The following is a 72,089-nucleotide window of genomic DNA, read 5'->3' on the forward strand; positions in this document are numbered from 1 at the left end:
GCTCTAAACCAAAGGTTTGGTCTAGCATTTATTAGATGGAGTGAATCTCCTTTGAGTAAAGCTTAAGGAGAGCCTGAACTTTGATATATGTTCTGGTGAAATATATATTAAAAAAAAAAATCACATTACCGTCACTTAGAAGACCTTAATTAGCAAGGTATCTGCAGAAAATGACACTTATATCAGTATTAAGTCAACACCACTACTTACATATTAATGAGCTAGTTTGATTTTATAGTAAAGCAGTTTTTGGATCATCTTCTAGTATGATTAAAGATTTAACACTCCAAAGTGATTTAATCAAATTCTTATATAAAATAATGAGCTTTCACTTAAGTTTTTGGTATAAATATTTATTACATACTTAGTCTTGAATCTATAAAGAAAATGTCTGAGGGCTGCTGGTGTGATACAGACCCGAAATACAAAGTAACAGAAGCCTTTCAAAAAAGAAAAAAAGGTCTTCAGCAGTAGCTCTTTGGTACCTGAACTGTATTCAAGGGTAAATTACTCTTGGTCTTTATGCAGGAACAAGGGTACTAGAAAACTCTAACTATTTTGCATGACTATGACTGTCTGAATGACAGTGTCTTTAAAGAGGAAGAAGGGCTGTTGATAAACCGGAGTAACTAAAAAGTCTTTAAGGCATAATTCCAGGAACCAAATTTCACCTCAAAATAAGAACAAACTCTGCCCTTTTAACCTGGTCACTACAGGTGTGCACTTAAAATGCTTTTAAAAGTGGAACATCCCTCTGGGAGCTATAAAATACTGTACAAAAATAAGTGCTAGAATTTTATGGTGTTGTCTCCTCTTCTGCTGTATTCAGGCGACAAACACTGAAGATGACTTACTACAACTAATGCGTTTGCAGTTAATAAAAATGAGGGTCTCCCTAGGTTTTTGAGCTATGTGAGATAGCTCACACCAGCAGCGTGAGAAATCTGTTTCTCCTACATCAGCAAATCCCAAATTCCTTGAGGTATTGAGAAAAGTCTATGCTACCTATTCCGTACAAGTGAAGCAACGTAAATCCACACAGAGAGAACACTTTGGGGGTAAGGATGAATATACACGGCTAGAGCAAACTCAACATTGGAGACATCAATGGTGTGAACTCCGGTACTGTGTACGGCTTCTATTAAAGGTCTGACTTCAGAAAAGGGCATATGAATAGGAAATCCAGAGACCTGGGAAAAGAAGGAAAGAAAAAACACGTAAGGCAAGAAGGAAAGATAAAGGCACCTCAATAAATGCATCTTAAAATGTTTTATTGTGCCTGTAAGTTCATCTCCATTGATGACCTGAGGAGATGCAATGAAAAAGCCCTCTTTGTATTTAAATGCATCCCTCCCTTTCCCTTCAGGTAGGTTTCTGCCATTTTTTTTTTTGTTAGTTTGGGTTAAGTTCCAAGTGAGAATGTTTAGAAATCCGCTAGAAAAAAAATTTGCAACATTATGCTGTAAGTGTTCAATAATGTAGCTTTTCTACACTTCATACCTAGTTGCAGTTCATAGTGTTCTCCTCTCTGCATTATCTGGGGAGTTGAGGTGGGAGGTAGCCTGTCCATAAATACATTTCAGGTCCAAAAGGAACTGGAATCTCAACTCATTACGAAAATTGCCATATTTGGGTGTAGTATCATTGCTACGTATGTTTTACATGAAGGGCAGAAGGACCTAATTTTGAGAACAGCCTCGAGGAAGAGTGCCTGGGTGCACTGCTGGTCAGGCTTTTAATGACAAGACCTGAGAGCAAATGTACCAGTCAGCCCGTGAGCAGCTGGTGTTAAGTGTCAAGCTTTCTGCTGAAAGCTAAGGGGGCTGTGTTGTTCTTGTGTTACTGCTGTACCCCACCAGTCACCACCACAGGAGATAACACTTGTGTTTATATCCATCTCCAACACTTTCAAATGAAATATACCATCGCTACTTCACTCTGTAAACATTACAGTGGTTTAACGTTAGTATAAGAGTTACTGTGACTTTTGGGGGTAGAAGGAATGCAGTTCCATACCAGTGTAGGTGATCCTAAAACTATGAGTGACTTAGGTCCCTCCAGCTCTGTTTTCACCCACTAACATCACAGCACAAATCTTTTATGTTCACAACTTTACCCTGTAGTCTCCAAGCTGTTTTTGCAGCTCTGCCTGATGGTCATCTTCTACATCTTTGCCTTGGTTATGTTCCAGCAGGGGCAGGAAGTTACGCAGGGTAGAGGTACAGTATCGGTTCCAGCGAGTTAGGTGCCTCGGTCTCCATTCCATAATCTTTTCTTTTAGTATTTTTTCAATCCTGCAATATAGTACATCTATTACTATGATTGGGTATTTACTGGCCTTCTGACCTGATCTCCCTCAACCTACTTATCACAGATTACAGGGAACATAAATGACCTCAGTGAAACTCACCATACCTAAAAGCACAGAATCAATGTCAATATAGCAATATTGTCTGCGTGTTTAGTAACAATGGAAGGCCAGGGGTTTGCACGTGCTTTTTAAGTTTACATTCTCTCAGCCCCCTTCACCCCAACACTGTTTTGGCTTACTAGAAAACCATACAGCCATGCTTGATCAGTTAAGAGATTGTTTCTCTTTTAACAGTTCCTTGTGTGTGACAAAGATTCTTCAAAGTACCAGTTCTGGTTTAGGCCATTCTCAATTCCTAGCATTCAAGGCACATTTTTGGAACACAGGTAAGAATACACTGGAAAAACACAAGAAGGTGCTCCACCTGTAGTGACCAGTCGTTGACAGCATTTGTTCTAGTGGTAGAATTACCTGCCCTGTAGTTCCACTGCAGCAGCCTTGTCTGAATGCTGATACACTAATTCTTCAGGCTAGAATTAAGTAAGACATTTACATATTAAAAAGCACAATCTCTTCTAGCTATACAGCACTATAACTGCGGGCATTACTACCTTGGCAGTACACAAAAAAAAACATAAGCTAAAAACATTCGGTAGATCTTTGTGTGTAATGCTGCTGTTTTTTTGTAGGTTGGTTGGCTTTTTTTTTTTAGTAAGCTTCAACTGTTGTTTACAAATTTGATTAACTGTAGAGGATTCCCTACTTGTTTACTAAGAACATGTGCACAGCTTGAAACGCCACCTTTCTAGCTGTGAGACAAAAGTTGATGTTTTCTTTATAATGTCAAGCTGATTCTCTGCAGATGGCTGTGTTAAAGATCTGTCCCAGGTACTTCACCATTGTCCTAAGATCTTAAACAGATAGTCAGAGGACCGTGGATGTGCATCATTCTGTGTAAAAAACAAGTACGTTTCAGTATTCCTGCTTTATCTTTTTTAAGGTATGCCTAGGGAAGTTTTGTAAAACAAGGCCTATTATAGAAATATACTTAATCACAGTACTCCAAAGAACATAGTCTCTCTTCCTCTCTACTAGGTCAGTGATGTCTCAGCCCCTCAAATTAAGTTGATTATATATATGTGAGTACCTGAACACTGCAGAGACCAGGGTACGGCAAGCTTCTTGAAAAGAATGGCTTCCAAAGTTTTGGTTTGCTGATATCAAAACTTATCCTTACTGGGGAGTCATGCTCTTGGATATTAAACCAAATCTGTAAGAAAGCAAGTTCATTTTAATACATACCAAAATTATATTATAGAAAACATTTTACTTACATGGCAATAAAATGATGCAGAATCTGGACCTCCATCTATGCTGATAACCAGTACGCATTCCATGTGAGTCAAGGCAATCCTGTCTCATTACAGCTCATGTATGCAATGTTTGCATTCTTGCCCCAAAAGGGAGGTTGTTGGGCTATCGTGTTTTGTGCTTCTAAGTAAGAATGTACAGAGATCAGTGCCCAGAATTACTGTCTGCAGCTGGCACCTCTTCCTGCTGAACCTACTGTGCACCATGGCACTTTTTCTGCTTTCAGCAGCTTTTTGCCTTCGCCATCGCTCCAGCACCGCACACGATGCTGGGTTACAATACAGGCAGTTTCTCCTGCCCTGAGCTGCATTCCCGCTCCTTTGGATTACCACACCACGCCAGTCTGCTCAATTCTGATGAAGTTCTCCCACCAGCACCGTGCAGCTGTGGCTGGGGTTGCTGGTAGCCTCCTGCACCCCAGCACCAGGGGCACTTCACGTTTATGATGCAGAATGTAAGTAGATTGCGCAGCCACTTTACTACGAAATACTAACAAACCTACTTATGGTTTAGTACTAAATATTAACAAACCAACTTCACCAAGCCCCAAACCACTTTCAATGAGGGAATGATATGACACTTTTAAAATAAAATGAAGATAAAATTGTCTTCCAAATTCATGATTTGTATTTAGAATTAAACCCCAGAAGATAAAAAGACAACGCAACAGAACACACATACAATGTGTGACGCTTCAAAGAACTTCTTCAGGTATGTTTTTGATACAGAAATAAAAACAAGCATTTACTGTCTTTTAGTGTGCAATGGAAGCCTGACTCACTGTTTCCTTATAATGGTTCCAAAAACATGACAAGCAAACTTTTAAAATCTTCCAGTTTCAATTCAAATATTTTTTTTTTCTTTTTTAAGCCCATGTTATGTTTTTCAGTCTCACCTCCCTGCTGTCCCTGTTCATGCTCCCAGAAGCTGTGACTGTCAGCTTCCAGCCAAACCCAGGAGTGACACAGGCAGCAAAGTGCCCCAGGGTTTCTGTCCCTCCCAACACAGGCTGAGCCCTTTGTCGTTCTGCAGCCTTTGGTTCACCTTCCCTGAGCTGAGCAGTTCTTTCTGCTGTCTTCTTTCTCCCAGAGTGTTTCCAGTCACACAAGAAATACCACGAACATGCACTACTATTACTCGTAATTTATAGAAAAATAGACAGGAGGACTTGATGCCAGGCAGAAAATCAATAGTCATTACACCTTATACTGCCAGCTTTGTGTTAGGCGCGTTGGACCACTGAGGGCTGTACCCTCCCTTATGTACGCAATCCAAATGACTCTTCCCAGTGTGCTTTACTTTTTCATTTTTAAATTATATTTCACCTGGAAACTATTAGCTTTGCTGAGTTACTGCCCCTCAGCTAAGCAGTGGTAAACTGAACATAGGCAATCCAAGTTGGAAAGTAAAACCATGTTAGTTTCAACGCGCTTTTGGTAACTAAAACACAGTAATGAATTTTCTATGAACAGATGTCATCATCCACCTAAATCATGATTAAAAAAGGTAAAATTTTTCTTTATGTATTTAATTAAAATGGCTGAAAAAACTAATTAAGCTTGAATAAAATCATTAATAACACGACTGCATAAATGTAGTTAAACTGATGAACAAGTGATGCAAAAGGTCAAGAAAAATGCCAAATTATGAACTTTTAGGAGTACAGAAATATGAAAAGCCCAGGCACACTTACGTTATCACAGCTGATCAGGCAGTACACATTTTGTAGTGGGCAAAAAGTATCATACTGCCTGTAAAAACAGCCGGTGCTGGGATTCCAAATTACGTACTGACTTTGCTCCAAAGTTAATACATATGCAGTCTGTCCCTATAAAGAAAAAAATAGGAGAAAGATGTTTTAAAACAGGCTTCAATGACAGTAGACATTATATTGTTTGGATTTTTATATTTCTGGTACTGAGATTAATAGTACATTTTTGGAAAACTGGAAGAATTTACAGGTTCATTACAATTCAGTCACCTAACGCTTACATAATAATGTGTGCTCTGTCTCTTCTGTGGCAGAGAAATGTTAGACATACACAGCTTTGTGCCATTTTTAAATACAGACCCTGGAAGTCATCTTAGTTCAGCCAAGAGCTGAGATGAAATCCCATACACAGGAATGTTTAATGTTTGCCACCTCAATATCAGCGTGTGCTACCTGGTGACTGCCATCTAGGCAGCACACATTATGGCTCATCCATCACCTTCCCTCGGGCACACAATATAAAAAGATAGCTGGGACATCCCTTATAAGGAATCCCTAAACTTCTCTTCAATGTGTTATCCCCCGTATTTTCCAGGTACTTTAACAAATAATCTTTCTCCTCACAGCATGAAGAAGCTGAATGCATTGTTAAGGACCACCCCCCACCATCAGCTGTGGAGTGGAAGGCGTGTAACCGAGTGCCTGCTGCTGCTGCGGCTGCACTATCTGAGAACGCGTTAAGGAAATTGGTCTTGACAGGGGTTTTTACTAAAATTCTCTTCAGCAAAACTTTCCCATGTGCTTGGTAATTGGAGATGCTAATGGTGGAAATTTGCATTATAAACACTCTTACCCTCTCAAAACAGCAGTATTGATTACTGGAAATACGAGTGCTTTAATGAGGAAAAAATAAAAGCATCTCCTAATGGGCAAAAGAATCTCAAAGGTTTAGTTCTTAGCCAGACTGCTGCCACAGGGGGCTCACAGCGATGACCCAGTAGCCTACGGCAAAGCATTACTCTTGTTGTAGCTTTGCCATCAGCTGGACAGAGAATCAAGGGCTGTGTTCATACCAGCGAGAGCCTCCAGCAAGCCTCTAACCCTCCCCTGCCACCTCTCAGCCTGTGCCAATCCCACCCTAATGCTGCCACAGGCTGAGAATGGACTTTCCCCATGACCTTTTTCCAGGGCACACCATTTATACACGCCCAAGTCCAATCAAGGCTTACACATATTTCGTGAGTCCATAAAAAAACCACAAACGAAACACCAAAAAAACACCGAAAACAACACACATTAAATTGTGAGTATATCCGAGTATAAATATATATATATTTTTTCTCTCTGAAGAAAATCAGTTCCAGCAGCACCGATGTTTAGGTTACATCCTGGAAAAGTATGTCAGCAGGAGACGAGAAACAAGTCTATCCACTGATGGGAACCAAAGACTTCAGAGAATGAAAGTTGATATTCAGACCAGAAGAAAAAATCCTCTTACCTCAGGAATAGCATTTCCAATGATAAGCCAGGCTTTCTTCCCCATACCAAGAAAATAATTACACAAGAGCACGGCATGTTCTTCCTCATCTCCCGCCAGAAGATCGAGAAATTGCTAATTGAGGGACAAAAAAAAGTTTGCATTAGCGTTCTCCATTTATAACATTTAATAATATTTCCTAACACTTCTGAAGCAAAAGATTCCCCTTGGATCTTTGTAACTGACCTTCATTGTTTATTAGGCACTGCTTCAACGTGCAGAATGCACACAGCAAGAGTGAATGCTGTGAAAATCCATGAAGCAGATCTGAGATTTCACCGTAAGAACCAAGGTCTTTTGAGTTCTTCTGAATTTTCCGCTATGCTGGAATAGAGCTTATTTTCTTCTTAGTAGCTGGTATGGTGCTGTGTTTTGGATTTTGGGTGAGAATACTGCTGATAACACCGATGTTTTCGTTGTTGCAGAGCAGTGCTTACACTAAGCCAAGGACTTTCTCAGCTTCTCATGCTGCCCTGCCCGCAAGGAGGCTGGGGGTGCACCAGGAGCTGGGAGGGGACAGACGCAGGACAGCCGGCCCAGGCTGCCCAAAGGGATGTCCCATACCAAGTGGTGTCATGCAGAAACAAAAAGCTGGGGTGGAGGGTGAAGGGAGGGGGGCAGCTGCTGCTCAGGGGCAGACTGGGCATCAGTTGGCTGGTGGAAAGAAACTGCAGTCTACCTTCCCCCCGGCCCCCCTTCTTATTCTTTTCTTTCTTTTCCCCTCCTTATCAAGCTGTCTTTATCTCAACCCGCAAGTTCTCACATGTTTACCTTTTACGATTCTCTCCCCCATCCAGCTGAGGGGGAGTGAGCGAACGGCTGCGTGGTGCTGAGCTGCCTGCTGGTTACACCACAGCGTGCACAAAGGCTCCGAGATGGTCCAAACATCACCTGGGATTAACTTAATATCTGTTCCTACTCCACAGGTTCGCATGAGACAGAGAAAGCTCAGTCTCCCATTACTGCTGACAATTACAAGCAGTGTTTTTCTGTGGTTTCTTAGAACGATCAATGTTAAGTGTAGTTTTAAAGTCTCCATCAGTCAGCATTCTGCCACTTGTGCATGACTAGCTATTTTGGATTGTTTTGTAATTGAAAAAAAATGGGAAAAGCTTCAAACCCTAAGTATTCTTAGGGTCAACTGCAACCTATGAAAGATAAAAATTTTGGCTCATATTACTATCAACAACTTTTTTCAAGCACTGGCGGTCCTCCGATAAAGAAATTCTGCATTTTTGTAAATAAGTAACTTATAAGGAAAAAATAGTCCTCACAATAACAGAATCACAGAATAATTTAGGTTGGAGGGGACCTCAAGAGCTCAGATATCTACTCTGAACTCCCACCAAAAGCAGGGGACCCCTGGATATTGCATCACATACAAGAGGATAAAAAAAACCAACCCTCACATTTAATGCATTACTTACATCTGATGTACTCCACAAATCACAAATTCCAGCAAATGACACACTATCTGGCAAAAAAGGAATCAAAGCAACATATCGAGCCACCAGTTCCTGCAAGGAAACAAAACACAGCTAGTCATCCCTTCAGTTCTCTACATGGGCATATAATAAAGGCATTATTACACTAGACTTGAAGCACAGTGCTGTTTCCAAGACACCAGTGACAAAACACTGACTAACCCTGTTACAGCAGCAGCTAGCTCCTTTTAGAGCTTACACCAAAGACTGATAGGATTTACTCTCACGAGGTTTGGTATAATTTTATATTAATGAGTATTGGCTATCAAAAGACCCTTATTTTTCCAGAGAAGACAAACAGCCTTTTCCAGCGTCACTAAGGGTTCACTTATTGTGTATCACACATAGTCACTACCACTTTATTTCTCATCTCCTTAAATAAAAAAAGCATAGCTATATAGCAAACATGTAAAATGTTGTATGTCTATGTGCACGTGCATCCACACACATTCTGAAATTACATCCCTGAAACTTCACTATCTTTTCTGAATACTTACTGCTGTTGTCTGAGAGCTATCTGGGCAGGCATCAAGGAGCTCCTGCGGTGGATTCAGAGGTTTGACATATCTGGTAATAAAAACTGTTTTCCCATTGAGGTCAATGACAGTTGTCAGGCACTGGCGGCTTGGAAACTTTGACGTACATTCAGCTTCATACTTTTCTGCTGCCTGGAGCAATTTCTCATCTTCCTGGGTATCAAACTTCAAAAGACAGTAGAACTTATATAAAAATAGTTTTATATATAATTTAGGGTTAAGTCTTTATTATGTTTGGCCTTATTCCACCATTTGCAGAAGCATAAAAGGAGGGTAAAATTCCTTCCTAATAGCCTTGTGCACTTTCCTTGCATTATGTACTTTGGCTCAAGGTAATGAAAGCTCAGGGTAATGGAAAAGCAGGCAATTAGCATTTACTTATGAATGCACACGGTGACCTGTATCTATAGCTGGCTTTATTAAAGCACTAAAAATGTAGCGACAGCTATGCCAAACAAAGTGCAGGGATGACTGTGTAACATCACACATTAATTCAAAGGTGAACAATTATGGTTAGGTACCAAAAGAGTAATCCTACACGCTAGTCACACAACACTCACTCTATTAAAACCACAATCGAGGTTATGCACAAAATCCCAGCAATGTTCATATAAATATTACTGGGACAACCCTGTACAATGCCAAAATATTTGCAGAGAAGGTCCAAGACATTTTTTTCGGTGGGTTCTTATTCTTCAGACTTCTCTAAAATTGTAAAGCTTTTAGATGAGCTTTTCCAGATGCGAATCTCAGACTGAAAAGCATACATTATGTAAGAATGACAATTATTTGCTCCTCTGTCACCTAAGATGTCATCCTTTAAAGGTCTTAGGATCAAAGTAATTTGCATCTACTTGGAATCCCTTGTGTAATTCTAGTGGTGCTGAGAATTAAAGCTCATCCTTCATAAGATTTTAGTTCAAACTAAACCACTTCATCATTTGTTATCCTTCTTCTCAAAGTAACCAGAGGTAGAATGGCAGCACCTTGTAGCTAGACCTCCAAGTCAGAAGGGAACACTCATAACGGTGACTCTTCTTAACCACAATTAATGGCTGAAATATGAAACCTCTGGCACTTTTTAAGTTTTGTTGTAATAATTCACTGCAAATATTATGGAGAAATAAACAACTATGATGTTAGTCAAAAAGCATAAAGTGCAAAAAAGATTGATGAACCAAGCTAAATCTTAAAACATGGAACAACAAGAATCTCTCAGTTAGCTTTATTAATATTTTACCTTCTTAAGCATTTCATTCATCTATATAGAGATTCAGGAAGGACAGGATGAAAGAGAGGAAAAATAGATAAAGAAAAAAGGTATTGTAAAATTAAAATAAAATTACGCTTAGCATCCTGAAACAGTACACAAATATTTCAAATCACTTCACTACAGCAGGACTGGCTAGGAATAGGAAAAAAAGGACAGAAAAAATATTTAGTTATTTTTTTTGTCATTTTATGATGATTGATTTCCACAATAAGTATTTGTTACATTTGGGGAAGTGCAGCATAGAGTTATTACTTCTCAGCAACGGTTAGAACACAAGCACATGCCACTTCAGTACAGATCTCCTTAGAGATACCACCTAAAATAGGACAGTCTCTTAATTAACTTAGTTCTGCTTTACTGAACTTCTTCTAACGAGATTCTATTTTACTTTTCTTTCTATTTATATTGATTTGAAAAAGTGATTATTCAAAAATCCTGTACGGTGTTTGCTGAAGAAATAATTTGGTTTGTCTTAGGATCGAAGGTAAACAAATCATCTGCTATTAAGTACAATTTCTAGAAGACACAGAAAAATCTCTTACGTAAAGAGAACAAAAATCAGGCAAAACTCCTACTGATGAACTCACCCCAACTGTTTTCTCACTGTTCCTCAAATTTTATGAGGGATCATCTGTACCAATAGTTTTCTTACCTCGGTAAGATTTTCCTCATTTTTGGTTTTTTTTTTCAATGTACTTCTGTGACAATGCAAACTTTGTTCCAGTTTAGCTGTGGCATGCAGTATTTCATGCTACTTAGCAAAGGACTCATTTCCCATCTTGTGATTTACTGTACTATTGTTCTTTCCTGCACCTTCAGAATGGAAAACACTTCGGTCTGTTTCTAGTTCTTTATGTCTGAATTTTGGTAAGGGGCAGTTAGCTACTACCATTGTATTTCAAGTGAAATAGAACTTATGACAGATCTATGACTTTAATAAAATATACTGTTTTTTTTCTTCCCTACCAAACTGTTCAATTCTAAATATAGCTACCAAACTGCATAATTTTACTAAGCATTAATACAATACATAACATTTTGGTAACCAAGCATCAAATTGCATCTACAGAAACAAATTCTGAGTATTTGTTCATTGTTTAAAGAGGTCAGGTTTCGCAACATCCAGTCCATAATACTTTACAGGAATCTCCCCCTTGTTTGAATTTCTATGACTGGTCTTCCAAAGCAGTACTTGTCTGTTTCCTTTCAAGTTCAGTACATTTTTTTCCTAGCAACTAATTATTGTATAAGAAGGTCATGAAACTCTTGAATAAGGTCTTGTCTACTGAAGATGCTTCAAAGGCATATATATTTGCTGCTTAAAACCCTAGTGATAATCTTATCATTCAAATTAATTAACTTTAAAAGGTATCCATGAATCCACACTGTTCATTTCCTTTATTTTCAACAGTACTCAGTTGTAAAAACTCCCACAGTATTGCATAAGAGCAGAAAACCCCACCCATATGACTGGATAATTTCCAAATGACCCGTGTAGCGCTGAGTTGCAAAAACAACAACTGCTGCTGTTTGTGCATGAAAAACATCCTTACTGAATGGATCTCAAAATCACTGCAAAATGTGACATAAAATGGCAAGTGGCATATTTATTTTAACTACACATTACTGTTGTTAGTGCAAGGCGCTTCTGGTTTAGTAAAATAACTGGAAAAAATAACAGTTGCTGCTTAGGAGTAATTATCTTCAAGATCTGGAGGCATGCACAAAGCACTAAATAATGAATGCTATATTTGAACACTGTAAACACAGAAGCAAGAATACTGTGGATGCACCTGCCAGCTTCTTTTTTCCTCTGTTCACAAATACTCAAACACTTCATTGTTTACAGAAGTAAATGAGAAAATGATATGCTCATAGATATTAAATACAAATTTGCTTTGTATTAACCTTAGAACTAGATACCTGGCAGAAGTTATTTTTCATGCGTTAAGTGTCCATCTCACTTAATGGTGAATCCAGTTCAATTGAACTGAGCTAAAAAAAAATTGAAGTGGAACACTCAGGATGTTAGTAATGCCCTTCAGTACTTGTATTTGTGTCCTTCAGTGCAGTAAGCCTAAGTATTCGTATGCATCTCAGGAACTGCACCACGGGAAACAAACAGCAAGAACATGATTAATTACTGGTCGTTACCTTTTCTCTGACAGACTCTCCAGGAATGAGCTGCGGTTCAATGGTAATGAACAGTGTTATATAGGAGCCCTCGCTCAGATTGCGCACAGAATCGTAACCTCTCTCCATTCCCAGGTTCTTCTCTTTGCTGTAGCCAAGCAGCACTGGAGGAACATCCACCTTGAACGTACCATCAATCTACAACATACAGTAGCCCATACACATCAACTGTCCATGACAAAAAAAAAAACACCAATGAAACAATCCTCAGAAAAAGCAAAACTTCCTTCTCAGATACATTTGGTATTGGTATTCAGGTATTTTATTCCCTCGCTTTCTGTATTATTCTGAGCTCCAGAACAGTAATACAAGAGTATGTGACATGTATTTATTACCTGTGGGGAACCCATGAGACATTTCATTGTCAAAGGTATTAGTTACTATTTGATTTCAGTCTCTTTTGCTTATTATGGACATAAATATTTAATGTAATGGAAATCATACACGCTAGGTCTTAGAAAAAAAGACTGCCAGCCTTTCACTGTTTTTCTTTGAAATACGCATTATTTTATGCATACACACCCCAGAACTCCCTGTGGAACGAGTCCTTTAAAAGAAATAAAAAACAAAAAATTGCATGTTTTATTTTTAAAAAGACTAACACCATACAGGAAGGATAATGTGTGCTGTCATACTGCACTACCCACAAGAAACACTTATCCACAAGCTCCTTCCTCACCAACAGATAAAACATACACTGATGTTGAGGAGTCAACATCCAGTCTCTGTACTGCATTCCTCATTCTTTAAGTCTTTCGAAGCTGCTGAGTGGGAAAATAGAGGACAATAAGGTATGAATGTACATGTCTGTAAACTGTTCTCAAAGAAGATTGACAGGCATGCAATTTTTCAGCTTCAAGTGCTTTTCTCTGTGTATTTTCAGACTGTTGGTAAGACTAAGCAGCAATCTCCACATGGCGCTATTGACCTGGAAAAAGTGACAAAATGGCAAAACACTGCCTTCTGAAGGCAGCATCACGCCAATGTGCCTTTGCCTCTGAGCAGGATGCATCTGTGAGACGCTGGAGCACCTTCCATGCAGAAACTGCTGATGTTTCTCGGGTGCAATCGGAACCAGGCCCATTCAGCCAGCTTCTCCATGGAAGAGGGCTCTGGCAGACTCATCATCCCTGTGCACCTCCTTCTGCCACCACAAACAGAAGAGAAAGCTCTTCCTGAAAGGTCGTATCAGAAAAGAGATGGCATGCCCTGCACTTGCTAGGGCAAGACTCGACACTGGAATTATGCAGCTTTAAGAGAAAAGCAAGAAGATTAACCTGATTTGGGCAGAATTCAGATATGGCTTTAGGCAAAATTTAATGCTGTTTAGGTTATGCTGTATATGAAGAATTGGCCGTAAAGATCTGAGTCTTCCATCCTCCTGGACAGGATGACTGCTGACAGGAAGGACATCTTCAGTAGAAGATGAACAGATGACTCACTGGGCTGACTCATCAAACATTTAAGAACAAAATTAAGTTTTCATGAGGAGAAGACTAAATAAATCACACAGAATTTCTGCTGCAGTATAGCAGAACGGGATGAAGAAATGCTTCATTTGCCACTGCAATTTAATTGCTAGAGGCACCCTGATACAACTGTTGGACTGATAACACTTCTTCAACTTCGGTAATAAATACTGTTCACATGCTGAGAAGATCTGTGCAGGCACTCACACTGTGCCCCAGGAATCTCGAACAGGAGCACCTCCTCAAAGAGAGAGTCAGGAGTGCATCTGATAGCAACCCTGGAGCTAGTCTGGTCCTACAGCAGAAAGGCTGACTCAACAACAAGAAGTACCAAGAACAGAGGTTATCATCAATGTTATTGGTAGTCAAAGATGGATTACGGGCTATGTCTTTCACTACATATTGGTACGCAGTCTGTTAAAATGTCTAAGTCTGTCCATTAAGTCTGTCAGGGCTGTGAGTAGACACACTTCTCAGGTGAATTTCATCCCTTTGGCACAGAACATTTCCCTGAGAAGAGTGAAGGATCTTGTTCTTTCTTGTTTGTTGACCTGTAACAACAGCAGTCACGTTAAGTGACATTATTTGTACAGGATGTCCAAAGCCTTATGAAAAGAAGGCTGGAAATTCGTACTACTTACCTTTTCTTAAAGTCAATGTGAACTTCATTCTACAGGGCAGCACAACCCTCAAGCACTCATATTCATCGATTTGCCTCACGAGTTGACGATAGCATATTATTAGTGATCCAACAGAAGGAAATGGACTAGCACTACTTAGATAAACACTGTCCAAAACTCGTCAGCAATGAAAAGAATTCCATGCTTTCTTGAATCCCGTGACAGTTATGTTGTTATGCCTTGCAAAAGGATGGCCCAAGAAAAACACTTTGAACTCCAACATTAAATTAAATGAGACCCCTGCAGACTTTCCTCTACCCAAAGAATCCAAGAGGCTCACAATATATTTTAAAGCCTTTAAAGTTCTGACAAGTTGTCCATATAGCAAACTAATCTGTGTCATTAGGTATGCAGTGGGTACCAGAATCTTCATGAAATAAGCAACTGAGACTTGTGGCATGACAGCTTGATCTACACATGAAAGCAACTGCCCTGCAGAACAAGAATTCTAAAGCAGGATTATGATACAAAAAGGCTATTGATGTGAAAAATTAGCTACCTTAAGCTAAGTTCAGGATGGGTGGCTGGACAAATAAAATAATAATAAAAAAAGCCTTTCCTCTATGAAGAAATGCATGTTATCCTAACACTCCCATGACTAAGCGCTGATATCTCCTGAAGAAAGCTTCTCTAAAGCATTCTAAATATGGAGGAAAGAAGGGACTGGAAAAGGCAAAGGTGAAAATGTGGTGATTCATCAGAGGTGTGAAAAAAGAGTGAGGTCAAATTTCTTTAACACCTATCTAGGCAATGCAGTATCAGAAATCTCAAAAGCCATTGTCAAAACCATCTAAAGAATTTGTGTTAACTTCATTACTGAAGGAAACCAGGCTGTGTTGTCAGTGCAGAAGTATGCTTGTCTATCTTTTCTCCCTTCAAAATGTTGAACTTACTAACAAATACATACCAAATGTGACAAAGGACAGCGCTTTCACAGATATTTTTAGGCAGTTCCATACAAATAGACTGAGAAGTACGGAGAACATAATTAAATCTGACTACCCTAACCCCTTCCCACTCTCCATCTTTTATTTTAAGAGATGGACTCCAAGTTATTGACGCTTACCTTTGCTTGAAAATATATGGTAGTAAATGGAATTTTAACACATCCCAGCCAGCGTCTCTCAACACAAGTGTGGATACCACTTCTTCTGTCACAATCATCCTAATAAAAAGTTGGCCAACATAAGAATTTGTAAGACAACTTCATTTTATTTAAATTCAATCAACAGTTTCATGAAAGCAATTATTAAAACAATACAGGATTTTTATCATTTAACTTACTGTAAATATAAGTTCAATTACTACTATGACAATTATTGCATGCTTTTCAAGTGTGCCAGATGCTGAACAAAAATTCATGTTCCTTGACACAATGTGCTTGCACTTCAGGGTACAAGTCCTGTATGACTTGTGATGGAGATCTCAGAAATCTGACAAAGTCTACAGGAGTCTTCCCAGACTAAGTAAATTAAGTGCTGGTCTTCTCATAAAACGTTTTACTAGAATTAAAAAAAAGCCTTTTGAAGGTAAAATTGTATGAAAATCTAATAGCTGTGGAATGGAAGCATTGTTTTCAAATGTATTGCCTCAGTGATTTCCAAATCTAGTATGATCAGCCTACAAGCTTAAAAACCAAAAGATTTCTCCAAATGCTAGACATCTGAGTTTCAAGACTGTACCTTTCTTCTTCCTTCTGCTTCACCAAATACCATTTCAGTTTTGAGGGCAGAATTCTGTTCTCAGTGAACTGTGTGCATTATTTACTTTTCGGTTATATTTTCAAGAATATTGAGGGCTGCTATTTTTATGCATACTGAGTTAACTGGGAAAGCATTCACTGACTTGAAGAGGGAAATGACTTATGCCAACACAAAGAGCCTACTTTTCACCAAACAGCTTGTAAAACAGGGTAAGACAGAGCATAAAAAGGTTAATAAAAGAATACAGGAACTGGGATAAGTCACCTGGAATTTAGTGTGAAAAAAAAAAGAGAGAAAAAGAAGCTGATTAAGTTTAAGAGTAGAATTCAGACTACTATTCATGTGTTGCCTCTCAATTTTATTACCTCAAGTGTCATTAAATATCAGTAAAAGATTACATACACATGTTGAACTCTAGTAGCAGACTATATAGTACAACCTTAATTTGTACAAACACAGGTTAACACTATAAAGACTGCTCCCTTGAACAGTACTGCAATATTGACTAGACGTAACAGTAAAAAATGACAAGGTAGAGAACAAAGAGGCTCAGGAGGGTGAGCCAAAACCAGGACAACTATTACACTGAAAAGTCTTATACTGATAACTTCAAAAAGTTCACAATATTCTGTAAAGCACACTGACCGTCAGTTATGAACTCACCTCTGTAACATCATGAAGAACTTCATCAAAAACATTAATGAACACTTCATCCTTCACTGACTGCAAACTGTGGGTGCTATAGTCAGCATTAGGAGCTCTGAAATTTTGAATAAACAAAATAAGTGTGATTTGAATAGAACCGAGGAAATTGAATAGATCTGTATCCTCAAACTGAATTCTTATTACTCAGAAATAGTTTGGTTTCATTTTGCTATACCTAAATGGAAGCTCAAGTTCCTCATTCCAGTTGGGGTTTGGACCTTCTGCTGTCGTTGTCCGGCAGACTGTTCGCTGAAAAGAAACTTCTACAAAAGGACGGACTAAAACCTGTAAAAAAAAAAAATCAAAACAAAGAAAACAGGCCTCTATAAAATGCCTCATCAGAACATACTAAATTGCGTATTTTCATGTATTTAAGGAAAATAAGCATATACTTTGTGAAGGTCACACTGGTCCAGTCCAGACAAACACTTTTAATATAGCTCAAATATTGCACTTTCCAAGCTTCTCTAAGCATTTACGAAGCTTTTTTGTTTTGTGTGTTAACGTTTCAAAAAGGTGATGTGTACTCAGTATATGTCATATTATGTACACTAGGAAGGCCACATTTCCCCCCCAAGTCTGTGAAAACTCCTGGCTAACTAATCAAAGAAGGAAATGGAAACAGGTGATCCAGTCACCCGTGCCCTTGTATCCTCTTATCTGTAATCCAAGAAGCCTACTGCTACAACCCTGGCTATCTCTGAAAATGGTCTCTATTGCAGATAATCAACTTTTACTAGACACAACAAACCCCTAATGTAATTAAAAATGCATTAATGTAGCATTTCATTAGCATTCAAACGCTCGTGTCAGAACCATTTCAAGAATCTATAATTTTGAAGGAAATCCTAAACAAATAAACAACCCTCCCATACACCACCACACACAAAAAACCAAAAACAAACAAAAACCCAACCCCAATGGATTTCCATCTTTATTCAGAAGGATGCTGAACCTAGTTCTCAATAGCAAACAAATGTAGTTTCAGTATCAGTCATAAGAAAGGCTCTGCTGGTTTAGGCAGAGTGCACTAGGCCCAAAATTCAGACTGAGAATGGCCATAAACAGACATACAGAAGAGTAAGAACACAGCAGCAGGTGCCTATATTTTCTCCTGTTATTCGTCCAGGCTTCAACTGCCTTCAGATGGACGGACTTTCCCAAGCCTGTAACAACTTTTCTATTTGACAACTCCCAATGGATCACTCTTCCAAATAATTGTCCAATGTCCACTTCAACGCAAGCGAATCAATTTTGTCCACAATACATACAGGCAACTTCTCTGAGCACATAGGAACTGACTCATGAAGAATTAAAAACTTCTCTTTTGAACCTAGCTCCTACCAGCTTCATTTGATGACCCCTCATACTTCTACTGAACAAACCAGCGAGCAGTCAATTGCTATCCATATCACTCATTGTTTTATGCTTTTCTATCATATTCTTCCTTCTCCCTTACTCCCAGTGACTGCCATTTCAACAGAAAAGACCAAACATTTTTCACTGCACAGCAGCCAGTCTAGATTTCTGACATCTTTATCATCCTTTGAATCTTTTGCAGCTCAACTATCTTTTTGGAGATCCAGGAGTGGGCAAGATAACATTACTAGTAAGATATCTTTCCGATGGTGTGTATGTGAAAAGGGGGAATGCTCATTATTTCATGGTAACAAATGATTGCTATAATTTTCATGAGTTTTATAATATACCTGGTCAAATGCCCAATCTACACTATCAGTTGGGCTCTGGGCTGATGGAGAGGCTGCAAACATCTCATTAAAGGACCTTGAAGGCTTGGATGGCTGTTGAGGTTTGCTACGAGAGGAAACAGACATCATCATCATGAAAAGACAGAGACCCTATTATCAAATATGAATCCTTTACATCATATATTAACCACACAAAGTTCTCGAAATGCTTCTGGTATCTTTATGTTACGACTTTAACCTAGGAAGGATAACTACTCAGTCAAATAACAAGAAAAAACATGCTAGAGTGGGGTAGCAAGTGTATTGCTCTTATAAGCCTCATTGCAAAAGTGCTGTGTGCTTCGAGGCTCTTCGTTCTGAAGAATTTATAGACCCCAGATTTTTATTTTATTTATTTTTTTAAAAACTTCCCCTGGACAATCTCTTTGAGACACAGACTTTTCAGTTTAAGGAGATGAATCCCCAAAGAATTCATGAACTGTGCAGACTTCATGGTATCTAGACAAGGCCACTATGACAAAATTAAACCCACATGAAGATTACACTGTCAGCAACTCATCAGTGAAATAAAATAAATGATAAATATGCTTATTTTTATAGTGTTTCCAAGTAACTTTTTCAGTACTAAGCAACAGTAGATATTATAAAAGGTAGATATTATAAAACTATTCACAGAAAAAGCAGCTCAAAATAAGATATCAGATTATCCAAAATATTGGGAGGGTTTTCAGCTATTTTCGTTCTACTGACAGTAAATTCAAATTCTCGTCTTTTCCTTCCTGTCAACATATTTCTAATACGAATTGCTTATGTCTCCGTTTGAACTTACTTACAAAAATCCAATGGAACTTTTTTTTTTCATTTAAATAATAAATAGATAAAACAAGCAGAAGATGCTAGCAGGATGAAGATATCTCCAATTTAAATGTAATGTATATTCATTTTGGGAGAGCGAGAGAGAGAATGCTGCTGTAATACACCACTTATGAAAGTGAACCAGACTGCTCAGGACACAGCATCATGCGGCACAGGCATTACCTTAATATGCCTGAAGGTCACGGTCACCTTCAAAGTTAGTAAAAGCCAAATCAGGCTCACTCCATTCCTTTAAATGTCCAGTTCACAGAGTGCTTGAGAAGGCCTACAGGCAACCCTCAGGAGATACATACAGTAGGAATAACTGGAATTTTGTAATATATATGTATTTTTTGTATTTAAGATATTATGAATTAAAATTGCCTTGAGTATAACTAGAAGGCTTGTTTAAGATATAATTAATCCAATATTAACAGTGTTACAGCGTTGTCAAAGCTACAAGTTATCTTCCAGACAGCTTTTTCGTCAAGCAGATGTGTAGTTCATAAAACATTTTTTGAATTTAACAGGTATTAATAAATGGTTGTGTTATTCTAAAAGCTTTGAAAATAGCATTTTTTAAATTATTAAATAACAAGATAAATCTATACATGCTTTTAACATGAGGATCAAAACAACCCACGACTGAATTTCAACATTAGTTGTTTCAGCTGTCCTCAAAACACTTGAAACCACAACGTGAATCTGGATTGAAAACAAGCATATAAACATACCTCATCACTGGCTTCCTCACTGGAATATCGAAAGCTCTAATGACGTTCACCAACAGTTTTATGTCTCCATCTGATAAATTCTGTGCTGTGACCTTCTTCCTTTCTTTTCTTCTTGGCTTTAATGGTCGTTTTGGTTCTGCCAGTTTAAAGAGGCCAAGTCCCAAAATACTAATAATCAGAAAACAGACATTTAGTCATTTTTGCACAGAATCCAGAATTCCAGTGTCTCCATGACACACATGCTAATTATGCACTAACAGAAAAAGGAAATACACACTGCTAGTGTCATACAAACCTCTATGAAATGTCAAAATGTTATAATCATTTAGTACTATGCAATCCAGTTGTCTTATGTTTCATAAATTTTTAACTTAAATGTGCAAAACAGTTCTCCCCCCTGCCAAAAATACATAAGATTTAAATAAGACAACTCAGGATAGATCTATAACTACAGTGTTATAAATAAAGTATCTAGTAGACGACAACCTCTCTACGAAATATGTAAAAGAAATCTAATTACACAGCTATGTACAACAAACAATAGGCTATAGAAAAGAATCAGAATAAATATGCCACAACATACCCTGGACCCTCAGAACTTATAACCCAAGGCAAAGCAGAACCAAAGGAAAAAAAAAAAAAAACAGGAAAAGAATAAAAAACAGATATATGTTTTTGCATATCACTGATATTAATTGCAAAAATACCTAGGTGACAGAAGACATTCCAAAATCTACTTTAAAAACTGATAGCCCATAGCATTACTTCCTTATATATAATAAACAAATAATCCCATTAATTACTTTTAAGATAAATCTGTGAGTTACTGAAATCTCACTAAGAAGATACTTGATACTTTAATGGTATTATAAATGGTAGTATAAATAATGTAGATACTTTAATGTTATTATTTTAAATTCACTAACTATATTAATTAGCAAATTGTATCCAATTTGAATCTGTATTCATGATAAAAAAATACAAACCAAGCATTTGATCTTAAACAACTTCAAAAGTTGATTATAGTCTCAACTGGATTTTTCCCATTCTGAGATGTGAAAAACTGAAAACCAGGATGAACCCTGTTTAAGAGAGCAAGTCTCTGTATCTCCAGCAGATGGGACTGTTTAGATTTATACCATATATTCAGAAAGTGTTAGCTGTACTTCAAGTGTGTCACACTTAGAATGAAGACAAGCAATTTTCTTTTAAAAGAAAAATATCTACCATTCACTACCTGTTTACTTACGAAGATTTTAAGTGAGCAACACTAATTAAGAATCATCTATGTAGTGATGACTCAAACGTCAAAATCAAGAAGTATGAGATTCGGAACAAAAATTCAAAGAAGGTGCATAAATAATAAAACAAATTATAACCGTACAAAAGAGAAAAAACATTTCCCAAATCAGCAACATTTCTGAAAGTAAACAGCATAGATATTTAGCAACACCATACAGAAGTAGACGAAACGTAAAGTAAACAAAATCACCAAAATATACCATGCTAAATCTTATTTACATGCTATCACATTATTTCTACCAAACCCATCCTTTTTCCTCAAAGAAGTTATATGCTTTGTGTACCAATGCTCTGGCTAACTGGCAGAGGGGTACATAGTGATAGGAAAACAATATATTACACTAAACACAAAATCTCCTTGGCTGGTCACATCAGTACAATTTGCAAAAAAGGCACAGAGATAAATTTACGTTAACTGACTTAGAAATAATAAAGATAACTCCCTTACCCCAGGCTAGGAATCTCCTCTTCATTGACAAGATCAGAGAGAAGGAAATGGTGTTTTGCTATTAGGAAACGGTTTATTACTGATTCTCGAACCTGTGAATAGGGAGAAAGGGAGGGAGAAGAGAGAAAATTACACTTCTAATCCCAAACCACTGCAAATACTTGCATTTTGTCTATTAAACAAAAAAAACTTCAAATACAGATTCTTTATTTTATCCCTCTTTTGTATGTCATATCAATGTTCTTTCCACCAGATATTTATTTGGAACATAATATAAGCTTATTTTATGAATACAATGATTTTCTAGAAACGTATAAGCTAGCCAGATGTAAACATATGAAAGCATACATCACAAGAACAGAAAATCAAGTCTTATCTAATTACAGCCCATCATCAGAAACAATCACAACAATAAACGACCCTGACAGACATTTCTTTTGGGCATCTAAATGAAGTTACAGAAAAGACAGTACAGAAATGTATATAGTATTAACTATAGGGACTAAAGGCAATGCTTTGGACTGCAGGACCATCAGCAAGGCCTGTGTTACTAACACCATGATTTAAAATAAACGTTTAAAAATCCTTAGTTTCTTTCATTTCTATGTTGAGGTCACAGACTGATGAAAGACTTCCCTCTTCTCCCAACAGCTATATAGAAGTATAGAAGCAGACTGACTGAGAGCAGTCTTTTTTTTTTTTTTTTTAAATTTTTTTTTTGTCTACTACTCAGGCTAGTAATGCCTTTATATACGTTCTATTACAAGATCAGCTGCAGAAGAGCAATAACAAAGTTTTCTACCATACATCTCCTTTCATTATTTTTAAAAGTTTTCATTTAAGTTATGAAATCTTTCACTGTGCTGAGGTGATAATCATATAAAGATGACATTTCAGAGTGAAATGAATTGCAGACCTGATGCGAGCAATCTAATTTTCAAGCACATCTGACAATTTACGGAAGCGTAAAATATCCAAGTGTTGTTTTAAAAAAGACTACTACTATTTCCTGTACAAGAGTGACAATCAGTTAAATACCATAAGGTGTTTAACTCTGTACTATTACTCAGTGCAGTGCATACGCTGTATGTTTGAGTATGCACATGAATATCACGTAAAGCATATAGGGCCAACACAGATGTGATAGCTCAGTTCAAAATAGTTTTTGGTATTATCGTACTGAATCTGGGTTTTGGTACTTACCAAGACTTGCCTGGAAGATTCAAATATTCTCCATTGTCTTTGATTCTTTTACAAAACATTACTGCTAACAAGCAAGTTGTTTTGTCCTACATCATATCAACCTAATAATGATCCTAGATGTTTTGCTGGCTGGGATTTTATCTACCTTTGATATTTCCAGTACTAGTAATAAACTGGTAGGTGTGTTTCTCACTTGTTACTTGCCAAAATACTCCAAAATTGCAAACTTTTATTCCATATTCAACCAACGTTCCCCACCCCCCAAGGATTAAAGAGAATGCCACACTAACATTAAAAAAATAAATTAAGCCAAGGTAAGGGAGAGAGAATATTACTCTAATGCAACAATGAAGGTAATGTCATATGCCCGCTGCCTTTGGCTGCAGGACAAGACTTTTTGTGTATCATATTAAATGATTTTTAACAGTGGTTAGGAACACTTTCATGGAGATAAATTCTTAGTAACACAACTTACAAGAAGGAAAATGAGGAGAAGGAAATCAATGAATACCAGAGACACCACAGCACAAATCTCTGGGGCACTGGACCAGAAAAGGATTTATAGTACTCCTAGAAATATCTATTTTTGTGGTCATTTTCTATAATGCATCTTTTTGAGGAAATACATCTTTTCCATTAACATTTTATCAGTCATTTACAAACCTCTACTTGTTTTATTAGACCTGTTTCAGGCCTAACTTGGAATTATAAAAACATCTGTAGGCCATGTTTAGCGCTGAATCATTTTTTAGTATTCCTGGAAATTGAACATCCAAGTGCAGCAGCAACAAACGGCTTAGAGAAATATGATGGATCTGTATATTTTGCCACTTACCTTTTGTAGATAGTTGGCAACAACTGCTCTGCGTGCATCTAGGTAATGTTTGCTGTCAATCACATCCCTCTCATGTAGTCTTTTCTCATAGTCCTAAAACATTTACTAGAGTTTGTGATTTGATAAATAGCCAATGCTTTACTACATACAAGAAAAATGGTAAATATTTCATTAATATTAATGTATGGATCAAAGTAAACCAAAACAGATGTCAGAAGTTCGTACAGCTATTTTAATGCTAATGTACACAGCAACAGCACTGCACAACTTCCCTGAATAGAGAAAAGAATTCCATTAAGTTAAGGTTCATGTGGTTTAAATTACTACGAATAACTTTTATTTCCCTCTCTTCTTTCTAAAGCAGGACTTTGACCTGCTGTCGTAAACTGAAATTCCATTTCAACTGGAATTGGTTCGTGTTGCTGCAGCTGCAATAGGATGAATCCTTTATAAAAAGAAGTGATACGATATTCATGGAAGACGACCCGGTATTTGAACTGCATTTTAAAACATAACTAGCTTTCTTAGTGTCTCACACTGGAAGAGCCTATACTTGGTAGGTAATTTTGTGAGAAACAATTACTGAGCTATTTTGAATTTGCATTCAAGAAATACAGTGATTTATTAGTATAATAAAGTCATTAGTTGCACACAGTAAGAAAGTGAAAGCTCTTTAAGCATCTAGAGTGTGAAGATTTTGCTTTGCCTGAGGTTTGATTAAAAAAAAGGCTGTAACCCAACCGATGGGCTGAGACGAATACTGGTTGCCCTATAGACGTTCTGCGAGTTCTTTGCTGGAGCTCTTGGTCCAGTATCTCAGTGTCTTTCTTGCACTGGACAAGAGGTTCAACTTAGTCTGGTGAGGAAAAGATTAATGGGCAATCCATTATCTGCCCACACCTAGCTGAGGGACAGTTACAGAGAAGACAGAGCCAAACTCTTTGTAGTGCCAGACAATATCACAAGGGAGAACAGCCGTTAAGAACAACTTGGAAGGTTTGGGCTGGACATGAAAAAACAAACCAACCCAAAAAATAAATAAATCACTGGAAAGGCAGTGCAGGACTGGAACAGGTTATCCAGAATGGGTGTGTAATCTCCTACTTTTCAAGACTTGGCCAGACAAACCACATAGCTGGCCTCACCTAGTGCTGACAACAACCCCATCACTTCAGTGGAAAGCAGGATCTCAGGAAAGCAGGAAAACATTTCACCTCCAGACAATGTTTTCCGAACAATATTTCCACAATTCTATGAGTTTTCAGATTTCTTTGCCAAATAGCCAGTAAACCAACTATGAAAAATACCACTTTTAAACTTAGTTTTGAAGACCATGTCTTATAACATGAACTTGGAACAAGCGATTGTGGGTTTATCCAAGTTAGCCTTAATGGGGAAAAAGAAAAAAAAAGAAAAAACAATTCTTAAACTGTGTTTTTTTTTGGCTGATAACATGAAATGAACAAAGTTAGTCCATAAAATCAACTGGATCAAAAGCATATATCAAAGATGTACCAGAGCTTTAAATAGCAGATAAAAAAAACCTAATCTAATATTTGAAAAGGAGAAATGTTTACTATGAAGAGCCAGATCTGAGTTAATAAGTATCTTTTAAGAAGATATAACCCAAAAGGAATGGAAGGAAGGAATTGTTCAAAGAAATTTATGCAAGGGATAAAGCAGCAGTTGCCAAAATCTGACATGATTCTGATCCCGAGAAGGCAATGAACACACTGAAATGCTCCTTAAATACACAAATTGCTAAAGAACAAAATAATACGTGACTTAACAGTAAGAGTGGAATTGAATATAACTGAAGTATGAATCAAGTAAAAAATGCACACATTGCATTTCAGTAGGGTAATTAACAGGCAAAGACAGGGTAAGCTAACTGGAACAATGTACAGAAATAGAAATAACTGCAACATAGCCTATAGTAAAGCACTAAAAGGTTTTAATGCTCATTAGTGTCATTCCTCCTACCACTCATCACAGAAAGGGTCCAAAAGTTAATAGGCCTAAGCCTGAATTACCTTTGCATTACCCTCTGTATTTTAAATCACCTTTAGAAAAAAAATGTCTCTTAGAAAATTCACATCCACAGCAGCTGCTGTGTTGTATTTTTCCACTTCCACGGCATAGCTACGTAACTATTTCCTTGCAGGGAAGCTACCTTAATTATACTAAAATAACACCAAAAAAGACTGAGGAAAAAAATCTAAATATTTTTTTTTTTTTATAAATGTCAGCAAAGCTGTGCGTTCTTTAAGGGACTAACTGACTTTATTGCAAGTCAAATATTATTAGCACTACAACTAGAAAAGAAATATGATGTTTTACTAGAGGACGTACTCCAAATAATTTCAGATAGGACTCTACCTGGAATAGTTTCTCACTGATTTCTCGTTCATGCAAAGGGACTTGCTTGTAGTTTCGGAACTCTGCCACCTCCTCGCTTCTGAGCTGCAAGAGTCGAAATCTCTTTGATCTACTAAATTCCTCATCAGAAACAAAATTAAATTCTTGCTGCAACTGTTCCAATCTGAAGAAATCAGGAACGTGTGCCTCTCCGCTAGTGGCAACCTAAATTAGATAACAAAATTATTAAACTTTTCATACTGAGGAAGAGAAGTCTACAAAGCAACTTTTGTTGAGTCTTACCTGCACATTGCAAGAATGTTCATTTTAAGCAGAAGCAGTTAAAACGGATCAAATTGAGACTGAAACATTAAATGTTTTGAAGCAGATTTATGTTTAGCAAAGTGCATGAGACCACTGAATTTTACTGTATTCTTAAGTGTATTCTATCTCCCCTAAACACAAACAAAACATTGAAGAGGAGAAAAGGTGATTCTTTTATGTAACTTCAGCTATCAAATAGCTTCTCAATTTGATGTTTAGAAAAGTCCCAACTTCTACAACAAACTATGTGCAGACATCACTAATGAGCATCTTCCTATTTAATACCATACAAGTACACTGGCAATAAGCCTGAATTTTAAGGAAAAAAGAAGTTCAAACTTGTGATTTTTTTAATATGTAATTTAATCAGTTTGCATACTACCTAATACCATTTTTTTTTTAACCACTAGAATACTACAGAACTAATGGATTAATAAATCGTTTTTTTTTAATGAACATTTTGCTTCTCAACATTCACCCAAGTATATCCATGAGAATACACAAATCCATTAGCCCTACAGCTCCAAAAATAACACTTACCATAATCATCTGCATCAGAGCTGCATTGTTTGGGTCATTTGGATCAAGTTTTGTTTCTGCTGCCCACTTGGCTAGTTTCTTCATGTCAGTTAAGCCCGAGGTGCCAATGGATGCAATAGCATCAATATTTTTTAAAGCACTAAAGAGACAATAGAAAGAACTGATAGCAGATGGTTCTACCAAAAAGAGATCTGTTGTAGCAACACAAAAAAAGACACAAACAATTTTGGGAAAAAACAACCAAAAAAAATCCATAACATGGAAAGTAAGTTCCACTACACAATTCTCAGTACAAACCTTTTATTGCAGGAAATACTGCCATCTGCCCCCTACCTGCTCATTTCCATCCCTATGCCATTTTTGCCCTCAAAATGAAGCCATTCTTTCTGTCAGCACACTGCAAAACAGCGGACTGAACTGAAGTTAATTTAAAAACAAAACAAAACCACTCTCTTCAAACAGCTGTTATACGGAAGAAGTTAACTTCTCTAAAAGCTGCCTGGTTTCTGTGATTCTTCTTACAACACGTGCATCTCTCCAAATTGCAGTTATGTAACCGAGGAATGATGATTTGCAAAGGAAAGCTGGGGGAAATATGAAGGAACTGCTGAAAGGGAACTCTTATGCAAGCTTTCTCATTGCAGAAAACATGCAGTTACAGATTTATCTGAAACACTGAATTTGACCATGCTCCTACAAAGAGAAAACAAGGTTTTCCACGACTTAAGGTGCTTACTGATTCAAACATTTATCATATACCTACACTATCCCATGCTTCTGATTACTAAAAGGTAAGATTTCTATGTTAAATTGCCTCACAGCAAGTAAATTATAGTTTTGACAATACATACTTAAAGGAACTTCCCAGATCCTTGCTTGAGCTACGTCTCAAGTCCTGTCTTCAGTCTGTCTCCTGGATACTGTTTCTGGATGGACCCTGGACCTGACTGTCACCTTGTCTGCAGCTGCTGCCAGTGCCCTGCTGTGCCTGTTGCGGTTGGATCCTGTAGGACTGCATGCTGGCTGGCACCGAGTGAACTGTGCTGGCTCACCCTTGGTTTCTTCTGTCTTCCATAGCAGCCCTGAAACTCTGGGAGGCCCAGCTCCCAGTCCCACTCCTTATCCTTTGGATGCTCTCACTTATTTCTATTCACAGCAGTCAAGTTATAGTAGGTGGTCAGGAGGACATTTGTGCAATGATTTGCTGGCCTGGATATGCAATTTCATTACCCATGTACCACACACTGTGGGTGGCGCCCCTTCTCTCGTTAGGGGTCTGTTCTCCACTTAGAATCTGACTATTTTCAGGAAAACTCACGGATCTTTCTCAAGCTTGGTTAGAACCAGACAACATAACCAGCAGTTACTGGAGCAGCAGATAAAGTAGTAACATCAAGGCTGTATCTTTAGGCAGTCTTGAATGAGCACACACTGAATCACAGTTGTGCTGAAAAGCTCATGGGAAAAGACTAACTTTAGGCACAAAACTCTTGTCTCGGGCTTTCACAATAGACAACGGAAAGTCACAGATGGGTGCTCATCTCTAGAGGGTGATTCAAAGAAGAGTTTTACATTGAACACCCTTTTGGAATTCCCCATTTTTCCATTTGCTACAGCGAGAGACTACTGTAAGATTAGCCTCCTGAGTCTAAAGTTAGCCTTTGGGATTTGCATCCTTATGTTTTTATCTGATGCTATTCTAGTCTCATTGAAGTCAGCAAGTTACTCATATGCTGATCAGCAAATTGCTCTAACGGCTGCAGCTGGAGACAAAAATAGTAAAAGGGTGATGTGGGTGCCAATATTTAGTCTCTAAAAAAATAAAAATCCAATTAATCTAATCAGCTGGAAGAAGTACTGGCTCATTTAGTAAGTATGGTGAAGCCTCTGAAGACTTTACAGTGAAGTTACCTGAGGTCATTACAAAAGCAGACTTTGACTTTACTGGAATTACACAAAAGCAACAAAATGGACAAATGATCTACAATGTCCAACATGCAGTCACAGGACAAATTAGATTGTTTTCAATGGAATAACATATTAACTTCTGCAGCTCAACAGGTTTCTGATGGACAAAAATCATTAAAGAATATTATCTCGGAATGGTGTCACAGATGTGAGTTTTTCACTTCTCAATTCACAAACAGCATCAAGCTCCCATACACACTTCTAATGTTTTCATACTGTAATTTTTGTCATTAGTTACAGAAAAGGTGTTTAAAAGCATGTGTCCCAATAGTGCTTCCCATATGCACTTTGGATAAGAAAAAGCTGCAGCTTCAGTTCTTAGCAAAATTACAGAAAAGTTCCTTGCCAATATAAGGCAAAATCTGGACTGTACCTACATCTTCTATTAGAGTACCATAAAAATGAGTTAATCAGCTTGAGCTCTGTTTAACTTTAATATTGTCTATAAATAATGTACTAAAAGATTTTCATTAGAAATTCTAAGTTTATGAAAAATGTGTGCCCTAAGATATCTGCAGAGGGGTTACAATGCAAAATAAAATATCTAAGCTTAAGGAAAAAGAATACTACAATTTTTGACTATGAAAGTCACCTACTCTTTTAAATACTGGTATAATCATTTTCCCAGGAATCACTGAGAATTCATACCACATTACCTCGGAATGCCTGTGGTTTGCTGAGATACTGGAGGAATTAGGGGGATTCCTTTTTCTCCAACTGCCCAGGAGACACTATTGGATACTTTCCCAGAGGTCATTAAAGTCATTTGGTTGCTACCATCAGCTTCAAAGGAAAAGGACACATCTATCAAGGGGAAAAAAACAAATTAGTATATTTTTCCATTCAAGCACAGTATCTAAACCACTTTAAAAATGCTTCCCAAAAGTAAGTAGTCAAATTACCCCTTTAATATAAATGGACAGGTTACATGAAACAAGCTGACTCTGCTGCATGCTGCAGGGAAGGACTTTGCTCTACAACAGAAGTGAAAGATTCCATTCCAACTAAAAAAAGCTTTCTATTTGAGACAAAGAAGAAAGGCTACATCTTAAAGGCTACGCCAAGACTTTTTTTTCCCTTCACAGATGCACACTATTTAACATTTCCAATAATTTACAGATTCTGCATATTGTTAATGTGACAGAAAATCAGAGTCAGAAGAATTATGCATGATTGAAAAGCCGGTCCCAAAGCTCTGTGATACACAACTGTACATACAGTCATCATGGTCAATGACATTTACACACAAAACGTGCTGTAATGTTCCACATTACTTTCCTCCTCAACTTTTTATCTGTTCTTCTGCTCCATCTTTACCTGTATTTCACATACTGAAAAATTATGCAAATCGGTTCTCATAATATAGTTCAAGCATTACATAAACTTAAAAATTCTGTATGCTATGATACATTATTCTTGTTCTCCTTTCCCTACCTCTCCCTCATTTTATTTTTCTGTTTTGAAGTCCCAGGGATCAATTTTTTGACAGAATTTCATCAAAACAAAGACGAAGACAAAAAATTAGTCTGCATAGACATTTATACAGCCAGTTCTTTAGTGGTTTGAAATGTTAAAATCACTGGAACCATACTGATTAATACCATGTGCTTACTCTGCACTATCAGAGGCCTGATAAAGTAAGAAACAAAAGAAACAAAAAAAGCAACAGAAAACAAAACCTATGACTTCTATAGTTAGTAGAGCTCCATTAACACTATAAGCCCACTAGTAAATACACTCATTGCTGTTAATTGAATTTACTCTGAAACTTATGCCAGCATGTTACTTCTACATGGTTTCAGCAAAATAAAAAGCATTGAAGCATTGAATTTAGAGTCCTCACCACTCCCAACTCCTTCGTGGTCCAGTACCACACGCTGATTGCTGCTGAACTCTATTTCTTCCATGGGAGCACTGCCTGTCAGAACTGTAGTCTCAGGTACAGGTATGAACACTTCAGCCAACAAGGTGGTACTGCTCATACCTGTTGTTTCATAGATCTAGAAAAATCCATGGTAACAGACAGTTAAAAAAAATTAGTTCTTCACAATGTATTGATAAGAAGTTGAAAGCATATTGTAGGGTATTTGGACAAATGGTTTTAAGATGACTTAATCATGAAATAATTAATTTATAGCAATTATATTGATTTCCTTTTTAAAATATCTAATTAGCAGACATTTCAACTACTAGCAGCTAACTCAGCCTGACTTCTTAAGCATATTCCCGTCACCTTTCTAATATAGCTATATTAGAAAAGTATGACAAACTTTAGGCTTTAAAGACTGTCATCGTACAATATGCAACTGCTTGTCACAGTGACTGGTGTCAGTGAAGATGCTGGAGGGATTCTGGCTCGCTAATTCCCCCTTACCATGAAAGACAGCAAGGAACAGTCCCAGTTCTGGCAGTACAGCCAGCTGCTTCCCCCTTGCCCAGCCAGTTTCAGGCACAGAGTGATTTAAGCAGCTTCTCCTCTTAGTCCCTGTTCAAGTGTTTATAATGCAAGTAGATGGTAGTTCTTGTGGCTTACAATTATGTGCTACGTAAACGGAACAGGTTGAGGGGCATACACCCTCCTCTGAGCTACCTGCATCACCTAACAGGAGAAGTCAGCTAACAGGAGAAGTAGGATCCTGACCACATTTTCCTCCTAAAAATTATCTTCTTAGCTCTGTAAATTACTCACTCCTTCATTAATTCAGGTGGGTTTTTTTTGGTTGTTTTTTTTCCCCCCCCCTTCTTATCCTTTTTGGACTTATCTGCACTTGACTTGATGAAGAGTGCAACAATGGAAATTACTAGTACTAAATTTCTTTCTCTCGCAATAAACATTATGATGCTATTACTGTGTGGAAAAGAGTGTTTTAAGAAGAGTATTTTGGCAAGTTTATCTGCCATATAAATCAGTTTTTCTAAAATTAAGAGGCTGCCCTACTAACATAGTTAATCACATCTCAATTAAATATTTACCCCTATGCAGCCTATAGTTGTGTTATAGGCTTGTTAAAGGCATGTATATTATTTGTAAAATGTGCATATGTTAGAATTTAAGAATAAATTAAAGCGGTATCAGTAAAATAAAATCTTAGCACAAGCATCAGAGATGTAGCAGCAATGTTGAAAGCTTGCAAATAGAGAAGCAAGGAAGGGGTATAAGATAGATAATTTGTACAGGATCCTTCACAGGTTTTTCAGTCTTTACAACACCAATATAGAGCAAAATACAAGCATTCTGGGAGGAATCACATTTCACGTTATCTTTTTAAAAAATACTATGATAAATCATTATTTACCTGCAGCTGCAAGCTCTCTGGCCAATTGAATATTTGTAAATTGAAAATCTGTCCAAAGTGAACTCTGAAATCTGAACTTATTGGTCGGGTAACAGTCCTTGATACTTCCTTGGAGTTGAAGAGGACTTTTATAAATGCTGAGCGTTTCTTCACATCTTCTCGTCGCAAAACCTCTGCCCTGCAAATATGTCAAACAAGTGGTCATATCATATCAGTTTTAATAACATTTGTAATTTTTGGTTATTTTTCATATGAATCTCATTCCACAACAGGAAAGAAAAGTCAAACAAATAAAGATGTTATTCTAAAAATGTCACTAAAGAGGAGTGACTTAAGAACTACTATTTAGCTGTTATTTTTATCTTCTCATGAATATAAAATTATTTAAAAACAGGTCAACACATCCACCTCCATATGAAAGGGACTATTTAGGGAAACAAAATTTCCTTCTATTCCCTTCCACCAAGATACACGAAATTATACACTGAGTTAAGATTCTTAAGATTTCAGTCACTGGGAATAGACCAGTCAAGCGCTATTCTTTGATGAGGCTATTTGCTAAGTAATAGATGAAAGGGAGTTTTTGAATGACTGAAATTTGGTAGATGTACATTAAATTGCGCGTGTAAATGTGGAAAGTAACACAAAAGAGTATTTACTTTATCCACAGTGAAATCTCCAGTGAACTATGATTTCTTTACTTTCCGTTTCTTTTTTGACTATGCCACTTGGTGCAAAGGACTAGCTAGCGAGAGCGGTACTGCCAGAAGTGGCCTAGATTCCACCCTAAAACCAGTTTCTTCACATATACTGCTGTCCTATGAATATGCTCAAGATGGTTCAAAGTGGATGTGTAGTTATGCATTCTCCAAGCCCAGTACATACAAGGTTACATGTGACTTGAAAAAGAATTAAGTTATGTCAGCTTCAGAAGCAGAAGTTTAACATTCAATTACTAAGAATGGCGAGTGCAGACTTTTGAAGTTGTGCAGTTAAGAATCAAATCATAAATAACAGCAGAAGATCACTACAGAAGTGTGTTACAACAAAATACTTACAACATTTATCTTACCGAGGACACAGCTCACTTGGAGTTATGCTGCCTGACAGGACTAGTTCAGGAATTAAAGCAGGCTCTCCAGGTTTCCTTCTCAAGTTGTCAGCTTTCTCTCTAACCTGCTGCTCTATTTCCAGGTTATTGACCATTTTAGGTGGGATAGGTTTTACAGGTTCCTCGCCAAGATCACAATCTTCTACTGAATCTTCTTCTTGAAGGTCTTTTTTCTTCTTTTTCTTTCTGGACTTCTGTATGTAAAAATAACAATGTTCTACCTGTACTATTTCAATCAGTATAGCTTTTTTCTCTTGTTCTCTTCACTGACAAGTGATAAATGGGTATGGGTAACGACTGTACAATTTTAAAAATTGACACTGAAAGAGTAGATTTTTTCTCATTTTGTAGGACTACTTCAGATTCAGAATTCAGCAATGCATTCCACTGATAGGCTTCAAGAGTATGATGTGCTTCAAACAACACATTTATTTAACCTTCCCAACCAACTTACAAAGCAACTGTTTATTGAACATTTTGGCTAGCAGCTGATTCCTCAATTCAGAGTTACCATGTGCATTCTCTCAGGACTGATGGAAGATTACTCAACCAGTAGCTACAGTTCTTCAAGATGTATCGTCTGCATACATGGACAAAGTGAATCCACATGTGCTACAAACTTTTTAGCTTAGCAGTGTCTTTATCAGGACTAGAACAATCCCATCCCTTCCTTTATGCCAAACACAAAAATAAACAAACAACATACAACATACTTTGCAGTAGTTTCAGTAGACAACCGCAAACAAGTTCCTCCTTCTGCAGACTTACAGATTACTTGGGTGTACAGCTTACTCGGAAGCACCAACCATTCATGAATCATGACACCATTAGCAAAACAGAAGGAGACGAGGAAAGCACACTTTTTCCTCACTAACAGAAGTATTTAGCCAAACAACTTGTTCACATTTTTATTTATAAACACGTTTTCTTGGCTTAACTTTGTTACCTTTTTTGATTGTGTAATTCTTTTTTAAATTTATCTACTCTCCTCTACCTCTACTGTGTTCCATAGATTCATGTAATCTCTGCTAGTAAGACACCAATAGCAGTGATTAACCAACAAAGTACTTTAAGTAAAATAAAGGAAAGTACTTCTGGGCATGAAATGAAGGACTGTGCATGATAGTTCACTCTAAAAGGGAATAACCACTGTAACCTCGGTCTCAGATACTTTTGACTACCACAGCAGAAAGATGCTTTGGATGGAACCAACCACCATGGTATTTGTGAAGGCATAATAGCTAGAGGTAGATCAACAGTTCCCATACGGACCAATGTCCCAAACTACCTACCTTCACTTTAAACCTTACGTTTATTCATCTTCTCATACAAATGAATTGGCATGATACTAATGAGTCACGTGCCCACCTATGTTCTGTTAACAGGAATTTCCAATACCTGCAGATGAACTTCCCATCAAACATCTTAAGTGTCTTCCATAGTTGCTGCACGTACATGAAACACTTTCTACAAAAGCATCAGCAGATGCACTAGATTCTTGAAAACTGTATTTGAAGATTTTCTTTAAACTTTATTTTGCTACACCTAAAATGACTGATGTTTAAACAGTGCAGTGATTACATTCAAGTAACCATTATCCTGAGGCATGCAGCATGAAAGCAACTGTCCAATGATTTTGCTGGCACTGCCACAGGCTATTTCAAAGGTCATCCTGCTAAAGTGTATTTATTCTAGCTCCTGTTTGTCAATATCCTCTTGAAGCACAACTGGGACCTTAATGGCAGTCCAGATTATTAGTAATAAAGCCTTTCAGAGGTAAAAGGTTAGTATATTAACTGTGTTTTTCCATTTTGGGACATTTCTGAACGTAAATTTGCAGGAGATGACATCAACTGCTTGTTCATCAGAAACAGTCTGTAATTATTTAGCTTTACCACTCACACAAATACAAAAGTTAAACTTAACAAAAAAAGAGAACTGAAGAAAATAAATAGCAGAAAGATAACTGCTCCACAAGAAAAGCAGATTTTTTAATTAACAATTAATTTATTAACACATTCTAAGTAGACGGAATATATCCAAATACATTACAAAATTTTTTCATGCCTACCCTGAAATTGATTTTTCTATACTACAAGGACAAACTTTGAGTACACCTGGTAATAATGTACTTTTTGTGAAACAATAATTTAAACAAACCTGTGCCTTCCTCCAGGATTTCCACTCTTGTAGCTCAGTTCTGTACTCCTCCATTTTCTTTTCATATTCTTCCATATATTCTTCTATTAATTCATTTATCTCAGCCTGAATTTCTGCTTCATATGCTTTTTCATCTGATCTCTGATCAACTTCTTCCCTTCAAAACAATTGCATAAACACGTATTAATTAACATGTTAGATTTAAATTTATAATATATAGCATAATAAGTCCACTTCTCCATTAATTTAACTCTAGCAAAAGCACATCCGTTTGAAAAATACTAACATAGTTGACAGCAGACAGCTACCACCCAAAATTAATATTATTACTTTCTATTTACTCGTTAGACTTCAGAAATTTCCTTCTGTTACAGTAATTACTTAACTTTCCTTCCTCCTCATAGTCTGGCAGACTCAACCAGTGCCAGACATTACTCAAATCCTTACTTTTGCACCCTTCATATCCCAAATTGACTAATCTCATTAAAGCTCCCCTACTGGCAAATGAAGTACAAAGAGTTATCAAAACATACTTTCTCAAATAAAGCTTCATGGGTGTGTTGGTAAACTTCTGAAAGTCACGGAGGGATTTCATTTGTTTCCAAACTTTTATAATAGTTTTAAGCAACATTCTGTCTTTCTCTTGTTCAGCATCACGAAGTCTTCTGGTTTGCCTAGAAATATATATACGTATGTACAAAGTCAGAGTTATATAACTCAGTGGAACAATACAGTGAAAAGTTGGGATATCAAAAGCCAGTGATGTGGTTTTCAATGTGATTGATGGCTACAGTGGTTTAAATCCAAGGCACATAAAACCCAGATGAACTTGAAGATGACAGGATTTGGTCTCCTGCACTATCTGTACTCTAGTCTCTTGAATTTCAGACAATCTGACTTGAATTACAGTTCATTCTCTAGAGATCTAAGTCTTCTGAAATGCTTATTACAGCTGTACATCATTAAAACATTTTAAAATCAATGCATGTAAACAACAGCCCAGGAAACCGACACGGCTGCTATGAAGTAATGCTTATTACAATCATACATTACAAAATATGTTTTAAACTTAACATGCTTTTAGCTCCACTAAACAGAACTTGTGAAGATGAAGTAATGTAGTAATGTATGAAGTAATGTAAGAATTTTGTAGGGCTGTGAAAGGACTTAAAATTAGCAGGGCTCTTTTGCCTCAGAATTAATGTTTCACATTTCTAGTCTCTAATCTGTTTGTAAAGCAGATGTTCATTAGCACCTTTAATGACCAACACAGACTTTGATGTCTATGAGCCACCAACACAGACTGCTTTCAGAACTATCCTGGTAGCTAGTCTAGTAAAAATAACGTTATGTAAAAAAAAAAGATAAAGATGAAAACAAAAATATTATTCCTTGTAATATTCAGAGCGTGGAAAAAAGGAACATCAAGTTACAGCTCGAAGAACCAATACGTCACATGTTATTTAAAAACACAAGCAGAAGTAGTAAAAACAATAAACAAAGTTGAAATACACTTTGCAGAAAGTAAGATGAGTAACTTCTTCACTTCGTTAGCTAACAGTCTGAATATTACTTAACTTAAAAACCTTTTCTTCTTTGCCAGATGAAGCTAGAAGATGAGAAGTTTAAATACAAAAGAAACACACCAGTCAGTAATTACACTCATTCAATGCATTCTACTTGGAAGCAAGACCTTTTAGTAGAGAATCACCTCTGCTGAAATACATCACCCAGAAGAGCTAGAAACCTGAAATCCTCAGCATGCATCGATTTCCTCTTCAGCAAATAGGGACAGAAGGTCTGAAATTGCAAATTTGCAAAGCTTTTCTGCATTTAGATAACATTCTTTCCTCAAACCGATGGAAAACTACAGCTCTGATGTTTAGACAGCAAAGAGAACACAACAATTATGTTATCGGAGGGTGGAGGAAGTAATTAGATTATTTTCCATGCTACATTTTCCTCACATCTGTAATTTCTCATGAGTGTGCTACATTGACCATAAGGGAAATGCAATATTAAAACAGAGACAAGGCAGGTCAGATATTTTTACTGACATACATGGTCCAAGTTAGGATTAAACACCATGACAGTAAAAATTCCTGCGCCTATCTGAGCCTCATATGTAACAGCTTCCAGCAACAGAGTTGTAGCCAAGAAGAATTACAGATATGAAAAGCCCTTGAGTAATCCCAGCCAAGCTCATCTCACGTTACTTACGCAACACTGATCCCACTGATTTCAGCCAAGTTTCTCCCGATTTGTAATAGTATGACACTAAACTGAAGTATACAAGACCTAGAAAAACACTTCAGATATCCAGAATAACAAAGCAAGCCTTAGGGTTGGTGCCAGAATCCAAGAACCTCCCTTCCACAGTGAGCCCTCTCATTACTATTAATACTTTCCCTGGTGACAGCTCCTGTCTCTAAGGTACTGTATGGTAACTGCACACCTCCTGCTTCTAATCCTCCACCAGATATGTTAAAACATTAATAAAAGTTTCTCCTTTTTTGATGGAAGGAAAACACTGTCCTTCAGTAAAAAAATAATACCTTATAGACATAGTCTAATATGTCCTGCACAGACACCAATATGTGACAAGACAGCATACCTGAAGGATGAAAACTTGGAAAAGCAACTCCCAAACAAGAGTAGTAAAAAAAAAAGTGTAAGTGTAAGCTCCCACAGGTTCCAAGACTGACAGTAGAATTTGGATTTTTTTTTAAATTGTATTATGAACTACTCATGTGACACGTTTTCATAAATGACTTGTATATAGGGTTAGAGGGTGTTTTCAGTAAGTTTGCAGATGCTACTACATTGGGAAGAGCTGTTGACTCCCTTAAAGGTGGGGAGGCTTTGCAGAGAGATCTTGACAAATTAGAAGGCTGGGCAGTCACCAAAAATATGAAGTTTAACCAGGGCAAGGGAACTGGGAAAGGGGCAACTCTGGCTACATGCAAAGACTGGGGATAGGAGGTTGGAGAGCAGCCCAACAGAAAGGGATCTGGGGGTTTTGGTCAACAGCAAGTTGAACGTGAGCCAGCAGTGTGCCCTGGCAGCCAGAAGGACCAACAGTACCCTGGGGCGCATCAGGTACAGCACTGCTAGTCGGTCAAGGGAAGGGATTGTCCTGCTCTGCCCTGGTGCAGCCTCACCTTGAGCACTGCGTGCAGTTTTGGGCACTGCAGTAGAAGGACGTAAAACTACTGGAGAGTGTCCAATGGAGGACTACAAGATGGTGAAGGGTCTAGAATATGTATGAAGGGAAGACATATGAGGAGCAGCTGAGGTCCCTTGGTTGGTTCAGCCCAGAGCAGAGCAGGCTGAGGGAAGGCCTCAGGGCAGCCTGCAGCTCCCTCACGAGGGGAGTGGAGGGGCAGGTGCTGAGCTCTGCTCTCTGGGGACAGTGACAGGACCTGAGGGAACAGCTTGCAGCTGGGACAGGGGAGGGTGAGGTTGGGTGTTAGCAAAAGGTTCTGTACCCAGAAGGTGGTCAGGCACTAGGACAGGCTCCCCAGGGCAGTGGTCATGGCACCGAGCCTGCCAGAGTTCAAGATGCATTTGGACAACGCTCTCAAACATGGGGTCCGATTTTTGGGTGGTCCTGTGCAGAGCCAGGACTTGTATTTGATGATCCTTGTAGGTCCCTTCCAACTCGGGAAATGCTATGATTCTGTGACCCACTACATAACTACAGAAATTAAACTCTAATGTTCTGTTTATTTAAAATTAATACATTGCCAGTTTCAGATTTATAAACTTTCAGATTTTTAAGTATATACTAGTTAAAAGGCTGTTCAGCTTAGATCTCCAAGATTTAGTTTTTATTATACTACTTATACTTACAGATCACCATTGTCCATCTGCCAAAATTAATACTAACCTTCTTTACCACGCCAGAAACTGGAAGATACTTTTACTATCCAGTTACTGTCCAAGAACAATAATGGTAATCTTGTAAAAGAAAATTCTACCATTTTGTATGTATTATCCCACTGGCAAAAACATGATCAGCATACCTAAGAATGGGAAGTGAGTCAAGAAGACTCGATGCCAACTGTCTTGTGTAATAAGGAAGAGGAAGATGGAAAAAAACTTTGTTCAAAAAAAATTATGACTTGCAGTGTTGTGTCAGTTGACATTTATTAAAACATTTTTTATTTAAACTTTAATTGTTCAAAAACATACAACAATTACTAAGCAATAAGTAATCAAATTAGACCAATTTTGAATTAATATTTCTGCCTAACCTATATTTTCTTGTTTTTTACTCAACTTACTAGTAAAAATTCTTTTAAGCCTTCAAATTCCAGAGCCATTTACAGCAGAATTTAAGCTTGACATGACTTAAATGCTGTACCAGCACAGAAAAGAAAAAGGAATACAGTTTTAAAAAGCACTGAGTCAATGAATCCATACCTACCTGATTTCAAACTTGTACTCAGGTATGCTCTGTTGTGCTATAGGACCAGCAGCACCAGCATCACCACTGTCTATTCTACATTGCACAGCATTCCTCAAAGCGTGCAGCTTAAATGAACAAACACACACTTAACAGGTGGTATAGCATTTATAAAGAATACAGTTTAACGCACCTCGATATGAACAAGTTAGTTACTACATAGCTGAAAAACTCTGAATTGTTTCGCTTCTGGCTCTACAGGATTATGGTTTTGCCATGTCTGCAAGGGCCACTAGAGATGAGGAAATGAAGGAACAACCAAAATGAGTGGATTTGATGATTGTGTTCCAGAAGCTGGGCACCTGCACCAACAAATTTAAGCATAACATATTGCATGTTACAACTGGAAGACGACAAGGTCTAAGGACACGACAGAACTGGGAACAACAGTAAGAGTTCAAATGCACTTCTGAAACCGTAATGTAGAGATGAGAGGCCACAGCTTCAACTAATATTAGATGATATACATTAAATGAGTACAAAGATGGACAACTAGTTTAGGAGAATGCAAAAGATATACATGGCTGTGAAGGCAAGAATAGAAAAAACAGAGCAGTATGAAAGGGAACTAAAACATTAGTTATGTTGCTGTGGTTTCTCTAAAGGACAATACTGAACGTAAAGTCAGAATGGCTAATGGATCTGCAGGAAACGAAAGCAACTACGTACTAGAAGCAATGAAGTCACAAATCAAGGAACAAAGTGTTTTAAACAAACCAATAAAACTGGAGTTACCATATAACTGGAGAGCAGCGAGCATATAGTTGAAAACATACATGGTCAACTACAAAATGAATCTGTTATTTAAAAAAAGTTTTTATTTAAAAAAAGTTTTTGAAAAAAATTTTGAAAGAAAGTAACTGAACCAAAGAGTAACTGAACCCAAAATGAGGACTGAAAGGAGAATCATTTTAAGATACCAAGAGCAAGCATCAGAAGTGGATGACAAGGAGTCTGCCAGAGAATGGCAGCGAAGAGAGTGGGAGGAAGAATTGTTTAGGCTGAAGAGCAATCTGGTCACAACAATCTAACATTTGTTAGAGGAGACAGGTTTTAAAATTGCTTGTCAATAGCAGAACGGTGGATAAAAAAATATCATTAAAATCACTTTGTGAAAAACGTATCATGCAGTTGCCTATAACACTGTCAAAGTATTCTGGAAACACTCATGAAACCCCTTCCAGGCCTAGTTCCTGTGATGCAGACATAGAGAACGTAAGTGTCCTATTCCACTGCTTCATGGAAAACTCAAGCCAGTCCTTCAACGATAACTCCAGACTAGGTATACCAATGAATTATTTTTATACACTGTATGAAACATTTATCCAGCAGTAGGACTGAAACCTAATACTATATGCCAAAATACATATATATATATATATATGTATAGGTATATGTACAACTACAGACCCTAATTACAATATTATAAAAACACAAGGATTATTTTTCCTTACAATAGCCCTTAAGGTGGAGAATCATCACCACCTTTAAATTATGAAAATCTGAATTTATATCCACGTACTTAACTTCTTAACTTAATAGTTAAGAAACTAATTCTTAACAAAGGAACATGGAAATGGTTTGTCAATTTTTGCAGAATTCTGCAAGTTAAACTGCTTCATCTTACTTTTAACCAACAGCTGAAAATTAAACTTCAGTAACTTCCCTCAAACCTTGAATACTGCCTGCCTGTCAGAACCCCTGTACACAATCCTGTAAAGTCTTATCTGTCATTCATTGGAAGACATTTTGTATACCCTGCATAAGTAATAATATGGAAATTTCATTTTCTCTAATTACATTCCCTTTACCTCAAAACCTGCACAGAGTTCATTTTACATAGAAAATCAGAAATCCATAATCTTAAAAAGACAGTTCTGCACTGAACACGCAGCAGCATAGATGAAATACTTAAGTTCCTACTATTCTGACAGAACACCATTCATGACATAATTAAAATTTCACCACTCTAAAGAAACAAATTCAGCTTTTACCTTAGACTGTCACATAATTATCTCAACAAGCTACAATGAAGCAATAGAAATACCTTGTCTGTGAGCAGGTTGGTAAGATTCTTCTGTTTTCTTGCTAAATACTGATCATATAACTGAGCCAGTTTAGCTGCTAACACATGCTCACGGCTAAAACAGGGATGATGTGTGAATATTAGTCCAGATATATCGATATCCAATTGAAATGGCCCCTGAAAATCTCCAGGTCCAACAAGATACTGATTGGCAGCTGTCATTTTTATTGCCTGAAATAAAAACAAAGAGTTTCCATAGCCCATATGAGACTGAAATAGAAAATCATCTGCTTTGCTGAAGATTATGCTTATGCTGGGCAAAGAAGACAACAATGCTGTACTGGAAAAAGGAAAGCCCACTAGTCATCTTTTTACGTGTTGCTTTGGAATTGCTTTATCATCTCTGAGAACTGAGCTGTAAGAGAACAGTCCAGCTCTCTAAGAACAGCTTTTGTTATAGATAAATTGGACTGCACAGAAGAGGGAATCTGTTCTTTGCTTCCCCACTCTAATGCCAGGGAAATTCACATAAATAAGGCCCCAAAAGAGCTTTTAGCAACAAATCTTAGAGCCTACTTCAACTCTCTGCAACCTAAAGGCCATCATGGCTCATATCCTCAGGTAACTGCCATCAGGAGGGAGGTTGCCATGCTGGTAAGACTGCTCCCTGCAGCTCCCTGGTAAGACTGCTGATCCCTTCTTAGAAAAATCTTCAGAAAAGATTCAGAGATATTCTTATAACGTGAAAAATGAAGTTGTTAGGAATGTGCAGATTGCTGCCCCTTTGTAAAACCTTGAAAAAGGAAGACAGTGGGGAATTCAGCTATCGCATAGCTCTCTTACAGGACTGGTATAAATGCCCACAAAAAACATTCCACCTGATCCTTCAACAGTTTCTCAGATTTTTTTAATATGACTAATGACTTTTTTGGAGGACTTTCATCAGGATAAAATGAATATCACGCACATGCTCTTCTATTATTTCTCTCATGCTGCAGAGAGCACATCTGTCCTGATCATTAAGTCTACCAGCTCCTACCATGAGGAGCTGTACAGATATACTAACACAGGGACTACCCTACTTTGGCACGACAATATCCAAGGGTGCTTCACAGTGGTCTTAGTGATTCACAGACTTGAAGCAGTCCATCACGCACTGTAACCTCACTATTTCAACCAGTACTCCAGGCTAAGCTCTTCATCTTTTTGTGTGTGTTCTTTTATGGAAAAGTACATGTGGAATATACTTTAAAAAGTAGAACACATTTAAGGAACAGTTGTAGAGCCCCAGAAAGCAGTACTCACAGCTCTTACCACAAAGCTCTTCAGCTCATCAGTGCAGAACGGACATACAGTGTCCCAGTAATAACATATATTAAATAAACCTACCTTTCTGTATAGTGTTTCAAGTTCTGGTGCAATGCCTTCTTCCAATGAAAATATTGGAGGCCTAGTAGAAGACTGTTTAATTGGATTAGGCAATGCTAAGATTTTGCCATCATCACCAAACCACTCTTTCCCCTACAAATAAAGACAAGATTTTATATTGTTTCTTACTTGATATAGAAATGATTTGCAAAATTATAACTCTTATGAAAAAACTAAGAAAGAAAAGGTGACTATGAACTGTTTGTGACTCAACTAAAACTTTCCTAAGACCCCAAAGTGAAATCTTTAAATATATTATAGATAAGTTTTGAAACCACAGGACCACAAGCTTGCTTAAACTTTAAATACACTTACTGCTAGAATTGAAAGAATTGTAGTTTTACACAAGACTGCCACCCACACCTTCAAATTAGATTATAAAAATCATAAAGCAAAGAATTCTAGAGCTAAATGGCAGCTCAGAGACATCATCTATCAAAGTCTCTCTCAACTCTTCTAGTCCACAACCTGAACTAACTAAGAATAGTATCTTTGAAAGCAAATGAGGTGTCCTACGCACTGATTGCCATCCGTGCTTCACAGGTTAAACATTGAGTAATTCATCCCCCTTTGCTCCCGTGAACAGGATTCAAGAAATGCTAAAACCAACGCTGCTGCTGAAAGCTGCTGGGCTGCCCTCTTACGCCCAGACCTGTTTTAAACTAATCCTAGAACCAAAAATACAGATGTGGTAACACTAAAGAGTAACTGGGTTGAAACTGGCCAGTTGTGAACCAGATTGGGTCTAAAATATTCAAAAGTGCCTCTCCCAGCACAGGAGGCAGTCAGAGAACTTCATGAAGAAGTGGTCAGGGCACCAAGCCTGCCAGAATTCAAGCAGCGTTTGGATGATGCTCTCAGACATACGGTTTGATTTTTGGGTGGTCCAGTGTGGAGCTAGGAACTGGACTTGATCCTTGTTGGTCCCTTTCAACTTGGGATATTCTAAGAACCATAATATAAAGGGCAACTGCTGTATACCAGCTTAAATGTATACTAAGCATTACAACTATACACCTTATTGTACACAGGACAAGAGCATGATAAAAATATAACCAGAGCACCCTCTCAGCTGTTTCCATAAGCTACTCTTGTAAACCTAGAAGGATTCTACAAGATCTCCAAATAATCTACATCAATATTTAATTACACTTACAGTCTGATCACTACATCTCTATAAGTAGATTACTTCACATTATCTTCAGTGGACAGAGATGTCATTTCACATTGCTTATTTTTTATGATCCTCTAGTATATAACAGTGCTTAACTTTTATTTTCAGTCTTTACACATATCACTTGCTCTCTTCTTTATAAGAAGAGAAGTTATAATTACCCCTATACTACTGGAAGATAAACTGTGGCACAGACAAGTGATTTGTTCCCCAGCAGGCTATGAGTACAGCCAGGAAGAGACACCAGTTTTCTAAGCCCCAGTTTGGTGCTCTAACTATTGGGATACACTAAAACACACACCTTCCTCAAGTCCAATACCGTTAAACATTTTAAAGGCAAAAGACACGTTACCAAGACCATTCACCTACTTAACTACAACAAAACAAAATACTGATAAATAAGGAGTGAGAAAAAGACAGCCAAGAACATAGTGGTGACTTACTTGCTCCTGTCTGAGAATTCTGTTTTCTAAAATATTTTGGTTAGATGGCGCTACAAAGGGCCTTTCTCCTGTGTAAAGACCCTCATCCTCAAGGTACCTAGGCTGCACATTTCCAGGCATCTTCTGAGAAGTGGGCACTAATGAGAAATAAATATAAGAGCACAAAGTATCTTAAAACTGTAGTTCTAGTTTATTAATTCTGTAGTAGCCTATGCCATTCTTGAAACAAATGGTACTCCATTTTAAGCATGCTGTTAGCAAAATTTTCCTGAAAAAAGAAATAATTACATAACCAGAACAGGTCCTTTTCTTTATCAGGACAGATCCATAGTTTAATTCTATCACAAAAGCGTCACAGACCTTCGAAATACTTAAACATTTCTTTACCAAAAAAAAAAAATCTTTAAATAGTTTAGCAGAGTTCAGTTTTAATGCTGGCTTGCATAACAGTGAAAAATCCTTGTGATCCTTTAGCAACAACTGACTACATGACTATTTCTAAGCAATGCCCGTATAAAGCACAACTTTAATTACAATTACTAGTTTGCTTAAGCTAGTCATGTACAAAATACGGAAACGTATAAAAAGTTACGTTAGCCCAATAACAGTAGGTGGGATTCTTTATTATATCACTGGCGCATATGGGCTCAGTACTTTTTAGGGAACACTCTCCTCCTACATTGAGCGATTATGCTGATAAATACAGTAACAGTGATCCCCTGAGTCAGAACACAGTGGACCACACTAGAAGCAGTCAGAACTCAACTGCAAGACATAAAAAAGGAGAGGAACCAAATGTCAATATTTTGGTATTTCATTCCAAGCTGTCCTGATATCATTCTGGTAACATACCACTACAAAACTTATTTCTGTTTCTTCCACTTCAAATATTAAATAGCAAGTGATATGATAAAGCATTTTTTATTTTTATTTATTTTTAAGGGCTTTGCAGTTCTATGGGACTAAGGGAAAAAAGTCAGAAACACAATCCATGCTGACTATTTCCAATTAAACAAAATGAGTTTTGGGAGAATGGCCCCTTATATCACAGAAATCCTAATGTTACTTATAGGACTTTGGCAAGCTTGCCATATGGAAAAAATTACAGATGTGGCCAAGTGAAGAAACACTATACGTTATATAGTGCATTAATCACTCTAAGTACATAATTACACTCTAAGTATATGTGTATGCTATAACCTGTTGCATAGGCTAAACAATGTAAGAACTAAATTCCAGCGAAAAAGGGGCCAGCCACCTTGCATTTACTGGAGAAGGCACTAAGATATACTCCAGAGCAACCAATGTGCCCTGAGTTCACTTGCTAGCATACCATACCACGACCTGCTAAGGTGTGCATATTGCTACTTAATCCATTTTGTAAGACTTTTTCAGACACGGACTTAACTGGATGATAAGTGTTGGAGCACAGCAATTGAGTATCTCTCTATTGCCAATCTGATACAAGATTTTTCAAAAGATCAAAGGGTGGCATGCTATGCAAAATCCAGGAAGAAAATGGTTAAGCACAACCTTCATACCTGTTAGCCTGCTGGGGATGAAGAGAAATTCCTTTTCTTTTTGCAGTTGTTCTGAGTAGCTTTCACAGTCAGCAGGTTTCATTACTAAAAGATCTTCAGCTGTTTGCCCTATAATGAATAAATCATCTTTAACTAGGCGTACATCTTCATCCTATAGTTCAAATGGAAACATCTCTGTTAGTTCATCTGTTTCGTAAAGTAGAGATCTCTAGAAAGCATACTTCAAGAAATTTTAAGGGAACAAAAGCTGTCATTTTGTATTAGATGATTAAAATTAATTCAAGAAGCCTGACTAAAAATATTAACATTTATTCTACAGCTCACACCGTTTCATCTTCCTCTTGTTCTTCCTCATGGGATTCTACATATTCTTCTGCCCCCTCTTCTTCATTTAATTCACTCCTTTTTTGTGCTCTAGCCTTTACATTCTCTGGTTCAGAATCAAAATTGAAGGTAAAGAAATTATATGCTTCTTCAGCGGAAGGAAAATCATTCTGGACCTGCAAAAAGAACACAAAGATACTTTTATATGACATCTATAATAAATTTAGGGCAAGTGAAAGTATCTTTCCATTAATAATAGCAATAACAGCATGTACAAACACTTGCCACTGGATAGCTATTTCATCTCAGAGCTCACAGAAATGCTGAAATTGACTGAAGTATTTTTAAACGATATGTGAGATTTTCTGTTGCTATACTATCATTTCATGACATATTTTTTGTAATGCTTTATAGAAAAGAGTTATTTAGTTCAACTTTAACCAGCCTATTATTTTAAATACAAACAATTTGTGAATGAGAAATGCAAAGGTTTAAGTTCTGGCTGTAATACAGATATCATTGTATAATGATAATGCAGATGAATCATATAAAGAAAAATTTATTACGGCATTTTGCCTCCGAAGGACTCAGGCTCCTTTGAGCGTCAGAATGAATGTTCTAATAGAAGAATTAACAGTAGCATTTTGTGACTCTAAGCATCTTATACTCCTTTAACTTCCAACTGGTGACATCCAACTGAGAGGAATTAAATAGAAGGAACAAGTTTCCTCTAAGTTCCATTAATTATGTACAAATGGATTTACTTTTTGTTTTGTTTTTAATTAAAAAACGTCACTCATATTTGATGGTTTCCGTTTTACACTTCAATTGTAGACATTCTGTTTGTGAATTTTTAAATTAAACAAAACCCTCTACACTGCTCAAGACTGAATCCTGCTTGCTTATTCAAACATAATCACGAAGCCATATAAAGTTTTATTTAAACTACTATCAGTTATTGAAATGACGGAATTGGTACTTACTGGTGACTTTTGTTTCAGCTTTTTGACGGAATCACGAAACTTTACTTTTGATAGTAAGTGGGATTCATCCTCTTGCATCTCTCTAAATTTATCACCATCAGACTGCACAAAAATATACAGGAGTCCATCAAAAAATAAGATGGATTAGATGTTGCACTTTTATAGTAAAAACTTAAAGAAAACAATCACTGTGATGACAATTATACTGATTTTATATTTATGTTAAAAGGATACATTTATTTATTAGTTAATGCCTTTCTCCTTTAACATGGGTCAAGAAATACACTGCAGAACATTAAGAAACAGTTCATTGCATAAATGTATACATTCTTCACTACTAATGAAGTCATTTCTGCACTTTTGAAAACAGGCAGCCACATTCTCATCTCCACAAGGGGGAGAAATGGGGCAGCAATGAGAAACCTTCCAGCCCCAGAAACGAGACAAATGAGAGACTGGCAGACAGCACCAGCCTGGCAGCAGCGACAAGGGTGCTGCTGGCAGACAGTACTGACCGGGAAGGGAATTCAGGAGCCAAGACCAGCTACTTCTATAGTCCCTGCTGAAAACAGGACAATTATATTTGCTATTATTCAAAAAAGGTACTCTCCATTGCTTGGGTGCCTTATTTGCTTTGTTCTCTTTCAAGCAGTTATTGCTAGGCTACTCTGAAACTCCATGGATGATGATGAAAGGAAATAGCATGGTTATCTTCTTCCTGTTTTCTGAAGCCTCATCTGTCCCCACAAACAGATAAGACAGATCACTGGTTATGAGGTTAAGTGCTTCAGATTGATTTGCATCAGGCTCAGCCAACATAAAGAAACCTAACATTGTTTTTGCTCTTTGTAGCATGAATTCTTAAATTAAAAGGAAGATTTTTTCTCTAGTCAAAGTTTACCTCTAGTCAACCTGAACTTCAAAATATAACAATATCTGGCAAGTCCAGCAAAGTAAGAAATTCTGTCAATCTGACAGCCACTTATTTAACAAAACAATACTTCATACACATGTAAACGAGCACAGGAAACAAAGCCTACACGTGGAAGGGTTTAGGTACGCCTTACAAAAAATTAATATCCACCTTATTTAAGGACATCCCTTCCATGAATTCTTAATACAAATGTATTAAAACAATACTACTTAACTGACCATTATGACAAATACTTTTTATAAGAAAATACTGGCCTCCCCAAAACCAACATAGATAGGTACTTCTAACCCAGAAAAGTAATTTACCAAGGCATAATTCACATTGTTCGCAATTCCAGATAGGTGTGTTACTGCTACATTTTGTTATTTTCTGGGCATACGAATTCTTTTGAACACATTTGCTAGAGGCAAGCAGTCTCTTTGTGAATTCTGAAAAATATCTGTATGCAAATTCTACGGGCATAGCCTTTGTTATTTGTTCAATACAGAATTAGTTTTCTAACAAAGAACATGCTTATACTAAAAAAAGAATATAAAATAGCGTTAAGGAAATACAAATACAGTGCAATGAAAAAGTTAATATACAGTATTTAGCAATTACACTGTGCAAATTTATATAAAGCAAATTTCTATAGAGCAGTCCTTTCTGTTACAGTAACTTAAATGCTTTAAGGCATCTTAAACAACACAAGTCATGAACCTGAAAAAGACAAGTTTCACAAAATGTCTATATTGTAGTTAAAGAAAGTGACTGTTGTTAAATATGTACATTAAAAGCAATAATTGGTGAGGTTCCTGATAACTAAATCAAACAATGATATCATTCTGATCACATTAAAATAAATGAAGCTGATCTTCTATAGTCTTTGATTTATTTGACGTTTCATATTTACTTTCTCACTGTCAGGGTAGCAAGACCTAGAGTACGCTCTTACCACTTTATCCAGGCTGACTTCTGTTTTTCTTTCTCTGACGTTTTTCAAACGCCTTGGTCGTGGCCTGAGGTCTTCTTGAGATAAAGTGACTTCTGCTTTTGACTAGGCAAACAAAAAAATAATGCTTAACTGTAACATAAATATAACAGGACCAAAGCTACAGTAAGTCCCAGGAACTCAACATCTTATGCGTGCTTGTATTAAGGACAGAATCTTAACTATGTAATCAGCTTGAGTGCTTTTACAGACCTAGATGTTAATACCCCTTATTAAACTGCAGAGTTAACTTAAATCAATTTATTTCAAAACAGCACAGTAAATTTTTTTGATGAAAACAGAAACATCTTGTCATGATTTTAAATTTTTCTTATAAAAAAGATAGCTTTTATAGTACAAACACAGCTGAAATGTAAACTTTAGAAAGAAATACAGTATGAGAAAGATGCTGGAAAATAACTGTACTGATGAACTGAATTTTGGCATTAGAATTAAAAAAGCAAATATCCCAATCAGATACACACAACACCAGGAAAGCAAAATGAAGCTGTTGGTACTTATAAGAGTAAAGTCAAACAAACAGGACTTCTGAAGGACTCTCACCCTCGCTGCTTTTATTTTCTCTCTCATTCGCTCCCTGACAGAAAGTTCCGCAAAGCCTGCCCTTGATGTAGAAGGAGCAGGTGGCAAGCCTGAAACAGAGAGAACACAGTAACATGTTTAAATTGTATTGTAAAAGAAACTTAAAATTATGTAAAATGAGACTATCCCACACAGAATCCCATGTCCCAACAGAAAGCATGAAGAAATGCAAAGGAATCAAATTTCTCTTTTTTGCACAATTTAAACTTTATGTACTATTATTTAAATGCCTTTAGTTGCAGTGGATCTGGCTAATATAATAAACTCTGAACCTCCTTAAGTAATGCACACACACTTTTTTTTTTTTGCTATTAAAACAGAAAAATAATTATCCGGCCTTTAACAAGCACTTAGAGCTTCCAGATCAAATTTTGAATGATGATGTGCAATAAATCCTGATACAGGTGTGACTGCAAGAGTACTTACAAACTTGCTTCCTTTTCCAACTTAGAGCTATCTGCTTTTTGTGGTGACAAACTAATAATTTAACCCATGGCATTTTTGTGCTATCGTTCTAACACAACCAAGAGAATAAGATGAATTTTACCCAGCCCCATGTATGACTGACAGCATCAACTAACTTTAACTAAAAACCATTTCACACACAAGCTACTCGCAACTCTGCTCGTGCCATCCTCCTTGAATTAAGGGATCACCAGCTCTCCAAGCAAAGGAGCACGCCATCCCCACCTACAGCAAGTCAAGCAAGGAGGTTACATGGATAAACGAGCTGAACCCAGGTATAAAAAGGTACCTTACAGGAGATGGAAGCAGACACAGGTGACTGGAGAGGAATACTATGGCACTGTCCAAGGACGCAGGGTTTAAGAAAGCCAAAACCCACCTGGACTTGAATGGATACAACGTGCAACAAGATGAGAGCTTTTACAGGTATATTAGGAGCAAAAGGGAGACTAAGAAATCAGAGACCCACCTCTGAATGGGGCAGGGGACATAGTGACAGGGGACACAGTGAAAAAAAACCCAAGTAATCAGTGCCTTCTTTATCTTGGCTTTACTGGTAAGATTTGCCACCAGGAATACCAGGCTCCAGAGACCTGTGGAAAAGTCTGGGTCAAAAATTTACCCTTAGTGGAGGAAGATCAACTAAGGCCACATTTAAACAAACTGGGTGTACACAAATCTATGGACTGTAAAGGGATGCTCCCGTCAGTGCCAAGGGAGCTGGCTGATGTCACCTCAAGGCCACTCTCAATTAAGAGACCATGGGGATTAAGGAAGGTTCCTGAAGACTAGAGTGAACATCACTCCTGCCTTCAGGAAGAACACAAGCTGGTCAGCCTCACCTTAATGCCTGAGAAAGCAATGGAACAAATAATCCTGAAAACCATTGCCAAATGTATTAAGGACAAGATGACAGTTGGGAGTCATCGGTATGGATTTATCAAGGGAAAAAAAAAAAGCAAACAAAACAACCAGACAGAACACCTTACACCTGACCAACGTGACAACCGTCTACAGTAAGATAATTGGGTTAGTTCATGAAGGGAAAAATCAGTGGATGTTGTTTATCTTGACTTTGAGACTTTCAGCACTGTTTCCTCTGGCACCCACAGTAGTGCTAAGTCCAGCTGGAGGCCACCACCAGAGGGGTATACCCCAGGGGATGATTTAAAACAAACAAAACCACAACCCAACTTCCATTCCCAAGAACTCATCAAAACCCTGCATCCTTTGGGATCAAGTATTCTCTGCTGATCCCATGAGACTTACAAGACTGAGTTTTAAATGACTGGCGTACATTTAGATTTTTGTATAGTAACTACCAGGTTGGGACACTAAGCTGGGATCATGTGGTCATGGGAAAGGAGAACTACTGTCTGTTGCAGCCTTTAAATGGCTGCCCCCAAAAAACACAGGCTTTTTTTTCCCAAAATTAAAAGTGAATGAGAACTCATTAAATAATCAGAGTTATCATGATTTCCTTTTCATTTGATGGATTGATGGCATTCCTTCCCTTTATATCCCCCGTCAGATCCTCTTCGATTATGATTTCTTCAGGTAGATTCAAACAAAGAATGGCAGTGTGACCCCATACCCTATTGCATTCCCCAACTTCTAAATAAAAAAGGATGAAAAATTATCCAGTTGTTTACAAAGAAGCTACAGTATAGAGGGCAGAAATACAAAGGAGTGGATACCTACATCCTACCTTCCTCTCAAACGGAAATGAAAAACATTGTGTGTATTATGAAGGAGATTGTACATATAAGCAAATAGTGGGACTTCCACCGGTTTTATGTATTAAACACAATTACATTTGTCCTCTGCATAGTATTGTAAGATGGTACCCATCTTTCTTCTAATGGATTGCATGATCACCGTAAAAGAGTCAAGTTTATCCACTTTACAAAAGCCTCCCTAAAAAAAAAAAGCCTCCCTTTAGCTGAAAACGTACTTTTATATACCTAACAGCCCGGAAAGTGATCAAAGACCTAATTAATTGTCTCCCCAACTGCACAGCCTCTTCAGTCTCACTGGAGTCCTGGAGCTCACCTGGAAATTTTCAGGAGCTTGCTGAAATGCATAGCTGATACACACAATAGTTAAAGACAAATGTTTTATATCCCTTCTCGTACATGGAATACTCAGATCTCATTTTGCCTTTTTTTTTTTTTTTTTTTTTAATTCAGAACTTTTGTAAATAGCTTTCATTTCCAGAAGGAGCTGTGTTGTTCCACATAGGGCACATTGGCTCTTTTACTGGAAAAACTGCAAGATATTTAGCAGGAGAAAACTCTCTTCACATTTGTGCTTTGCAGTGCATGGCTTTTTAATTATTTTTAACCTATGACCACATGACATTCTAAGCAAGTAAGTTTTTTTCTAGTTATCTCTGCTTGTATAATTCTAACACTTGTCAGCTCTTTGAGCCAAACACTGATTTGTTCTTTGTCCTTAGGAAAGGACACTGTTTGCCAAGGTCGAAGTAAAGGGTGATTTCAGGGTTATATAAGGCATTAAATTCATGAGAAGGAGATAAAACAGCAGAGGCTAAGGGCTTAGGAATGGTAATGTCACACAACATACATCACGTTGCGGCTGATTTGATATGATTCTGAGAGCTTTACTGGTGGCAGAAAACACTGTATTTGGAACATACAACTTCAACATTTAGAGGCTAACAACTATGCCAGAGTGTGGTCTAATTTCTAAGATGACCACTAGGATAATTTCTAGAATAATCCACTGTCATTTAGAAATGAAAAAAAGTGTTAATACCAAACCACACTATCACTGATTCTACTTAGAAACAAAGAGCTTAGGTGTATCCTAATCTTTTCAAATCACACAATTTACTACCCGTATCTGTACAAAGCTTTCATTGTATCTGGCAACTTTCAGCAGAGAAAAAAAAGCACAAAGTAAATATCAGTCGCATAAGACCAAGAGAAAAGGGAGCATCCAACATCCGTTTCCTTACTAGGCGGAATACTACAGAAAGAATTAGCAAGTAGGTACTCAGCAGAGATGCTAAGAGATGACACACAGGAAAGCCTGCCTGAATTTTGTCTTTTCTAAGAAGGAATGTAGTACCAGTAAAAACAGGATGAGAACTAACAACAGAACAGAGAACGAGATCTCCACAGATATTCATTAGGCTCCGCTAATTGAAACTCATCATTCCAGGGTATCCAATGGAGTGGCTGAAGTAACATCAGAGCAGTCAGCGACGCTGAGAAATGATGGAGAATGGGCAAGTCCCAAAATCCTGGGCAAGTGTCTTTTATTAAAAAGGGGGAGATACAAGGAACAACAGAAGCATAAACAGGTCAATCTAACTTCAATTCTAAAAAAAATAATAAAATTCATCCTATTTGTAAACATATTACAGATATAGCAAAGCGATAGCAATAAATAACAGCAGGCCGAGATTAGCCAAGTTTTCAAGGTCTGTCAAGCCAACTTAATGTTCTTCAACACATATTTCCCACAGACTGTTAGTAGTTTGGAAAAGGTATAACCTTATGACCATGTACTATAGAAAGTGTTTCTCATTAGGAAATATTTTGATGAAATTACAGGAAAGGGTAGAAAAAGAGGGAAAAAAAGGGAGGCATGCAAGTCACTGGAAAATCACATTTAGAAAGGTAAGCAAGTAACAGTTAATACATTCAAAACAGATATTGTATAGGTATTTTCAGGCTCTGCCTTAATCTGATACCTTTAAAATACTTAGTAATGGTTTGAATGATGATATAATGTGATATAATAATCTGTGTAAAAGATGTGCAAGCAAAGCCTATCAGAAGTCACACTTGGAGAAAGGCTAAGTTTGAAGAGTTTTTGGAATAGAGGAAAAATTCATTTCTAACAAATTCAAGCTCGCAAAAGGTCACTGCACACAGAACAGCACCGTGTGCCTGCTGGAGATGGAAATGATGAACTTGAATTGCTATGAGAAAGGTGGTTACACACTGGAAAAGGTTTTTAATTTGTGGGATCTTCTAGCATTGGAACAGTCCCTGAAATCAGCCATTTGGTCTTCATCAGTGCAAGCTTTTAAGCTAAAAACAAACCAAACAATTGAAAAATAGGCTATCAAGACTTAAATTGAGTTGAACCTACTTTAGGGAAGAAGATGGACTAAGTTACTTTTTGATTTCCCTTCTATGACTTTCTTCTGTCGTTGTTTTCCGTACAGTTGCTGTGTGAAAACATTCTACTTGACTGGAACATTCAATTCCATTCCAATTTTCTGAAAACTAGAGAACAGATAAGTATCTGCTTTCAATCTTCTGGAATACTCAACAATTCCTTGTAAATGTTTCCAGACAAGCAGACTTAAAGTGAACTGCGTAAACATGCAAAATTAGCGCAGAAAATCTTCCATCACTTTAAGCACCTCCAGAATCGATGCTCAGTATGCTGAAGAATTTTTTATGAATGAATTAATTCCTTGTGACAGAGGAATGACACTTTCTATATATAATGAAAAACATATTAAGGCTTTAATAGTTGTGGTAGAATTAATTCAATGCATCAATTACTGTGGGATCCTGTCGTTACTTGAAAGAAGGACCACTTAAGAATTATTTTTCACTGCTTTATTTCTCTTCTGTTTATGTGAATGGGCTCTATAGCCAAGTAATTTGTGCTTAACTTCAAGATACATATATATGAAGTAGAAGACAAAGGACATCCCTGAGAGCACTACTTTGCAGGATCACCCCTTCAAGGCCTGCATCAAAGAAGCGCACACCACATTTTATGTGGGAAGCATCATTATCCTGCAGTGTATTTTACTTCAGGCAGACACAATGAGCTAGCTGGATAGTCAAACTGAAATTAAGCAGAACTGAGAACCTAAAAACATCATCTAATAAATTTGTCCCTCGATTTCCCCTGAGCCTGGTCTCTGCACTTACGCAGACCCTGAACTGCTGCAAGTATCTTGACGCCCATCCCATACCTGAACGGGATGCAGAAGGCAGGCACGAGCAAAAGCACACAGACCAATGCTTATGCCACGACCAAGCACCAGTGGTACCTAAAAGAAGTAAGGAACGACAACTTCCACCATGGGTGCTAGAAACACGTTTCTATTTTTCATGGATATTGCAACACTGTACTTGTCCCAGCATCTCACCATAGTAAGTATCAGATGCAGGCTTTTTCTTTAAAAGAATTCTTTTTTTGCAATTCTTATTTGTTATTCTGACTGACATAGTGCCAAGTCTTTGGATTTGAGAAAGGTCTAGAGGCATCTAAGCACACACGTACTGCTATCAAAAGGAAAACAGTACTGTTCTGCTATCAGAGTGCATAAAAAAGGGTAAAGACTGACTGAACACTTGAAGACTAATGGGGACAAACAACATCTGCTGTGACTATGAAGCGAAGAAATAGCTAATGGATGTGTTTCAGGATAAGCTTGCCATACTGGGACCAGAAATGAGAAAGTGAATATATAATGTGGCATGAAAGAAAACAAGTATTTGAGGGACATCACAAACTGAAAATGCCACAAATGTTACCTACTTCCCACTTGTATTTAAATACAGTTCCCTTTTCATAAAAGAGGTGTGTGCATGTGTCTGTGTGTATTTTTCACACCACATATTTATTATAAACAATGAATTAATACAGTGACAACCATGAGAAATTAAAGAGCCATAGGAATAGAGGCAATGTATTAACACATGCACTAAAACAAAACCCAAGCATGCTAGCAGAGAAAACAGGCTATGCAAAATTTCTCAGTGGCACCTGGGAAATTGCAAGGGGATATATATATATAAATGGTTAATTATCATCTGACAAGACAATGATAAACAGAAATGCGTATGCTGATCATCAGCATAGTAAAGGTACCAAGGAACTGAAAACTAACCTACTTCTCCCAAACTTCAGTGTCAGGTTATTCAAAAGTTTTGTATATACAAAACTGAGCATTAGAATCATTTATAAATCTGTCAAACTGAATTCCAGGCGAAAACAAGTGGAAAATAGTTTGGGATAGACTAATGAAGGCTTCAAGCCAAGGTGCAGTCTTACTCAAAATTTAAGATGTGTGAATTTAGAGGGAGGGAAAAAACCAGATTTATACATTATACCGCTTGTAAGTAAAGCGGTGATAGAGTTTAATTCAGAACGCTGCATGCAGTGCTTTTCACTGAGACAGAATGAGCAGAAATGGAGGATTTCAGAAGAAGGAATAACAGAGCAAAGTACTTATGACAACAAACAGTTTATCATAAAGAAGCTAATGGTCAGTTCTCTTCTCAAAGCACTGCTATACCGCTCTGTTTATCCTTGGGAAGTGAGCTGCTGTGAGAGAAACCAGCCATCACTAGAGGGTGTCTCCTGATTTCCCCGTGTGATCCTCTCTGAAAGGTGCTGGAGTCAGTCAAGAGTGTATCACTCCGGAGCACAAGCAGGCACAGTAAGGCTCGACAGAAAAGGAAAAGAAACGCACAAAGGTCTTGGAAGAGCTGGGAACATCCCTAAATTGTGTATGTCGGGAAAAAATAAGTAATGTTTTGAGAAAACGAGCTTAAGAACCACACACAGATTTCACTTGGATTCTGGTGAAAACCTGAGGATGGTTATACCTAGGTGTGCTTGGGTGAAAACCCGAGGATGTTTATACCCAGGTGTGTTGGGGGTTTATTGCCTGTCTAACCCTCTGAGTTCGCCCTTTTTCACCCTGCGCAGGTGGGCCCCCGGAGCCGTGCAGCAGGATGCCCCAGCCACACACCGCAGCGCCCCCACAGAAGTTACAGACTCCTTTCAGTGCCAGCGAGCTCCCCCCCCACTAGGTGCGCGGCTGGGCCTCTGCTTCCGACAGCACACATCCAGCCCGAAGGCACCAGCAGAACCCCGCGCCCAGATTTCCAAAGAATTCGCGTTTTGGACAAAACCGGCCCAAAACCAGCCAGCACTTAGCTGCCAGGACCTCGCTCACCGTGCGCCCCTCCCCCCCACCCCCCCGGTCCCGCCCCCCGCGCCCTCACACAGACCCCGCCCGCTGGAGCCACTCACTGCGCGGCGGCGGCCGCGGGGCGGCGGCGGGCGGCGGTTCCGCCATGTGGGCGCGGTTCCGTTCCTCCGCCCGGGGGGCTTCGGCGGCTGGGGGTCCGGGCAGAGGTCCGGAGGGGTCCGGAGGGGTCCTGGGGGCAGCGCGGCGGCGAGGCGAAGCGAAGCGAGGCCGGGCGGGGCCCGAGTTTATAGTGAGCGCATGCGGGGTGCTGCGCGAGGGGCTGTGCGCGCATGCGCGGTGCCGCTGGCTGCTGAGGGGCGTTCAGGGGGTTATGAGGGGTCTGTCGGTGACTGCGCAGCTCCTGTCCTCACACGTGAAGTGATTCTTTCTCACGTAGCTCTCCAGACACGATTTGAACATCGCTTCTGAAGTAGTTCTGCAGGTGGAAGACAGGACAACTGTGTTTTCCTAACTTACTCAAGAGTCAATGTGTTTAACGAGAAATTTGAAGATAGTGTAATCTAACTTGCCTCAATGTAAAATAGAATTTAAAAACATTAAAAGTACATACTTCACAGCATATGGTATCTGAATGCAATGTTCTAGCACAGAAACAATAACCATGCCCACCTGCATTATCATGGAATCATCAGGGTTGGAAAAGTCCTTCAAGATCACCTGGTCCAACCATCCCCATGCCACGAATGTCACCCACTAAACCATGTCCCTAAGCACCACGTCCAACCTTTCCTTGAACACCCCCAGGGACGGTGATGCCACCACCTCCCTGGGCAACCTGTTCCAATGACTGATCTTTCTGAAAAGAAATGTCTTAACCACAGTGGTACTGACTATATGGATCTAGGGGATAACACGAGCCTACTAGACACTCAAGTTATTTATTACACTTTTCTCAGTTACATATATAAAAGAAAATCCCATCACTCAGTGAAAAATGACCATAACTCTTCTCCACTAAGTGGACACTGACCTCCATGATTATCATCTGGGGCTCCTTACTGAGGTTCATCTGCTCAGAGGCTGGCACCTGGCTGTCACAGGCAATGCAGGAGTTACTTTTAGGCAGTTACTGTATGAAAAGAAAGGTTTTAATATGTGCACACTGATCATGAGATACATCCATGTAACCTTTGCACCCTGAATGCTCAAACAAGGTACTCCTTAATGTACAGTTTTAATATTATTATTTTAAATGGAATGATTCAAAATATATGGATCCGTTTAATTATTTTATGTAACTGAATAATGTGGGCCAGTATACACTGTATGAAGACTCTCATTGCATTTTAAAATATATATATATAAATAATCCAACCACAGTCCATAAAGTCATCATCAAGATTTGGATCACAGACACATTCAATCCCTTTTTTCATTCTCACTGTTGGCCTTGGTTGGCTGGAATCTGCCTAATCACTTTAGCTTTGTTTCCACTATGAGGTTGCAGTATTTGATTACAAATGTTTGGGGAATTTTCATAATTATACGACTCATTGCTACTATTCATGTTCCTGTCTTGCTTCACCTTTAATTGTGAGGACAATAAATTCAGCTCTATGTGTTCCCAACAAAAAGCTTGCACCAACAGTGCTGCACCAGTGCAAAGCACTCACAACAGCGTAATTTGTTCTGGATTTTAAAATTCTTGTGAAGCAACTGACAGGAATAAAACACAGGATGCTTTTCCACACCTGGCTACACCTCCTTTAGAAAGAGCGCTAACTGAGGCCTGCACAAATCATCCTATTTCTGCATCAGTTCTTTGTGCTGGGTAAAGGCTCCCACATACTCTGCTCAAAGACTGCTTCCAGCCCAGGCAGGAGTGATCTCCACATCCCTCTTTAGCTCTCCGAAGACACCTATTGCAAAAACAGAATGGGCAGAGGAGGAATAACTTTGTTATCGCCTGCCTACCATTAGTTCTCACTCTCCCCAAAAGATTTTCAGGTTGCTGAACAGCTTCCTCAGGTTGCACAGGGAACTGATCTTGCCCTACCTAACCAAGTAGTTTTGTTAGACAAACGTGACTGTCTCCCAAACCACCTTTGCATTCACCTCAGCACCAGTTCCCCCAGTATCCTGCACCAGCACTAAGGATGACGTGCCTGGGAATTGCAGCATTTCCTGGCTGCATGCAAGCTTCATCAACTACCAGCTTCATGGCACAAAAAAATAAAAATGCTGCAGCTTCTTGCAGTGTTGTATTACTCAGCACATAAAACTCTTTTTCATATCAAACTTTATGTATCACATTTAGACAGCCTTTCCTGAAGGCACATGAAAATGGATAATGCTGGCAACAAACCAAACGGCCCTTATGGCCACTTTCTTTAACAATTTGCTAGCATTTCTTGAAATTAAGTAGTAGAGCAGGCACTAAAACAAGGTAGTAAACAACTGAGCGCTAAAGCTCTCCATGAGCTCAGAGGCTGGCTGTTTCCAAAGCACTAAAACCCCAAAACAAACACAGGGAAGTTTCTCCCAACTCCTCTTCACAAGACAAATTACGTCAAAAATACGTGGGACATCACTTTAAGGGCTTTGGATTCTTAAATTTGTCTCATCCGTGAATGCATGCAGAGCACAGTGACATTTAAGCAGGCCTGAAGGAAAATATTTGTTTCCTACCTGGGCCTTCTGATGCAGCAGCTTTAGGACTGCAGGCAGCAGCCTCCCCTAGCAACAGGCTGCCCGGGGAGCCTCTGCCTCTGGGTTTTAAAGGGAAAGAGTCAGATTCTCCTCCTTAAGCTGCTAAAGAAGACTTTATTTATTTATTATTTCTTTTTCTTTCAACTGTTTCTTTTACATAAGAGGGAAAGGGAGTCGCGAATAAACTGCAGGAGAGATAAGAAGTGATTGCACCTCCTGCAGACAGCAACTCACCCCAAGTACTGCAGTGACTTGAGAAAGGAATATCCATTGCATCTTTTTGCAGGATCACGAATGGTTATTTCAGATTGAAATACAATAAAGACAGTCACTCTCCCTAACTTTTAAGTACTGAACTTTGCTAAATAATCAGACCAATTTCTGTGTGCTTCCTCTGTAACTAGAGGAGAGGCACAGATGCTCCTTGGGACACGGAAGAATCAGAGCAGTGAAGTTACATTCCTGACTCTCTGATAACTAAAGAGATATCCTAAACCTCTAATTTAGCCTATATGCCAACATTCGAACAAGTAAAACATTTTTAGATGAATTTCACTCTGAAAAAAATCCCTGACATTGGTCACGTAGGGATAAATCCTTAAAGTGAGCAGTTAGTAGCCAGTTATTTTCCAGGCTCTGTCTCTGTTTTCCAGTGCATGAAGGTACTCAGACTATTAACCAAACTGTACCGAGGGGATGATTATGTATTATTCTTTACAGATGGTCTTTACAAATCAACAGAAGCTTCAGCAAACTTCTTAGCATGCAATTTTTGAGAAAAGTAGTGGGAAACAGCACGGTAAAAAATAGTGTCACCTCTCAGCAGCTGTAATTTGCAGAAAGGCTTTTTTTTTTTTTTTTTTTTTTTTTTTTTTCACCAGACCGTGAATAGAAAGGCATCAGTTCTGAGTCTGGAGAAGGCAGATTGTGAAACTGCAGTAAGAAGGCAAATCATAACTTTATTTAAGAAGTTACCATTATGCTTTAATACTTCTGTAGCAGAACAGAAGAGGAATATCAAGGCTTCATTAAGAATGTTCTAGAGACTGCTTGAAGGGAAATCCAGCCGTAACCCCTGGCTAGAGAGGCAGCGGAGGGATGACTTATCTGCTTGTTAAATGCTCACAACCAGCTTGTCTGGATAATTGGAATGGCAGAAATCTGTCAGCAATGCTGTCAGTTTGTAGAAATGTGGATTGTCTTATATACAGTTCGTAATTTTTATAGGAATGAGGCAATTTATAGCATTCCTATAAAATCTGAGGAGGTCTTTGCTGCTGCACCAAATTGCTAAAAAGTAATTTCGTATGTTAGCATTTGTATCAGTACCTTAAGTACAACCAGAATAAACAACATTGCTGGTACTAAATGGAGTTGTTACTAGACCTATTTATAATTGTTCCCGTATAAACAGCCCCTATAACATCTGAAGGTCTGTTACTGCAGCATTTTAATAGCTGGAATCACATGAAAAGAGATGTCTGAATTGTTTCCTATTTCTGAACACTGTTATAAAAAGGAGATCATGGGAAGAAGTAAACAGTCACAGAAGAAAAAAAAATTGGGAGTATGCATGTTTAATTACATTAAGAGGAACTATCATGGATGGAAAGCACTGACACGACAACAGCTTTCAAGAACGGGGCAGAAATATTACCAGAAGCCAGGTTTCTGAAGGTGACCCGTAGGGTACACGGTCGCTGGTATCTGCTAAGTCTCGTTGTATCTGCGACTGTGGAAATAAAGGATCGGGTGGGTGAGCCTTCATACAGACTTTTGGCAACGATTCAGGTTGAACATCTTGTTTTGCTAATAAGCCTGTGTCCCAGCAATCTCTTCCAGTCTCAGGAACAGTTGTGCAAACAGTTGAAATGATGGACAAATACGAGCTGCGTTATGGAAGGAACGTTAGTATCGTACCATAAGGGAGCAGTGGGGGGCCTCTGTTTAACAGGACGGAAAGCTGCAGGATGTAAAAACACATGTCAGGACAAGGCTACACTCACAGGAGAGAGACAGAATTCAAGCCGTATATGTTTTCTGCAGCAGAAAACAACACATTTATCTCAGTCAGTGTTGTAAAAACAACTCCAAGCGCAGCGTCTTTGATTGCACTGGACAGCAGATCCAGTGCTCCCGATATGATGATGCGAGAAGCTCCCCTCTTTTAGGTGCCATGCTGTCACTGCTGGGCATCGACTCTTATTTTGTCAAGGATGGCCTTTGGTGCAGGCAGGGTAGCTCCAAAGCTCCGTATCTTACAAGATAAGCACAACGTCTACAAAATAAAAGTACCTGTATTATCAGAATAACAATTTCAACTGCTATATGCAGCTCTGCATTGATCTCAATTTCAGAGATGCTAGAAAGAAGGGAGAACAAACTCTGCTTGGCTTAATTATTATAAACTGATTGCAACTACTCCAGCATGACAGAGTTCACAAATAAAATCCCATGAAATTTGTCACACATGGAGGGGAAATCAGTGTTCACTTACCAGAGCATCTGCGAGAAGATGGGTAAATGCAGGTGGCGTGGAAAGGAGGAAAGCCTGCTGCTTCAGCGTCAGCATCAGTGATAGACAAATTTTCAGATGATTAAAGAGGTTGTTTTTCAGCCCAAAGTTATAAATTCTTTCCACTGTCTTCCAAACCTAGGAATAACAGTTGATTGAAAGTACAGAAAGAAAAAGCGCTGCTGGTAAATTTCCTTCATACAATTCACTCAGTTCTAGAAATCTCATCTGCTTCTTGCTAAGAGTTCACTTTTAAAGCCTCCTGAGAAACATAATTTATGTCTTTCAAGAATTCAATATTTCTTGTCCCTTTGTTAACATGACGGAAGCAGGGCTATTATTTGACAGAAACAATTTTTTGAACACGGTGTTTTGTCTTATGTTGTGTTTCAGATTCTGACAGGTGCTTTAAATTTCCAACAAATTTGTCATTTATTCTTAATTCTTAAAAATCCTTAAATATGTTGAATTTGGGGACGTGTGAATTATCTAGCCCTCCTTCATATACTGTAAAATCTTCTGGAGGGCAGCCAAGTTATTGCAGTGGAGGTTGTCCCAGGAGGAACTGGAGCAATGCTTTAGGAAAGGTCTGACAGAAGTCACCCGCATCATTTTACGGGTACTTCTGTGTTCTCATCAATCCGCACCTTCTAACTGTGAGGCATATAAATCGCCATATTAGATTACACCAATTCTTCGACTAACAGCGGAAGTCATACTTAGCTTTTGCCGTCTCAAAGTTAGCTGCTAACCTCAGTTAGTCACATAGTTACAGGTAATGTGAAGAGACGGGTACCTCTGGATTCTTCCGTTCTTAAAGCAGGTGTCGAATACATCATTGTCCAGACTGAGATTTATCCCACCTAATTTCTTTGTACTGATGGCAGAAAAGCTAACAACTAATTTAGGCTAGGCAATGAGCTTTTAGAGATTAATGTCAGGTAAAATAAATTTCACACTAATGCTTGCTGCTTCAGAAACAGTCCCCATATACGAAAGACTTCTTTGCAGGTCTTCCAGCAAGTAGCTGCTGGATCGTACCAAAATAATTACATGCGGAATTGAGGGATATAAACCAAATGCCAAGTAATCCAATGCATCTTTTTCTTTGTATATATTTACTATTAAAATATAGATGTCTAATATATCTCCTTATTTTTTCTTTTGCTTTAGGTAGTAACTTTGATGAATTGATCTGATGTGTGCAACCAGACAAAACCAAGTGTCCCTGAGAATACTGAGAATTTCAGCAAAATGCTTGGAACCTTCTTTGTGCCGGTGTCGGGAAGAATCATGCCTCTGAAATTCAGAAATACTGACATAACCTTGGTTTGGACTGCTGACTTAAGGAGTTACATGGAAATGAATATAACCTCTAAACGATCTGTAAGCTGGAGTCTAAATGGTTTGCACTGAAATGAGTAAATTGCTTCTTGAAAGCAGTGTATTACTCATTGAGAAAGATATACCTATTGAATGAAGCAGCAGCAGTGCAGCTCAGCAGGTGAAATACCATCAGCCTGTTGTGATACATTGCTTTCTCAACTCTATTTGTCTTCTATTTACTCTCATGTATATTTTCTTGGATGGAATTCATCACCTACAGAAATAAATATATTAAATAAGCCGCATTTCCACATAAAACTAAAATTCCTACTGACTAAATTGCCTAGTGTATCAGTGTGGTTATCCTGAGTATGAAGTACGTGCCAGTGGATAAATTAAACTGATTAGTGAAAAGTGAATGTTTCAGTAAATGTCTTAGTGAATAAATACGATCTGAACCTAGCAGGTGACCTATGGAAGGTAAATAAAAATAAAATATTATATGAACTGCAACAACAATAGAAGCATACTCAGTAGGGAATGAAATAAGCTGCTTTTCAGATTTTTGTGTCTTTGCCTATCACCAAAACACAGAAATGCTTTTAGGCAGATTTATGAAGATTTGAGGAATGTAGATAATACTTTCAATCCTGACATCCATTAGTAACTTTTTTCCTTCGTATTGTGTGAGAATTGTGAAAAATTCTTTAGGACAGGTTTTATTATAAGAGGACTTATTGCCTCTGAAATTAATTTATAGCAATGTAAACCATATGAAAACCAGTAGTGAGAAAAGTGAAAGTATTTATTCAAAGAAATGTACTCATATGAGTTTGAAGATGAACTTTTCAACGCAACTAAAATATTTAGTTAGTTATCTAGGTTAAAAGTGTTCAACAGTGGAGCATGCGACTGACTTTGTCACTCTACCAGATCTAAAGAAATTTTGAGAGATTGTGGGGGCCATTTTGTTTCAAATAACTTTATTTCTGTATATTTACATACATATATCCCAAGTAATTTTATTTCTTTATACATATAAATATTTATATACTTATATATAACATATGAGTCTCATGAACACCAATCTTCTTAGTGTTGTTTGAGGGCTTCCTGGTGGTATCAGGTTTGTATGAGTTCTTGCATCCTCCTTCAGAAGCGCAAGAGCTGGTGCTGCAACAAAGACATGCTTTCTCCTGGCAGTTTCTCCTGGTGATACTAATTTCTCTCTGCTGACGGTAGACAAAGTGTAGCTGATTAACTTAGTCCAGATGCCTAACTTCATGTGCCACTATGGCATGTATGGAATGCCATATATACTGTATAGAAATCTGATTAATTTCAAATTTAATCCTAAAGAGATTCTGGTCTTTGTTATCCTACAGTATCTTGAAACCAAACCAAAGCAACCCCCACCTTATGGTGTAAATACTGGAAAGACTTCAGCCCAAGATATTTTCACTATGAATTCAAATTTAGGCAGAGGGAATACACCTAATGAAACATCATGTCATCGAAGTTGATCTATTTTCAAGTAAAATACCAGTAATAGCAATGATTTACTTATGAAAACGTCTTGAGATCCTGAGTGAGGGCAGGGACATATGCTACTTGTATACATATGTTGTCCATACATGTAGTAAAAAGATTCTTCTTGCCAAAACCTATAGGAATAATTCATAAGAATTATTTGTTTTTAACAGTTCATGCCAAAATATTAAACTGTTCAAATAGTTACATAATCCAAATGGGAAAACTTAGGAAAGCTAAAATGACTTTTCTATGACTGTACAAACATAAATCTAAAATTATTAAGTAGAGGGAGGTAATAACTCTTGGTTTAGTTATTCCCATGATGTCATTTTCAGCATAGGTGTGGTTAAAATATCTCTTTTATATTTCATTCATTTTTACTAAATTATTGCAGGGAAGCAGTTTGATTTAAGTTAGGATTGCAGCCAGTAACTTTTCATTACAATGCCCCATTTTTCTCTATTCAGTGGTGAAAAATTAGTTTTGTCTGAAAATTTCCAGATTTATGATAAGCAACAAGTATGTTTCTCTAGAGTCTGAAGAAAATCAGTCATACTGTTTTCTTAAGTATAGCTTATAGGAAATTTTCTAGCTTGAAGATGTGAAATATTTGTGAGTGTTGCCATAATAAAAAGTGATTTGTTAGTCCTCATATAAACTCCAATATGAAGTCCAATGTTGTAAACCTATTCCTATGTTATTTTCTTAAATTAAATATGTAATGAAATACTTTTATTAGTTGAGTTCGTTGCATAATGCATGTTATAGGCCTAATCCCACATCTATTGTGTGTCCTGGATGTTATGGGCCTGCTGTGATCCTCTGCTCTCTCCTGTGGAAGTTCCCAGCGGGTAGCAGTGAGTGCTGCTGAGGGCCTTCGTTTGTGCCTTGCCTTGTCACTGCTGGCTGTGAGGAGCTGGCATAAATCATTGCTGTAAAATGGTGATTGGGCAGAATTATGCACTCATTTTGTGCTTGATTTGCAGATGTATAAATGGTTGTACAGTACAATGATGAACTGAATCTCTGTTTTCTTCCATATTTTTCACGGGAAGCAGCCCTTGTATAACACTAATAAATTTGATGTCTAGTTAGAAAAGTAATCCACTTTTAGTCTTCTACCACACCGTGAAATAAAGTGAGGGTTGTACAGGCATTGCCACTTTGATTTGTGGACAGAACTTCACACCTGTTCACTGCATAAAGCAGCAATCACGTACTCAAAGACACACACGTTAATGCACGGGGAAATGAGGGATCAGATGCGGGGGTGTAGATTAATATGCTGTATATAACTGTATGACTAATATTTCTTCATTTTGCAGTCTCAGCAGTATTTTTGTGAAATTTTACTTGATTGTAGTTTTCTTAATTAAATCAAATACACAGAAAAGCAAACCAAACCAAACCAGAACTGAAATTTCCCCCACCTTGTTCATCAAAGAAGTGGGTGGGAGTAGGTGTTGTGTAACACAGACCACTAGCATTTGAAACTGCTTGCATAACTGCTAGAAATAACAGATTTCTATGTATCTGGGTCTAATAAAACCAGATTGTAAGTTCTTGCAAAATAAGTGCATCTCTAAACATGAAGTAGAAGATGACCAGTCTTGACTTGAAGGTATTGAATATTGAAGGATGTACTCCTAGTTAATTTTTACAGTCCTTGATTACCACCATTGGTAAAAGGTGTTCCTCATTTCCAGTGGGAATTTTACAGTTTCTCAGTAGTGGGTCTTGCCATGCCCTTATCTGATGGAACCAAGTGCCAGCTACTACCAGAAATTTGTGAACTGTGATCAAATCACCTCTTAACCTTCCCATAGACAGGAAAACCAAATTGACCTTGTTAGATCTCCTGTGGAAGAATTACATCTCCATGGGTAGAATTGCAACCACTTTTTAAAGAATTTTCCAGTACGTTTTTGAAACCTTGACATAAGTAGCAGTTTCATAAGTAATACTGCTCCTTATACCTACTTGTATTTCCAGTGGTCATACATCCAAAGCACTGTAGCAACAGCCTACTCTTATGACTCACATTAACTGGTTATCCATGATGTCCCGTGTATCTTTTCCAAGTTCTCTGATTTCCTGAATGCAATCTTCCATCTCGGATTTGACCTACATTTATTTTATTGCATTTGGCCATATTAGAATATAAGTAAGTCTACTTTAGTGATGTGACTCAGTTTGTTCCATATAATTTACTCTCATTACTGGTTACTGTTCTATCAGGCTTTTGGCATCCATAATTTTTTTTTCAGCAAAAAGTTTTTATTTTCTTCCATATTTTTCACAAAGACATTGAACGGCATTGAAATAATAGCAAACCCACTTGGAATTACATTGAAAATACCCAACAGCATACTGATTCTCTGTCTGCAAGTTTTCGGTTCTCTCAGTTTTCAATTATTTTATATGCTTAGTAACTTTGTTCTGTTCTTTTAAGACTGTGATTGGGCAGTCCTCAGCTAGTACAAATCTTCAGGCACTTGTTAGGAGGTTAATTGCTTAGGACTAGAGGGAATGGCCTCAAGTTGTGCCAGGGGAGGTTCAGGTTGGAAATGAGGAGACATTTCTTCTCAGAAAGAGCAGTCAGGCATTGGAATGGGTTGCCCAGGGAGGTGGTGGAGTCACCATCCCTGGGGGTGTTCAAGGAAAGGTTGGACGTGGTGCTTAGGGACATGGTTTAGTGGGTGATGTTGGTGGTAGGGGGATGGTTGGAGCAGATGATCTTGGAGGTCTTTTCCAACCTTAATGATTCTGTGACTCTATGAATATCTTTTGTTGGTGTAAATATCAGATGAGAATGTGCTTGTGACCTGTTCAGCTGAATCCTGAAGCAGACATTCCTATTTTATTCTTTTTTTCCCCTATCATTTTTCTCTGTTTTTAACAGAGAAAAATTTTTTTTCTGTCTTAAAATGACCAAAGATGATATTGCTGTCAATTGTTCAATTTTATTTTAATATCATATACAAAATATCCATCCTACATTCCAACTTTATATATTTTATATAAAATCCAATGTACAGTATCTTAAATTTGTTTAAATAGTATTATCAACATAACTTTCAAGAGCAGTCAGTCCTGGAGTGATGCAGTCTTTTGTTAATTATTGTTCCTTTAGATATCCCTGCTGTTTGGTAAAGAATCCAGCTTAGATTCTGGAAACATCCATCTGAACTCAGATTTGGTTCCTGTCAAAGCAAAAATCAACTTCTAGATCGTTTCTTCTCAACTTTGTGTCCCACACATGGCTAGATAAAATCCTGTGCTGGAGTGTCCAGTTTGGGTGTGATTTGATGTCATCTGCTTCAGAGGTCATCTTCGTCTGATAAAGCATCGAGATAATCTGTATCGACATATAAGAGAAATCCAGAAAACAAGCTGTCTGCCCATGTTGGATCTGAAAAGAGACCGTTCTGGTCAGCGTAGAAGATCTCGAGCCATACTTCATCTTCTGGCTGAAGGTAGATGACTGTAGATCCAGAAGCTACGTCGTGGTTTCCTGTGTTGGCATCAAATGTCTTTATCCGGTACTTCCCGTTGTGAACCAGCCCAATCGCAAGGTGCTTGTTTGCCAAGGTGATATCATAAGAAAAATAATAAATCCCTGGGATGGCACAAATAAACTTCCCTGTGGAAGGGTTGTAATGCTCACCCTCATTGAAGAGGACTTTATTGAACACAATCGGTAATCTTTCCTCAGGGTAGCTGGTGGTGATGCCAACAGAAAAGGCAGATTTCAACACGATCTGTCCACACTTACAGACCCCTGGTGCACCTGGCTCTCCTCGGTCTCCTTTATCTCCCTTAGGTCCAGGTGGTCCAGCTGGACCTACTTCACCTTTGGCACCAGCCAGTCCTCCAGGTCCTTTTTTACCAGACTGGCCTTGGTCTCCTTTCTCTCCAGCTGGTCCTAATGGCCCAGTTTTTCCTCTTAAACCTTCAAAAACATTTCAAGTTAGTTAATCATTGCACATATCATCTCAGTAAGTGATTGTGTGGGCTACTGGCTATGTCTCGACAAGCCAAAAAAGCAGGGTCAGAATTTCAAAATACTCCAGAAAATACTTCCAAAATCTTTTAATAAGTTTGTGAAAGGAATGGCAAGTTGGGACAGAGCAGTGCACCCCACAGCCAGGAGCCCCTTTTTTCTATACACATCCTTCATTTTTCCCAATTTTGTTTTAGCGTCTATACATAGGAAAGTTATGCCTTTACATTTATTTGCACATATCTCACTATATGCATATTTGGCATATCTAAAATGTATCTGGATATTTTCATTCTCTCACGACATATACATGCATCACACTTAAGCCCACACAGGCACGTGCCCCCATTCATCATATGCACATATAACAGTGATGGGGAGAGGGCTTATTTTATTGTACTACGGTGATAGTTAACACAAATATCAATACCTGCGCTCCCTTTTTCACCTTTTTCTCCCTTCCTGCCATCTCTGCCATCTCTTCCTGGAAGACCAATGCGTCCGTGTGGCCCTGGGGACCCGTTAGCTCCAGGGGGACCCACGGGGCCTGGCAACCCGGGGATGCTACAAATGTATCTGGTGTAGTAATTCTCTCCTTTGAACTGGCTTTGAAGAGGTTGTTCGCTTGTGTAGATGGCAAAGCTTGTAACGTAAAGCAACACAAACATCCTTGGATCTGGAAAAAATGCATATGTATGAGAGTTTATGCACATTATGGCTCTCTGATCGCAGTCAGGTGGCTCTTGAGTGTGCTAACAAGCGTCACGCAGCGATGCATTATGCACATGTACATGCACAGGGAGCAAATGGGCATTTCCAAGTCAGCAGGATCCATGTGCAAGGCAAGGGGGAAAGCCTGCCATGTTGAACATTTTTCTGCTCATGGTGTATTTTGGACCAAATTTTGACATTTACAAAAAAAGAATCTTGATTTTTCAATGCCAAGCCCTTTGCTGGCATGTTTTATTTTGTCTCTGCGACCTGTATTTTGTATATTTATATATTACAGGGAATAGAAGTCTTGCTGGAGGGAGCTGTACCTATGCCAGGAGGATATGCCAGTGGGAGCAGCCTTTTCAAGTGAGGACAAAGCTTGCACCTTCACTTCATTTTGAAGCCCGTAAGATTATAAATGAATCTCCAGCCTGACTACCCATAGCAGAAACTTGCTAAGTCTGCAGAAGGGACACCACTAAGAGATTACAGCTTCAGTGCTTGGTTGTACACCCTGGTGCAGTCGGTCAGGTGGAACCAGACAGCTGCCCTGTGCAGAGCAGCTGCAAAGGGGCTGTCAGCCAGGTTTTCTCTTTAAGCCTGGCTTGGGCTGTCACATGAAACAAACTGAGTCACAATACCTTAAAATAAAATTCTTTGAAGTATTCTGTATTGTGGTTGGATGTTTTCATAATCGACTCAGAGTAAATTGGATTTCTCTGTTGCACAATATACACTGAGGGAATAAAGAAAAAGCACTGTACAAACAGGAATGTGCTGAGGAGTGGCAGTACCTGATATACAGAGGTGTCTGAAGTTAGTGTTGCATTAGCTGAGACTCAGTCATGGGTCAGGTGAGATTTTGTGAGTCAAGCTGTTTCTTCTAGTTCACTGGCTGGATTCTCAGAACACGTCTGTGGCGGGTTTTGTTTGGGTTGTCCATTCCTTCAGAGCTAATTTACAGCACTGAAGCAAATCAGAGTCCACTGGCTTCTGTGGGATGAAAAAGAAGATAGGGAGTGGGGGACTCAGAAAAATATCTTTGTGAAACGCCACCTACATTTATTTTACAGTGAAGATCAGATTCATTCTCAAACTCATTGTTAAAGAAATTACAAAATGATTCAATAAAGAAATTCTTCTCCACAGCCCCTTCTCAGTTCTATGATTGGCA

At 38.1% G+C, this 72,089-nt stretch overlaps 2 protein-coding genes across 2 annotated transcripts; both read right to left on the reverse strand.

Moving 5' to 3' along the window:
- Positions 1-342: 342 nt before the first annotated feature.
- On the reverse strand, positions 343-58,686 carry CC2D2A (coiled-coil and C2 domain containing 2A). Its single transcript, XM_050710267.1, has 34 exons — positions 58,217-58,686; positions 50,672-50,760; positions 50,072-50,173; positions 48,204-48,305; positions 47,223-47,396; positions 46,897-47,047; positions 45,356-45,492; positions 43,700-43,831; positions 42,332-42,541; positions 40,246-40,352; positions 36,350-36,490; positions 35,817-35,973; positions 33,618-33,850; positions 32,546-32,723; positions 31,093-31,249; positions 29,906-30,053; positions 27,282-27,420; positions 26,439-26,642; positions 24,060-24,152; positions 22,022-22,113; positions 20,272-20,439; positions 18,683-18,788; positions 17,149-17,258; positions 16,932-17,028; positions 15,632-15,730; positions 12,378-12,554; positions 8,912-9,115; positions 8,358-8,447; positions 6,892-7,005; positions 5,376-5,510; positions 3,459-3,581; positions 2,783-2,841; positions 2,117-2,294; positions 343-1,190 (listed from the first exon to the last, which is right to left on the reverse strand). Exons 1-34 carry the CDS (start codon positions 58,260-58,262, stop codon positions 1,002-1,004), a joined length of 4,641 nt encoding a protein of 1,546 aa, XP_050566224.1. The 5' UTR covers positions 58,263-58,686; the 3' UTR covers positions 343-1,001.
- A 10,832-nt stretch (positions 58,687-69,518) lies between these two features.
- Positions 69,519-70,872, reverse strand: C1QTNF7 (C1q and TNF related 7). Its single transcript, XM_035547373.1, has 2 exons — positions 70,632-70,872; positions 69,519-70,150 (listed from the first exon to the last, which is right to left on the reverse strand). The coding sequence occupies exons 1-2, from the start codon at positions 70,867-70,869 to the stop codon at positions 69,519-69,521; spliced, it is 870 nt and encodes a 289-aa protein (XP_035403266.1). The 5' UTR covers positions 70,870-70,872.
- Positions 70,873-72,089: the final 1,217 nt, after the last annotated feature.

Source organism: Cygnus atratus, chromosome 4, assembly GCF_013377495.2.
Source record: "Cygnus atratus isolate AKBS03 ecotype Queensland, Australia chromosome 4, CAtr_DNAZoo_HiC_assembly, whole genome shotgun sequence".
NCBI classification, from domain to species: Eukaryota; Metazoa; Chordata; class Aves; order Anseriformes; family Anatidae; genus Cygnus; species Cygnus atratus.

What these genes read in the sequence shown, in the direction of transcription:
- C1QTNF7 (XM_035547373.1), bottom strand. Translation starts at nt 70,869, where the DNA reads ATGTTTGTGTTGCTTTACGTTACAAGCTTTGCCATCTACACAAGCGAA. An exon ending in AGGTGAAAAAGGGAGCGCAG is followed by an intron (nt 70,151 to 70,631) that starts GTATTGATATTT and finishes ATGTTTTTGAAG; the next exon opens with GTTTAAGAGGAAAAACTGGG.
- CC2D2A (XM_050710267.1), bottom strand. Translation starts at nt 58,262, where the DNA reads ATGGCGGAACCGCCGCCCGCCGCCGCCCCGCGGCCGCCGCCGCGCA. An exon ending in CCACGAAGGAGTTGGGAGTG is followed by an intron (nt 30,054 to 31,092) that starts GTGAGGACTCTA and finishes TCCCCTTGATAG; the next exon opens with ATGTGTCCTTTTCCTTTGAA. An exon ending in TTGGAAATGCTATTCCTGAG is followed by an intron (nt 5,511 to 6,891) that starts GTAAGAGGATTT and finishes TTTTCTTTATAG; the next exon opens with GGACAGACTGCATATGTATT.